Genomic DNA, 72,089 nt, shown 5'->3' with positions numbered 1-72,089 from the left:
TAGATGCAGCTGATGATTATCACCAATTGGATGTAAATGTGTCTACAAGAAGAAAAGAGGTACTGGTGGAGAAGTCAAAACTTTTAAAGCTAGACTTGTCGTAAAGGGTTATACCCAAAGAGAAAGGGTGGACTATGAGGATACTTTTAGTCCGGTCGCCATGCTCAAATCCATCAGAATACTTCTCTCCATAGCTGCCACTTTTGATTATGAAATTTGGCAAATGGATGTCAAGACAGCTTTCCTTAACGGAGTTCTTGACGAGACAATCTATATGGAGCAACCAGAAGGTTATAAACTTCTAAGACAAGAAGAGAAAGTTTGCAAGCTAAACAGGTCCATTTATGGACTTAAGCAGCTTCTCGCTCTTGGAACAAATGGTTTGAGGACATAATCAAAACCTACGACTTTCACCAAAATGAAGATGAATCTTGTGTTTCCCAACTCAAGGATAATGTAGCGGTAGTATTCCTGGTCATTTATGTTGATGACATTTTGATCATTAGTAACAATATCAAGAAAATGACTGACATTAAAGACTGGCTTAACACCCAATTCAAAATGAAAGATTTGGGTGAAGCTAGTTATGTTCTTGGTATTCAAATTATTAGAAACTGGAAGAATAGATCACTTGCTCTCTCGCAAGCAGCTTACATTAATAAAGTGCTAGATCATTTTTTCATGAGCAACACCAAAGGGGCAATTATTCCTTATAGACATGGTATCCATCTATCTAAGGACCAGTGTCCCACTATTCCTCAAGAGATAGAAGATATGAGGAAGGTTCCTTATGCTTCAGCAGTTGGAAGTCTAATGTATCCTATGCTATGCACTAGACCAGACATGTGCTATTGCAGTAGGAATTGTGAGCAGGTATCAGAAGAACCCAGGAGAGGAACATTGGACTGTAGTTAAGCATATTTTGAAATATTTAAAAAGTACAAGGTATTATGTGTTTGTCTACAAGGGTGGTGCTTTAAATCCCGTAGGCTATACTGACTCAGATTTACAGGCCTATCTTGATGACAGGTTGTCTACATCTGGGATGGTATTTACTCTTGGGGTGGAGTAGTTGTTTCGAGAAGTGTCAAATAATCTGCAATATCTTGTTGGGTTTCATGCCCTAAATAAACTCCATTTCAATGTAATCTCTATTATTCAATATCAATAAAGAAACAGAAGTATTTTTAACTCATTTGTGTGTCATTTGGTTCATGTTATCATTTACTTGTTTAATTGATTTGTAAATTCATCCAAACCCATATCACATTTATGTTCTTGTTTATCGTGTCGTCAGCACAGTGGAAAGTAATCAAGATTATGTGATTAAATATATATTCCTAGATTTATCAGTACACAGGGTTTAACTGATATGACAATCTACAACATAGTTTACTTGCACCTTGGATAAGTGTTATGTTCTTTCCAGAGCATTGGTTAAAGTAAAGCTTGGGTTGGATGCATGGAGTATGCATCAGAAGGGACCGATATTGAACTTTGATTCAGATATATTAAACTTACTGTTAGGTTATATTTAGCCTATGTTTCGGGTCTGTAAAGTAAACATTTTCTCGTCTATTGGTGTCTTTTGGAGCGGTTTTACGCTTGATTTTTATTGTTTCAGGTTCCCGGGGTGTCAAAGTTCAATTTCAGTCAAATGGTGAAAAGATGGGACAAACTGGCAAAAAATTGGAAAAATCTGCTCGAGAGGCATCAGTAGTCGCGACCACCAATGAGCCAGGTCGCGACCCTTTTCTGTGGTCGCGATTCTGGTCGCGACTTCGAGATTTTGGCAGAACCTCTGATTTTCGAGGTTTGCCTGTAGCCGCGACCAGCTTAAAGGCTAGTCGCGACTAGGGACGGACATCATGGTTTTGACCTAATTTTGATTTTTCTCTCAATTGGAGGCACACCTCTCATCCCTATATAAGGAATACGACTCAGAAGGTCAACCTAAGCAGAAAAAGACCTAAAAAGTGGATGAAGGTGGAGAGGAAGCTATCTTGAAGAGCCGGAGCGATATCACCTTCTAGTTTCTTTCTTTTACCCTTATTTCTTTCTTTTATGTTTAGTTTTGTTTCAGATTTAATCATGGATGTTTTTATTGTTTTTATGAGCTAAATTTCCCATTAAGGGAGGATGATGAATGTTGTTTAAGTTTATGCCTAGTTAATAAATAATTGCCATTCCTCCATCTTGTTTGTGAATACTATCTATATTTGTGTTTAATTTCATGTGCAAGTTTGACCACCTTATACATGTTTAATGATCTCAATTCGAAATCTGAAAAGTGAGAATTGAGAATGCTAAAATTGGATAGTCTAGATTTTGATGTGAAACGAAAGTATTTACATAGCCTTAGTGACAATTAGATTATTGCTTAATGCTGATTTCATGTTGATTTAATTAAGAAGTTAATTAGAGAACATGAGATTTAGAACTTAAAAGATTTGAAAAGAGTTAGGTTAATTCATAATCTGTCATTCACATTAAGATAAAGATAGCAATTAGGTATTAACATTGGTAACTTAACAACAGGATTCACCTCCCTAATCTCTCATCTTGATTAATCTTCACATATTCTTTTTAATTTTTTGAATTATTTTCTTTAAATTGCAAAAAGTATTGTTTTACCAGATAGAATCATAAGTATAGTTTAGTAGTACTTAATCCAATTCCCTGTGGTTCGACCTCACTTGCGTGAGATACTACTTGATTGCGTATACTTGCGTAGTAATCATAATTTTCGTAACACTTGTGGTAATATCTATTCAATTCAATATCACCTAGTTGATCCTAGATCAAATGATCTTAGTCCTGATATGGTTAGGTTCAATCTCAGGAGTATTACACATGTTCTTTGATTTGTTAGTTAAGCCTACTTTTGGGTCAGGGTGATACGTACATTTTGGGAACATGGTAGTACAATTGAGTGGGAGCGCTAAACATAGATATGGAATCTATAGCTTCTATCTAGCAAATAGAAGTGAAATGATGACTTCATTCGAGCTTGGCTAAACAGAGATAAATGGTTGAGTACTCATTTCAGTTCGCTGAAATATCATTTATACGGGGCTAAGTGTTTTAAGGATAAAATACATTGAAGGGTGTAACGGTAATTTAATCCCTATACTATGTAGATCATCTATAGAGGATCACTGATTATTGGGATTATATGTTGGGTTTTATGCCCTAAATAAAACTCATTTCAATATAATCAGATTTACATATTAATATAGATCAGAAATAACATTTAATGTTGCATGGTTCACATGATTTATTTCATGATTAAATGTACATAATGTATAAATTCATCTGAAACCCTTTTCACATACTTGATCTTGTTTATTGTGCCGTCAACACATTGGAAAGTAAACATGACTATGTGAATAAAGTTTCCTAGATTTATCAGACATACGGTTTTACTAATATGATAATCTACAACAGAGTTTACTTGCATTTGGAGAAGTGTTATGTTCTTTCTAGAGCATTGGTTAAAGTAAAGCTCAGGTTGGATGCATGGAGTATGCATCAGAAGGGACCGATATTGAACTTTGTCTTAGATTTATTAAACTTACCGTAATATCTATTCAAGTCAATATCGCCTAGTTGATCATAGATCAAATGTTCTTAATCTTGTTATGATTAGGCTCAATCTTGAAAGGCTATTCGTGTTCTTTGATTTGTTAGTTAAGCCTACTTTTAGGTCAGGGTGATACGTACATTTTGGGAACACGGTAGTGCAATTGAGTGGGAGCGCTATCATAAACATGGAAACTATAGCTTCTATCTGGCGAATAGTAAGCAAAGGATGATCTCCTTCGAGCTTGACCAAACGAACATAAATGGTGGAGTACTCATTTCATATAAGCTGAAATATCATTTATACGGGGTCAAGTGTTTTAAGGAATAAATACATTGTAGGGTGTAACGTGTTGGGTTTTATGCCCTAAATAAAACTCATTTCAATATAATCAGATTTAGTTATTAATATAGATCAGAAATAACACTTAATGTTGCATGGTTCACATGATTTATTTCATGATTATATGTATATAATGTATAAATTCATCTGAAACCCTTTTCACATACTTGATCCTGTTTATTGTGCCGTCAACACATTGGAAAGTAAACATGACTATGTGAATAAAGTTTCCTAGATTTATCAGACACAGGGTTTTACTGATATGATAATCTACAACAGAGTTTACTTGCATTTGGAGAAGTGCTATGTTCTTTCCAGAGCATTGGTTAAAGTAAAGCTCAGGTTGGATGCATGGAGTATGCATCAGAAGGGACCGATATTGAACTTTGACTTAGATTTATTAAACTTACCGTAATATCTATTCAAGTCAATATCGCCTAGTTGATCCTAGATCAAATGTTCTTAATCCTGTTATGATTAGGCTCAATCTTGAAAGGCTATTCGTGTTCTTTGATTTGTTAGTTAAGCCTACTTTTAGGTCAGGGTGATACGTACATTTTGGGAACACGGTAGTGCAATTGAGTGGGAGCGCTAGCATAAACATGGAATCTATAGCTTCTATCTGGCGAATAGTAAGCAAAGGTTGATCTCCTTCGAGCTTGACCAAACGAACATAAATGGTGGAGTACTCATTTCACATAAGCTGAAATATCATTTATACGGGGTCAAGTGTTTTAAGGATAAAATACATAGTAGGGTGTTACTGTAATCTAATCCCTTTACAGTGTAGATCATTCATATAGAGGATCATTGATCACATTAGGATTATAACAATGGATAACTGATGATGCGCCTATATGGTGGAACATATAGAGCATTCTATTATACTGAGAGTGCAATTCTAAGTTCTATGCGTGGATTCAACGAAGAATTAATAAGTTAGTGAATTTTAGTGCTAAATTCTTGATCTACTTATTGGAAGCTCGGTTATATAGACCCATTGTCCCCGCACTAGTTGAGATAATATTGCTTGTAAGACTTATGTAATTGGTTTTGATTAATCAATTATAATTCTCAAATTAGACTATGTCTATTTGTGAATTTTTCACTAAGTAAGGGCGAAATTGTAAAGAAAGAGTTTTAGGGGCATATTTGTTAATTATGATACTTTGTATGGTTCAATTAATAAATATGATAAATGACAATATTATTTAATAATTATTTATAGTTATTAAATAGTTAGAATTGGCATTTAAATGGTTGAATTAGAAAATTAGCATTTTTGAGAAAATCAGATGCAGAAAAGATAAAACTGCAAAATTACAAAAAGTGAGGCCCAAATCCACATGTATAGGGCCGGCCACTTTTGTAGGGTTTTCCCTCTGATATTTTCATTATTTTAATGCCAAATAATTCAAACCTAACCCTAGTGGAATGCTATAAATAGATAGTGAAGGCTTCAGGAAATTTACACTTAAATTTTCTACTTTTTCATTCAGAAAAAACTGAGCCTTCTCTCTCCCTATCTTTGGCCGAACCCACTCTCTCTCTCTTCCTCATTGAGATTTCGAAATTCTTAGTGTATGAGTAGTGCCCATACACAGCAAGTGATACCTCAATCATAGTGAGGAAGATCGTGAAGAAAGACCATCAGCAGAAGGAGTTTCAGCATCAAAGATTCAGAGAAAGAGATCCAGGTTCAGATATTGATAATGCTCTGCTACAGAAAGGAATCAAGGGCTAGATATCTGAACGGAAGGAGTCATATTATTCCGCTGCACCCAATGTAAGGTTTCTTAAACTTTATATGTGTTTATTTCATCGTTTTAGAAAGTTCATATTTAGGGTGTTAATCAACATACTTGTGAGTAGATCTAAGATCGTGGTAAAATAAATTCCAACAACTGGCCTCAGAGCCATGGTAATTGATTTACTTGCAAGAAATTTGGACTTTAAAACGATTGTTTGTTATTTTTTGGATGGTATCATGTTGTATTGAGTGTTATTTGATGATTGATTGGTGTTTGTGAATTTTTGTTAAACATAATTGAATATCTGTTTTTGGAAGTATTTTTATTGGATAGTATGGAAAAAATTAAGCAAGTTACTTTTTTTACAGAACTCAATTTCGATTTAATTTGAATTAGTTATGATTTTTTGAAGTTTCGAAAATTATCGGGATGGTGTCACTGCCCCACGCGCGCGAAAACTGTCCGTACAGCTCCCATTTTTTTTTTCGTTTTTCTTCGATTTTTCATGCTTTTTCATGGATTTAACTTCCGATTTTTTGTGTAGTTCTGTATTTATACTATTACTATTCCTAATTCAATTCTAATTATCATTATGAATTAATTTAGTATTTTTTAAATTTAATTCAAGATATTAGTATAATTTGAATTTAAAAATAGTTAGTATCTATCTATTTTGCTTAATAATCTATCTTATTTTTAAATTTGATTATATCTTATCTTATTTTTAAATTTAAGGTCAAATTTTAAATTTTTAAATTAATTTTTTTTAAATAATTTGACCTTATTTAAATTTAAAATAAGATAACTATAATCATGTAATTTTAAATAGATGTAAGATATTTTGCTAACTTTTAAATTTTGTTATTTTATTTATTTAAATTACATTTAAAATCTGAAAAAGATATTCATTTATCTCTTTTAATTTTTTTTAATTTTTATTTATAAAATAACGTTAAATATTTAAAAGTAGTTAGCAAAATTTTGAAATGATATTAAGGCTGGTTGAAACCTAATTTTTTAAAATTGTAGGTTTAATTTTAAATTTAATTTTTTTTTTTAATTTTTGAATTTTTTTTAAAAATTTTATAAAATTTTCGAAAATATTTTTATTTAATTAATTAATTATTTATTTCGAAATTAATTATTTAATTTACAATTAAATAAATCCTACATCCAACTATCCAGCTAACCTTGTTGCAGGAGTATGTGTTTTAGCTTGTGTGTAAGTTTTCAAAACCTATTATTGCTTGATTGCAAATAGCCATGGTTACTTTTTGCCAGATCTAATGATCTGATTTTAACTCATGGCTCTCTTGGTCAAGTAAATAATTTGTAACAGGTATATTTACAATCTTCTTTCATCTCTGTATGACCTAGCAACATGATAGGACCCATCCAAAGTGTGCCTGTGTGAGCCTATGTGTTTAATTTCATTATAGATGCATATAGGTTGCTGTTGCTAAATAAAATGTCATAGTTCTTGATAGATTTTATTTAGGCCCATTTAGTTTTTGGGCTTAGTCAATTAATAACAGTTGTTCATTTTAAGGTTAAATTCCTCTCTTTTGGGCCTTGTGTGAGAGTTGGGAGCCATAGTAGTGGGTACGACATACTGAACCCAGCACCCCCTCAAATGAACCACCCCAATTGTGAAGGCCCATTTGCCTGATTTGAATAACTGTACTAGGTTAATTAAACTAGTTTAACCTAATAAAATTGATTAGCAACATAATTAATTTCATTTATTTTGAAATTAATTTAAGAAAATTATAGTTTAAAGAATTTTTTATTCTAAGCTAAACTATATGTATTTTCTTATATTTAATTAAATATAGAATTATAACCATCTAGATTCTTTCTGAAGCTTAATTTAAATTTTTCATTAAATATTCCTATTTAAGTTGATATTTAGTGTTGATCGAGATTTTCGGCAACTAATAAAATATTATAAAATTATTGAGCTGTAAGAAAGTGAGAGAAGGATTTTTACGTGGTTGGGGCGTTAATGAGCCTTAGTCCACGAGTCTTTGTTATTTATGGATGTATTTAATACAGATATTATACTTGGGAGAATTTCACCCTTATAAATACAGAGAATGTTCTTGGTGAGTATTTACTCTACTTGCTCATATGCAACCCAAGATTCTCGATCCCATTTAATGAGCTTTGAGGGGGTATTTATAGTGTTTTTGGTGGGGTAATCCCTAGAATTGTCCTTACAAGTGTATCTGTAAGTATCCATAAAATTGGGTATTCCCAATGAATATACCATGGGTAATGCATGGTCAAATCCCTAGGTGCTGTAGGGTTTTTATGTGGAATGTCCTTATTGCCTTTTGATTGACGTGACTCTTCACAGTGTAGTCGTCGCTAGACTTAAATGATCATTACTGTGGCGCTGCTGGTTGGAGGTTGTGCCGCCAGACTTTATTGCGTGTAGCAGTCCCAACACGCTTCCTCCCATGCGGCATTTAATGCGACTTGATTACTCAGGAGAAACCTGACACTTCGCGGAGGCGCCTTAGCGTTATATGAGCTTCCGGGAGCACCTCGTGCCTTCTCCGGGACCTACGTCCGGGACGTTACCTTATGGAGTAAATGACTTAGCAAATATTGTGAATTTCTTGATCCACGTGTCCCTGTCTGGTTGGTCCACGTATATTGGGCAAAATTAGGGGCAACATTTACCCCCCAAGCCTTGTTTATTTGAAAAATGAAACAAGGCTTGCTCAGGTGCCTCCAGTTGACTCCTCGGTTTCCTGGTACGAGCTTAGAGCGCGTGAGGGTGTATTTAATGATGGCATTTAATGCAGCGATTCACTTTTTGCAGAGGTCGATTCGTTTCACGCCCATTGATTGATACGGCGCATTAATGGTGTCAGACGGATACTCAAGCGTTTCCACCGCCTTTATTGCGAATCAATCTGGTCCGTTGATCTTTGGGTATTTGAATCGTGCGCTTCCCTCACCGTTCGATTGGTAGGTGATGACGCCTGTTCCTCATGCACTTTTGCCTATAAAAGCCACCATCTTTTCTTCATTTCGGTTACTTCCCATTTCTTGCCAACTTTGCTCGAATTTCCTAGAGAGAAAATTCTCTGACCTAGAACGAAGCCTTCAAACACTTTGCGATTTTTCTAGTTCTTCTTTGCTCGTTGCTACCAGTCCTTCTCGTCTTCACTCGACTTGCATCAGGACCCCCAGTTCAACACTTCATCGTAAGTTTTTTGCATCCTTTGTTCTATTACTGAATGGCATGCTATTACTTATTCTGTTTGTTCTTTTCTGGGTTTGCATTCGAAATTTTTGGGCATGCAAGTGTTTAAATCCTTCATGTGGTCTGTTTGAATTTATCGCTCTAGTGGTAGGATTGCCATTGTCACGCTTCTGTTGTTATTGTGTATTTTCTTTGTAGAAGGCCATACGTTCTTCGTATAATGGTTGCTTAGGGCACAGAACAGACTCTTTTCTTTCTGTTTTCTTTATCGTGTAAAGCCGTCTTCTGTGAATTTACTGCACCCGACACTTGTCCAGGGAATCCTTTTAGGGTTTCCTATGCGACACGTGTCCGGAGGGGGCCTCTTTCCAGCGGTTAGGGGACCCCCATTCCCTTTTTCTTAATTTAGGGTTTGGTACGGGGCCTAACTGCTGGAATTTTACTCTTTTTTTACGGAATAGAAAAATGTCTGCCTCTGGCTCCAAGTCCTCAAAGAAAAGCGGTAAGCGCATGGCTACCCTTGAGGAGGTCTCCTTGGGACCTGTTGTCCAAGAGGGGTATAAGTCTCGGGCGACCGGATGGGAAGCGGCTGAGCTTCATTCGACCTTGACCTGTCCCCACCAACTGGAGAACATTGTGGAGGTTGCTGGAATCAAGCCTTCCACTTCAGGAACCTACCACCGGCCACCTCGCGACGCGGAGACGCCCAACCACAACTACGACGGCTTCGGAGCCTGGAGCCAAATGCACCTGATGGCCGGTGCCATGCTCCCTCTTCAGGATTACTTTGTTAATTTTCTAGTTTTTGTCGGCCTTGCGCCATACCAACTCATTCCCCAAGCTTACCGCCTGCTTTCAGGCTTATTTATTTTTTATGCCGCCCGAGGATGGGGATCTCCCCGCCCGACGAAAATTTTGTATTTTTATGAACTTGTTTCCGTCCCCAAGAAGGGGGACAAACTTAAGGACGGTTTTTATGGGTTCCGGGCCCACCCTGCTAACGAAGGGGTGGTCCCGTATAATAGGCAGACTCACGTTAAGGAGTATCGCCATCGCTTTTTCTTTTCCTCCGGATTTAGGGCAATGGACCACCCGGAGCTCCTCACTGAGTGGGTGAGGATCCCTCCATATGAACGGACTGCCCCTACCCAGGCCTTTCTCCGGAGAGCCCAGGCCTTTGCCTCTTACGACCGGGCTGATCTTGACGTCGGGGGTCTGGTCACCACGGAGAATTGCAGGAAGGCCAAACTTATCCTTCCGCATCAATCCGTGGAGGACTCTAACCTCTCCCGGGTCATCTGTCCCAATGTGAGGGCGCCGGTCGCGGAGAAGACCTTCCGGGACGAGATCATCGTCACAGCAGAGAAGAAATACCAGGAGTATCTCTACCGGAAGGCCCAGGAGAAGGCGTACTCTAAGGTCCAGGCGGCTTCCGGGAGGGCGCTCCGTGTGGGGAGCCCGGTGGAGAGAAGAAGTCAGGCGATTGTCTGGAAGCCCCTTCACATTGGGGATTCATCGGAGAGAAGGGCTCCCAGGCCACAGCCTTCAGTTCCAGAGCCAAACACTGGGGCTCCTGGTGCCAGCACTTCCGGCGCCGGCGGTAAGTCTCCTTTGGTAATTCATTATGTTCCTTCTGTTGGCGAATATGCCATTCGTAGGCCCGTAGGGTTCGACGAGCGTCTGTATAGGTTTAGGATGCCCTAGACCCGGTGGGGGGATCGTTTGAAGGAATTTATTTTTCAAACTTAAGAGATTTCCTAGGTCGGTCTCGGATGGGTTCTGGTCCTCCGGAGCCCGTTCCCTTAGGTCCTTCAGCTTACATTACATCCAGCTGGTTCCGGCCTTCGGACAGCTATCTCGGAGATGATGCTGCCAGCATAAAAGTTCGGAACTTTGCTAGGGCCGAATTAGGAAGTCAGGGTAGGACTAGCTTATTTGCCATATCTTGCGTCGGTGGTTTCCCACGGATGTTCTAACACTTGCTTATTTTTGTTGTAGCAGGTATCTCCATGGACGCCATCTTGGATCAGCTTGCTAGGGTTCACACTCCTGAGGCTCCTCCTGCCTTTACTTCTTCCCCAATGGCCCCTGCTCTAAGGATTTCTTCTAGCGCTCCCCCCGACACTATTGATTTAGTGGATGACGAGGAGGTGCTGCCGGGAGAAAGTCAAGAAAAGCTATGGGGCTTTTCTGAGGAAGTTAAAGAAGGTGCAGGGGGGCTCCGGGCTCTTTCTGAGGAAGTTGAAGAAGGTGAAGAAGAGCAAGAAATTGCTCTGATTTGCAAGCGTAAAGGCAAAATGATTGCCCAGGAAGAGCCCAAGCGGCCTCGGAGAGTTGACACTCCGGCCCACGGTCTTGATGGTGGGGTCTCTCCCATGGAAGAGCATCCTGCTCCTCCCAACATTGTGCTGACTCCGGTTCCTGGAGACGAGGCAAGGCAAGAGCTCCGGATAGCCAAGCATAATTATGCCATGGACGAATACTCCCAGGGGTTTGCCGAGGTGGAAGCCCTTAGGAGGGTTCTGCGGGTTGAGGTGCAAGAAACCATCAACAACCCGAAGTACCAGGATCCGTGGGACCTAATCTTGGACCCTCTGTCGGACTGGTTCCGTCGCTTCCTTGGGCCCACCTTGGCTCCCTTCGGCGCGGAGATGACTGGCGAGTTTGCTTCTCAACTTACCCGGTGCGCGCCTAAGCGGTTCGCAACTTGTGCCTCTCTGAACTCTATCTTCCAGGTCTAGGACCTCAGCCACTCCCTCACTGTGGTAAGTGCTTTGTAATTTTGCTTTTCCCTTTATTTTTCTTTTTTAGGGATTCTTTCTTACACTTGCATGGTTGTTCAGCTTGCTGCTGAGGCTGGCCGCCTTTCCAAGAACATAATTAACCATGGCTTCGTTCTGTCTGATTTTGGGGACATGAACGACGTCAGAAGGTCCTTCAGGATCTTACTGCGGAGAGGCAGCTTTACCAGGAAGCTGCTGAGCGCCGGGAGGCTGCTGCCAAGGCCAATGAGGAGGAGGCCAAGCGGAGGGAAGCCCAGGCGGAGGCCATGATCCGGGATGAGGCCCAGCGGAGGGACAGGCTGGAGACCTAGCATCAAGAGGAGCTGAGGGCGGAAAGTGAGGCCGCTGCAAAGGCCAAGCGGGAGCTCCGTGAGGCCAGGGAGGCCTTGGATGAGATGGTTTCCAAGGTGAGATCCTTAGAGGAAACTCACCAAGCAAACTTAGAGTCCAGGGCCGCCCTAGCCGCGGAGCTGAAAGAGCTCAGGGACTTCAAGGAACAAGCCTCCAAGAAGGCAAAAAGAGCCGAGCTTCTCTCTCCCGTTTCCTGCGGCCGGTGCCCTAAGCGCTTCGATGATGGAGTCTTCATGGCTTGGTCTACCAACGACCAAAATATCAAGCTTACTTTCTACCCCAAACCTGAGGAAATGATTGCCAAATTTCGGGAGAAGAAGAAGAAGCTTGATGCCATGGTAGAGGCGCGTATCGGACCTCGCCTTCCTCCGCGTATTGACTGAGCCGCTTGAGATTAACCCAGTACAACTAGGATTCCACCCACTTCTCTTATTATTATTTTTTTCTTTTTATATATAGTTGCTGCTACCTTGGGACAATATATTTAGGTAGCTTTTTTTTTTATTTGAAGGGGAGACAATTTTTTAAGGCCTGTCCCCGGGCCGCTTGTATATATTTGACCTGCCCTGTGGGCTAGGATATTTATATGTGATCTCTTTTGCCACATATTTCTCTTTTTTGACCTGTCCTTTGGATCAGGATTTTTATACTTATGCTTTTTATTTTTGTGCATACTTTTTGACCTGCCCTTTGGGTCAGGATATTTTACTTAGTTTGTTTTCTGTCTGTCCGTGCGGTATACCCTAGTACCCCCCCTGAGTGGCATAAAAACTTTGTTTTTACGACACTCAGTTTTATTCAACACGTAGAGGAGGTATACATTTGGACGGTACAAACTCTTTGAACAAAGTCTAAGTTATATCTTTGCTATTGGTAATATTTTATGAGGTGATCGGCATTCCAGGCTCTTGGCACAATGGTTCCATCCATTCTTTTTAGCTTGTAAGTGCCGGAGCCGATTTCGTCCTCGATTTCATATGGTCCTTCCCAATTTGGCCCAAGTACCCCCACTCCGGGTTCCTGGGTGGCTGGGAAGACTCTTCTTAGGACCATATCCCCAATAGCAAATTTTCTGTTTTTAACCTTAGAGTTAAAATACTTGGTCACCTTCTTCTGATAAGCTGCCATCCGTATTTCAGATTCATCCCGGAGTTCTTCGACTTGATCCAAAGCCTCTTGAAGCAAAGCTTGATTCGTGGCTGGATCGTAAGTCGTCCTCCTGTGGGATGGGAATAACGTTTCCACCGGGACCATCACTTCACAACCGTACGCCATTGAAAAAGGCGAGTGACCGGTCGTGGTTCTGGGGGTCGTCCGGTAGGCCCATAACACCCTTGGCAACTCTTCAGGCCAGTTGTTTTTGCAGGCCAGCACCTTTTTCTTCAAGGTGACCTTTAGGATTTTATTGACTGCTTCCTTCTGACCGTTTGTTTGAGGTCTGGCCACCGCGGAGAAGCTTTTCACTACTCCGTGTTGGTTGCAAAAGTCAGTAAATTCCAATCGAATTGCTTTCCATTGTCAGAGACTATTTTGTGAGGCAAGCCATATCGACACACTATGCTTTTAATAACAAAGTCCAGTGCTTTTTTAGCAGTTATTGTCTTCATAGGCTCAGCCTCCGTCCATTTGGTGAAGTAGTCTACTGCTACTATTGCATACTTTACTCCCCCTTTTCCTGTTGGCAGGGACCCAATAAGATCTATTCCCAAACCGCGAAGGGCCAGGGACTAGTCATCGGGGTGATTTCATTTGGAGGAGCTCTCGGTATGTTCGCGTACCTTTGGCACGAGTCACACTTTTGGACATAGTCTATACAATCTTTTTTCATTGTTAGCCAGAAGTACCCTTGCCTCAATATTTTCTTTGAGAGACTGGGTCCTCCCGTATGATCTCCACAGAACCCTTCGTGGACCTCTAGCATGATTTGTCTAGCTTCAGGGTCCGATACACACCTTAAATAAGGCATGCTGAGTCCTCTTCGGTAGAGAATTTGATCCATCATTACATAACGATGAGCCTGATACTGAATCTTCCGAGACAGTGCCCTTTCTTGGGGCAACTCACCTTTTGTTATGTATTTTATGATGGGGACCATCCAGCTGGGTTCTTGCCCAACCGTTATCGTGGTCTCTTTTATTTTGATGCTTGGCTCTGCCAAGCGTTCCACTGGTACTACCCCCAGCTCTTCGATTTCGCTATCTGAGGCTAAGTTAGCCAGACAGTCCGCGTGAGTGTTCTTTTCTCGGGGGATTCTTTCTATTTTGTAGTCTGTGAACTTGTGGAGCAGCTCTCGGACTATTGTTACGTACGCGGCCATTCGCTCGCCGCGGGTTTGGTATTCTCCGGATACCTAGTTTACGACCAGTTGGGAATCACTATAGACTTCCACTCTTTTGGCTCCTACAGCTTTTGCTAATTTCAGCCCTACTATCAGGGCTTCATATTCGGCCTCATTGTTTGAAGCTGCGAAGTCAAACCGTAGGGCCGCCTGGAGTCGCAGTCCGGTTGGTGATATCATAGCCACTCCGGCTCCGGAACCGTTCTCATTGGAGGCTCCGTCTACAAATACCCTCCATGTGGGGATTGGCGGTACCGGCGTATTCGCGGTTGCCTCGGCTTCGTTGCATTCAGTAATAAAGTCCGCCAAGGCTTGGCCTTTTATAGAAATTTGGGATATGTAGTGCAAGTCGAATTGACTTAGCTCCATTGCCCACTTGAGGAGCCTTTCGGACGCTTCAGGCTTTTGGAGGACCTGTCGGAGCGGGTGATTGGTCAGAATTTTGATCGGATGGGCTTGGAAGTATGGCCTCAATTTCCTTGATGCCATCAGGAGGCAAAACACCAGTTTTTCAATGACCGGGTATCTTGTTTCGGCCCCTATCATGCGCTTGCTGACATAGTACACGGGATGCTGAGTTTTCTCTTCTTCCCGGACCAAGGCAGCGCTGACCGCGTGTTCGGAGACGGCCAAATAAAGAAATAGGTCTTCTCCGAGGACGGGTTTTGATAGGATAGGAGGCTTGGCCATGTGCTCTTTTAGCTTTTTGAATGCCTCCTCGCACTCGTCCGACCATTCGAACTTTTGGCACTTCTTTAACACGTTGAAGAAGGGTATGCACTTGTCCATGGACCGTGAGATGAAGCGGCTTAAAGCAGCTACCTTTCCGGTCAGGCTCTGCACATCTTTATGTTTTTTGGGGGATGGCATGCTCAGGAGAGCCTGGATTTTTTCTGGATTTGCCTTAATCCCCCTTTGACTGACGATGAAGCCCAGGAACTTTCCTGATTTGACCCCAAAGGTGCATTTCTTTGGGTTGAGCTTCATGCAGTATCTCCGGACAACTTCGAAGCATTCTTCTAAGTCGCTTGCATGGCTGTTGCATGCTTTGGATTTGACGAGCATGTCGTCCACGTAGACCTCCATGTTTTGCCCCAGGAGGCCTTTAAACATCCGGTTAACCATTCTTTGATAGGTTGCTCCAGCGTTTTTCAGTCCGAAGGGCATGACTAGGTAACAGTATACCCCCTTATCGGTCCTGAAGCTAGTGCACTCCTGGTCTGCCGTATGCATTTTTATTTGATTGTACCCAGCATAGGCGTCCATGAAGGATATCAGTTTGAATCCAGAAGTGGCATCTACCATTTGGTCGATCCTGGGCAGCGGGAAGCAGTCCTTTGGACAAGCTTTGTTTAGATCGGTGAAATCTATACAGACTCGCCAAGTTCCGTTCGGCTTGGGCACCAGGACCGGATTAGCCAGCCACTCTGGATAGTATACGTCACTGATCATGCCGTTAGTCAAAAGTTTATCCACCTCTTTCTCTAGAGCTTCGGCTTTCACCGAATCGAGCGGGCGTCGCTTTTGCTGGACGGGAGGCATGTCCGGATTGACGTTGAGTACGTGGGAGATGACATGAGGGCTTATGCCAGTCATGTCTTCTTGGCGCCATGCAAAGATGTCGATGGCACCCTTCAGTGTTTTTATTATTTTTTCTTTTTCCTCCGGATCTAGGTTCTTCCCTAGCCGAAGTACTTTGGTGGAGTCGATGTTGCACACTGATACTTCTTCAACGTCCTCCATTGGTTCCACAATTCTTTCGGACCCCACACGGGGGTCCAACTCATCCTCTTCAGCCACTTCTGGCTTAGCTGACTCCCAGACCATTAGCACGGGCAGGTGGGTTGCGACATTGTAACATTGTCTTGCTTCCCCCTAGTTTCCCCTCACAGTTCCGATTCCGGCCTCCCGGGTAGGGAACTTTAGGCACAGGTGCCGAATCGATGTGACTGCGCCAAAGTCCACCAAGGCCGGTCAGCCGAGGATCACGTTGTAGGCTGTCGGACAGTCCACCACTATGAAGGTGCAGTATTTGAATGTGCTCTGGGGGGTGTCCGGGCACAAGGTGACTGGGAGCCTTACTTTTCCCATTGGGATAAGTGTGGTCCCGTTAAACCCTGTGAGCTGGGACCCACTGGGTGAGAGGTCCCGGTCTGTCAAGCCTATCGCGGTGAAGGCTTCTTTGAAGAGTAAGTTCAAGGAACTTCCATTGTCAATTAAGACTCTGGCCACCACTTTATTCGCGATGGGGGTCTCTATGACCAACGGGTCATGATGAGGGAAGCGCAGCGTCTTGGCGTCTTCTTCCGTGAACGTGATGGGTTGGTCCATCAACCGGGGCCTTTGAGCTGAGATTTGAGTAACTTCCCACACCTCATTGTGTTTCGTGGCCCCGGCGTATCGCTTAAGCTCCTTGCGAGTAGTCTCTCCGATATGGGGACCTCCAGAGATCATGGCTACCCTCCCATTAGGCCGGGGCGGCAGACCGGGGATATGCTGGGCGTCGCCCGTGGGAGCAGTTGGAGCCAATACTCCTACTGTACCCCCTGGTATTCCCTGAGGCATACCCACAGTCGCCTGACCCGGATTGAGGTGGGGCAACCTATTCTTGATCCACTCATAGAGGTGGCCTAATCGGATTGGATTTTCGATCTCGTCTTTGAGATTCTTACATTCATTGGTGCTATGACCAATGTCGTTGTGGTACTCGTATCTCTTGCTCGGATCTCTTCGGGAGCTATCTTTGTACAACGGTTGTGGTCTCCGGTAGTGTGTATTTTGCCTAGTAGCAAAGTACACACGCTCTTGGGAGTCTGAAAGCTCCGTGTATTGAGTATACTGGGGGGTGTACCCCTTTTTCTGGCACTTCTCTCCCGTCCGGGTGCTGCCTCTGGAGGATCTTTTACTCCTCGAACCCTGGGAAGGGCCTGTCAGGCTAGCAGCTGGAGCAGAGTGTGAAGGAGCTTGTCCATTCACTCCGGACGGGTTGCCAAAATGGGATGATGCTGGTGCCAAGGCTTGGCCCTGGCTATATTCGGGGGTAGCAGAGAATTGTATGCCACTTGCTTGTGGAGTTGCGGTCGGGGCAGTACCCGAGGGTGATACTCCGGGCATGTACCCTGCTATTCCGGTGGGATAGTAGCCTCCATAAGCCACGATTTGGGCTTCTTCGAGGTTGATATATTTTTGGACTCTCTTCTGGAAGTCCTGGAGGCTAGCAGCTCCTTCTTGCTGCAGCTCATTCCAGAAAGGAGTCCCAGTGCGGATTCCTGCTTGGAGAAGTGCAAGCTGTTGTCCGTCGTCAACTTTCTTGGTTTTCGAGGCTTCCTCTCGGAACCTCTTTATGTAATTCTTCAAGGTCTCGGTGGGCAGTTGCTTGATATTGGTCAAGGCACTGACCTCCAGATTGACCTTTCTTGCGGCGACAAACTGCCTCCGGAAGTTGGTCTGTAGTTTGTTCCAGCAGCCCACGGATCCTGGTTCCAGTATTTTGAACCATTCTTCCGCAGACCCACTTAGGGTAAGTGGGAAGCACAGAAATTTGGCGTCATTGCTGACCCTCATGACCGTCATGACACGGTTGAACCGTGACAAGTGATCGCTAGGATCGGAGTTCCCGGTATAAGCTGCCATTTCGGGCATCTTAAAGTTCTTAGGGAGCTCCGCCTCTAAGATGTGCTTAGCACATGGCTCTCAATCCTCGCTGTTCGAGTTGGAGTCATCTCCTTTCTGTCTCCGGGAGACTCGGGCAATGTCTTTTCGAAGTATGGCGAGTTCCGCCATAATTCCTTCATTCAACGTACCCGTGGAGACCGCGGGTCTGTATCTTTTTTGGTCAAGGTGATCTCGGAGATCACCTTGGTTCCCATTGATTTGATTTCTCAGATCAACGGGAGGACACCTCTGTCCTCTTCTCCCTCTACCCCCGGGTTCTTGGTGTACGGAAACGCTTTTTCGGTCCCCTCGATCCTGAGGGCCAAGGCTCCCTTTTTGGGGCTTGCCCCTCTGCGGACCTTTCCCTTTAGGGAAATCTGAGCGGACCTTTCGCGGATCCCGCACCTTTTTCTTTCGCCCTGGGGTAGAAGTAGGGTTTTTTGTTTGATTCCCTTCAGCAGGGTATCTTATAGGGCTAGGCTCCCTAGATTTCTGCTGCTGGGAATTAGGCGAAGACGTCGCTGGCTCCTTGTCGAGTCCAGCGGTCATTGCCTTGGGGTGCACGTGAATGCCAGCTGCTTCCATGGCTTTTTGCATGGCCAGCATCACTTCTTGCATTTTCTGGTTTTGCGCTTTCTGAGCTTCGATCTCAGCTTTGTGATCGATAGCTTTTTGTCTGAGAAGCACCAGTTCTGAGTAACTACCTTCGTCGAGGTTTCCCTCGTAGTCATCATCGGGGACTATTTCTTCTTCCTCGGACTCCTCTGCTGCTCTTGAGGCTACATCTTCCTCATTCGGGTCTTGAGCGTCTTCCAGAGGACGAGGCTGACGAGTACTTCTTGTCTCCACCATGTTTGTGAAGTCAAATGTTTGTTTACAGTAGCTTTCTTCAGCTCTCAATGAAAGCACCAAAATGTTGACCGAGATTTTCGGCAACTAATAAAATATTATAAAATTATTGAGCTGTAAGAAAGTGAGAGAAGGATTTTTACGTGGTTGGGCGTTAATGAGCCTTAGTCCACGAGTCTTTGTTATTTATGGATGTATTTAATACAGATATTATACTTGGGAGAATTTCACCCTTATAAATACAGAGAATGTTCTTGGTGAGTATTTACTCTACTTGCTCATATGCAGCCCAAGATTCTCGATCCCATTTAATGAGCTTTGAGGGGGTATTTATAGTGTTTTTGGTGGGGTAATCCCTAGAATTGTCCTTACAAGTGTATCTGTAAGTATCCATAAAATTGGGTATTCCCAATGAATATACCATGGGTAATGCATGGTCAAATCCCTAGGTGCTGTAGGGTTTTTATGTGGAATGTCCTTATTGCCTTTTGATTGACGTGACTCTTCACAGTGTAGCCGTCGCTAGACTTAAATGATCATTACTGTGGCGCTGCTGGTTGGAGGTTGTACCGTCAGACTTTATTGCGTGTAGCAGTCCCAACACGCTTCCTCCCATGCGGCATTTAATGCGACTTGATTACTCAGGAGAAACCTGACACTTCGCGGAGACGCCTTAGCGTTATATGAGCTTCCGGGAGCACCTCGTGCCTTCTCCGGGACCTACGTCCGGGACGTTACCTTATGGCGTAAATGACTTAGCAAATATTGTGAATTGCTTGATCCATGTGTCCCTGTCTGGTTGGTCCACGTATATTGGGCAAAATTAGGGGCAACATTTAGTTATCTATAACTAATCAACTTAAATCTGAATATCTTTTGAATTTCAAATTTCAAAATTAAGTTGAGAAATTTTAGGCATTGGTTATTAAGATTCTTTAGATATTTTTTAAGTTAATATCTTTTTGAATATTAACTTAAAATGGAATATTTTAGATATTTTTTAAGTTAATATCTTTTCGAATATTAACTTAAAATAAAATATTTTTAAATTAAGTGGTTACAACTTAATTTTTGATATTTAATTAAATTTAAATTTGAAAATATTTAAGTTCTAGATTTTTTCTAATACAACTTAAATTAGATATGTTTTCAAATTTTGTGGAAAAGATACTTAGTCAAATAAGATATTTTCTAGATAGTTATTTCTAGACTACTTATTATTTTTAATATTAAATAGGAAAATATTATACATTGTGAAATTAATTATTTTAAATAATTAATTTTGGTACAATTTATTTCTTCCTAGTATTAAACTAGAGATTAATAACTAAGCCTTCTCTACACTTAATTATTTATTTCTTGAATTTAATACATTTAATTAATTTGAAAATTAAATATCTAAGTTGATTTTCCTCATGATACTTAAATATTTCTTTTTCATGACACTTAATTAAATAGAAAATAATTTTTAGTTGAAATTTATTTTTTCAACTAAATTTAAATAATTTTCAAAATATATTTTTTCTTTATTTTATTAATCAAATTTCGAAATTGCATTTCTTAAATGCTAGAATTTCGAATTTTATTTGAAAAATAGATTAAAGTTGTAAATTATTTATTTTAATTTTGGACCAACTTAAATCAATGATTTTTTCATTTAATGATTAATTAAAATAAATGAAGTAAAATATATTTTTTTCTTTATTTTATTAATCAATTTTCGAAATTGCATTTTATAATGCAAGATGATTTTGAATCTATCTTGAAAAATAGATTAAGTTGTAAATTAATTATTTATTTTAATTAATTCTTGGATCAACTTAAATCAATGATTTTTTCATTTATTGATTAATAAATTGAATTAAAGTATATTATTAGAAATTAAATTAATTAGTCAAAAGAAAATCTAGATAGATGATATTTTTGCTTGAAGTATTTTTCTAGTGTATTTAATTAAATAGAAAATTAATATTTAAGTTGATTTTCATCATCATACTTAAATATTTGAAATTTTTCTTATATATTTAATTAAATAGGAAAATTATATTTTTTGTTGTAAATTAATTTTATTAATTAATTTTGGGCCAACATTAAATTAGAATAATTTTTCCAGGATTAATTTTTTTTTATTATTTTAACATGCATTTTCGAAAATTGTGTCCTTGAATACTTTAATTTTTCGAAATGCAATATATATTTATAGAAAATTAAATTTGAGTTGTAAATTAATTTAAATTAATTTTGTAACAACTTAAATTGAATATTTTTCTAAATATTTATTGGAAATTATTACTAAGATGGAAATAATTCATGTTATTTTCATATCCATCTAAGTAAAATTTATAAATATCAAATTAAAATTTATATTTAGAATTTTCATTCTAAATTGGAAATTTTAAATAAATATATATTTAAAATAAATAGATTAAATAAAGAGAATCAAATAAAATACAACTCACTTTAAATAATAAGCTTGATTATTATTAAGATATTCGATCTCTATTGTTGGTCTTATAAAAGTTAAATATTTTCAATATAACCTCGAGACGCTAGACTTCGTCCCCCTATGGATGGTTATTCGTTGAACGCATTTAACACCGTAAAATCTCATTTGATAAGTGTTTTGTAAGTTTTAGTCTCTATTAGACTCTCCCCTACAGTGACTACTTAGAGATAAACTTATGAAACATGAAACAATGGTGGAAGCTTATAAAATGAGAATAACCTTGACTCTCGCCTACCGGGACAACGTTGGATTCATATTTTGATCGAATAAAAGGTTGCTAGAATGGTTTACATTTTAGATGAGCTGACAACTCTATTCAATGGATGGTAGCTTTGACTCTCGCCTAAACGGGACACTGATATCAGTTTGTTGAAAACCTTGGAAATTATTTAGGATTATAAGTTTTAGTATTTTCACTTGTCATTCCTACTTGCTATATGTTTATAATTTCTGAATTGTGTATGAATTTCTATTGAACCATGTTATTTTCTGTTATTAAGTTGTAGTTTAATTTTGAATCTTCATTGTTGGTCTAACTTGGCTTGTTTATCTAATGAGATAAATCCCTAGTGGATTTTAACCATTAGACATACATAATAGTGTTAGATCTCGAAAGATAAATATTGTATATACGACATCTAGCTGTTCATCAATTGATGACACCTTAGACTAGTATTTTTACGATATGAAACAAGAAGATTGTATAAATAAGATTACTTTGACATTCGCTAATCGAAGCATCGTTGGATTTTTATTTATAAACGAAATTATCCTAATTCCTCTTAGCTTATTCATTTCGAATTAGCTCAATAACATATCATTGGATGAATGGTCTATAAATCATTTCATGTCATTCTATATTTTCTCTTAAGAAATTAAATGACGCATATGATTATAATTCCGAAATTCTATTCCCAATTGATATAAATCCTCAATCTTAGAAATCTCCTACTTGTATGGGCAAATCAGACTTAGAATAAAATTAGTAGTGGTGGTCCAAGATAGAATTACTCATTATATTTGGTATAAATTTAAGTCTTTGACTTTAATTTTAGATTCCAAACAGAAATTTTCTTATATTTCTAATTCCAGGATGAAATACAGTTACACCTTCACAAGGGTTTAGTATCCATCTTCTATTAATGGATTCAAATTGTATGGAATATGAGTTAGGTATTCTCTGACCAGGATCCACTTACACTATTCTATGAATTCTTTGATGTAACTAAACCTAAGTCATCAAAAGACACTACCACATTTTTTTAATCTATGGCATTTGTATCTTGTTCATAGTGGATTTGACAAGATCAATCTCTGCAAAGAGTTAATATGCCTATATCCACTGAAAGTAGTTCATCTCATTCGCAGATGGATGTACATTCAGGGGTGGATATGAGTTTTACGTTGTATTCTTAAAACGATAACTCTAGATATACCTTTTAGCAAGAAATTTGAAATGTTTGAAAAATTTTATTAATTTCTAGCAATGGTTAAAACCATTAAGGTAAGTGGTTAAAGATCTTGCGAACTGATAGGGGTGGAGAAATAGTTAGTAGATATGCAGTTCAAAGATCATTAAATTGATTTTTGAATTATATCCAAACTTACCTTCCCAGAAATTTCGAGTTGCATGTTGATGATTAGTTACTAGTCGTTGCCTAAATCCTTCTATGGTAATACAATTTCAGAATGATGTAATGGTTGTATACTTAATGTAAATCATTACTAGATTCATGGATGACCTAATCAAAATCTTAAGAAAAGCTAGAACTGTTAACCATGGTTTGTTAGCTGTTCTAAGTGATTAGGGGTGGACCATCCCATTGTCAATAGATAAGAAAGTGTTTGTTCAAACAAATACTACTTTTCTAAGATAATGACTAAGTCTGAAATCAAGTAGCAAATAAAGGAGATATTTGATTCTTGATTCCAAAAGTGTTCTATCATCTTACATATGATGATCCCACTGCCGCTGTTGTCTTGTCACAACAAAAGAGGTTAATACCATTTAGTTTTTTTCGACATAATTCACGGTACATTGTCGTAGTGGGAGAGTTTCTAGGAACTCACCTTCTTATGACTTGGGAGACACTAATGATTAAAATCCATTGTGAGTTTAAACAAGTAATGGATTGTCAAGAGAAGAAACTAAGAAGAAAAGCCAATAGAACTATGGTTTAATCCATTCACATGGAATAACCTAAAGTTTTCTATTACAAGGAAATAAAAGGAAATTATATTTAATAAGTCTATTCTATGGACTTAACAAACTTCCTGTTCCTAGTGTAATAGGTTTGATTTTATCTAAACCTATGGCTTGTGGTATACCTGGTAATTACTTACTATAATGCAAGCAACTTACTTTAGTAAGATGCTGAAGCATTTTCTTTCTAATGGAAATCTATAGAAGCTTCTCGACTTCTAGGCATAGATTTTATTTATCTAAGGAAAAGTCTCAACTATTCCAGAAAAGATAAAGCCATGAAAGAATTTCTTAAATCAACAGTGAGAGGTCTTAGATATGCTTTTGTATGCCTTAGACCAGACACCTGCTGTTGAGTGGGAGTAATGAGTTGGTATCAGATTAATCAAGGAGAAGAACATTAGAAGACAATCAAGTAAATCTTAAGATTAAGAAGATGAACTATATGTTAGTCTATAAGGGTGTGTTTAAAACTCTTAGACTACACCATATCAGATTTCAAAATTTGCCTTTGTGCTAGTAAATCTTTCTGATAAGATGGTGGTTACTCTGGGGGTGGAATAGTGATTTTGGAGAAGTGTAAAAACCTATCTGAAGTCTCTAGGTCTACCAGAGAGAGATTGAATGTTAAAGTTGCAGGAAAGGTACTTATTCAGTCTAAGGAAAGTTCTATACATTTTTGGCATCATTCCAAATTGCCTTAACTACTAGTGTTAATTTCCTGATTAACCCAAAAGTAGTTGCCAAAGATATAGAATCCAGTATCCCAAGAGAGTAGACATATAGAGAGGAATTTCACATTATCAATGATTTTGTGATTAAGGAAGAGTAATGGTGGAGAAAAGTTTGTGGTTAATTCAACCTTTCAGATCCTATTACGAGGAGTTTACTACTACTACACTTGATTTGTATATGAAGGTGTTGAGATTATTTGAAACGCACTTTTTGTTTTATATTAGTGCAAGTGGGAGTTTGTTGGGTTTTATGCCCTAAATAAAACTCATTTCAATATAATCAGATTTACTTATTAATATAGATAAAAAATAACACTTAATGTTGCATGGTTCACATGATTTATTTCATGATTATATGTATATAATGTATAAATTCATCTGAAACCCTTTTCACATACTTGATCCTGTTTATTGTGCCGTCAACACATTGGAAAGTAAACATGACTATGTGAATAAAGTTTCCTAGATTTATCAGACACAGGGTTTTACTGATATGATAATCTACAACAGAGTTTACTTGCATTTGGAGAAGTGCTATGTTCTTTCCAGAGCATTGGTTAAAGTAAAGCTCAGGTTGGATGCATGGAGTATGCATCGGAAGGGACCGATATTGAACTTTGACTTAGATTTATTAAACTTACCGTAATATCTATTCAAGTCAATATCGCCTAGTTGATCCTAGATCAAATGTTCTTAATCCTGTTATGATTAGGCTCAATCTTGAAAGGCTATTCGTGTTCTTTGATTTGTTAGTTAAGCCTACTTTTAGGTCAGGGTGATACGTACATTTTGGGAACACGGTAGTGCAATTGAGTGGGAGCGCTAGCATAAACATGGAATCTACAGCTTCTATCTGGCGAATAGTAAGTAAAGGATGATCTCCTTCGAGCTTGACCAAACAAACATAAATGGTGGAGTACTCATTTCACATAAGCTGAAATATCATTTATACGGGGTCAAGTGTTTTAAGGATAAAATACATAGTAGGGTGTTACGGTAATCTAATCCCTTTACAGTGTAGATCATTCATATAGAGGATCATTGATCACATTAGGATTATAACAATGGATAACTGATGATGCGTCTATATGTTGGAACATATAGAGCATTCTATTATACTGAGAGTGCAATTCTAAGTTCTATGCGTGGATTCAACGAAGAATTAATAAGTTAGTAAATTTTAGTGCTAAATTCTTGATCTACTTATTGGAAGCTCGGTTATATAGACCCATGGTCCCCGCACTAGTTGAGATAATATTGCTTGTAAGACTCATGTAATTGGTTTTGATTAATCAATTATAATTCTCAAATTAGACTATGTCTATTTGTGAATTTTTCACTAAGTAAGGGCGAAATCGTAAAGAAAGAGTTTTAGGGGCATATTTGTTAATTATGATACTTTGTATGGTTCAATTAATAAATATGATAAATGACAATATTATTTAATAATTATTTATAGTTATTAAATAGTTAGAATTGGCATTTAAATGGTTGAATTAGAAAATTGGCGTTTTTGAGAAAATCAGATGCAGAAAAGATAAAACTGCAAAATTGCAAAAAGTGAGGCCCAAATCCACTTGTATAGGGCCGGCCACTTTTGTAGGAAATTTAAACTGATATTTTCATTATTTTAATGCCAAATAATTCAAACCTAACCCTAGTGAAATGCTATAAATAGATAGTGAAGGCATCAGGAAATTACACACTTAAATTTTCTATTTTTCCTTCAGAGAAAAATCTGAGCATTCTCTCTCCCTATCTTTGGCCGAACCCACTCTCTCTCTCTTCCTCATTGAGATTTCAAATTTCTTAGTGTAAGAGTAGTGCCCACACACAGCAAGTGATACCTCAATCATAGTGAGGAAGATCGTGAAGAAAGACTTTCAGCAAGAAGGAGGTTTCAGCATCAAAGATTCAGAGAAAGAGATCCAGGTTCAGATATTGATAATGCTCTTCTACAGAAAGGAATCAAGGGCTAGATATCTGAACGGAAGGAGTCATTATATTCCGCTGCACCCAATGTAAGGTTTCCTAAACTTTATATGTGTTTATTTCATCGTTTTAGAAAGTTCATATTTAGGGTGTTAATCAACATACTTGTGAGTAGATCTAACATCCTGGTAAAATAATTTCCAACATTATAACCATGGATAATTGATAGCGTATCTATATGGTGGAACATATAGAGCGTTCTATATAGCCGAGAGTGCAATTCCAAGTTCTATGCGTGGATGCAACAAGGAATTAATAAGTCAGTGAATTTACCTAGTAAGTTCTTGGTCTGCTTATTGGAAGCTCGGATATATAGGCCCATGGTCCCCATACTAGTTGAGATACTACTTGTAAGACTCAGTTAATTGATTTTGATTAATCAATTATAATTCTAAAATTCGACTATGTCTATTTTGTGAATTTTCACTAAGCAATGGCTAAATTGTGAAGAAAGAGTTTCTAGGACTTATTTGTTAATTAAGAGACTTTGATTAGTCTAATTATTAAATATATTAAATGACATTATTATTTAATAATTAATTTATAGTTATTAAATAATTAAAATTGGCATTTAAATGGTTAAATTGGAATATTGGCGTTTTTGAGAAAATGAGATGTAGAAATGATAAAACAACAAAATTGTAAAAGTGGGGCCCATTATCCTTTACCTAGGCCGGCCACTTAAGTAGGTTTTTATCATTTATTTTTTCATTATTTTAATGCCAAATAATTCTAACCCAACCCTAGGTGGTTGACTATAAATAGGTAGTGATGACTTCAGAAAAAGATGATACATCTCATTCCTTCAAAGAAAAACTGAGTGCCTTCTTCCTTAACCTAGCCGCCACGCTCTCTCCCTCTTCTTCACTTCTGAAAACTGAACCCTTGAGTTATAGAGTGAGTGCCCACACACATCAAGTGGTACCTCAATCATAGTGTGGAAGATTCTGAAGAATCCAGATTCAAGAGAAGGACATTCGGGCTCAGATCTTGGTGATATTCTACGACAGAAAGGATACAAGGGTTAGAGATCTGAGTGGAAGGAGACATTATATTCCGCTGCAACCACTGTAAGGTTTCTCATACTTTATATGTGTTTATTTAATATCGTTTTAGAAGTTCATATTTAGGATGTTTAAACAACATACTTGTTAGTAAATCTAAGATCCTGGTAAAAATATTTCCAACATATCTGACTCTACCATGGAGGCTGAATACAAAGCTGCTCCTGAGGCTACTAAAGAACTGGTCTGGCTAAGAAAGTTCTTCACAGAACTTGGTGTTGTTCCTGGAATGGAAAAACCACTGGTTTTACTTTGTGACAACACTGGTGCAATAGCCAGCAGTAAAGAGCCTCGAAGCCACAATAAGAGTAAACACATTGAGAGGAAACACACATCATCAAAGAATATGTGGCAAGAGGGGACGTACTGGTGAAAAAGGTTGATACTGAAGACAACTTAGTTGATCCATTCACTAAGATTTCGACAGTGACTGCATTTGAAAACTACAGAGAGAATCTAGGATTAATTGAAATGTACTAATTTTTTTTATGTTAGTACAAGTGGGAGTTTGTTGGGTTTTGTGCCCTAAATAAAACTCGATTTCAATGTAATCTTCTATATTCAATTATCAATAAAAAAAAACAGATTTATTTCTTTACTTGTTCAATGTATTATTTGGTTCACATGTTTATTTTATGATCATTTGCTAAATTTATAAATTTATCTAAATCCTTATCACATTGATATTCTTAACTATTGTGTTCTCAACACAGTGGAAAGTAATCAAAATTACGTGATTAAATAAATTCCTACGATTTATCAATACACATGATGTCACTATTATGATAATCTACAATGTAGTTTACTTGCACCTTAGATAAGTGCTATGTCCTTTCTAGGAAATTGGTAAAGTAAGCTTGGATTGGATGTATATAGTATACATCGAAAGGGACCGATATTGAACTTAGATAAGATATAATAAACTTACCGTAATATCTATCTAATTCAATATCACCTAATTGATCTTAGATCAAATGATATCAATCCTAAGATGGTTAGGTTCTAGTTCAATTGTATTATTTATGCTCTTCAATTTGTTTAATAAAGTCGACCAATTGGATCTTCTTGTGACATACAGATTAAGAACATGGTAGTGTAATTGAGTGGGACGCTAATCATAAATACATAATCTATCGCTTCTATAAATACATATAAGTGAAATAATGTTTTCTTTCGAGCTTGCCTTAATAGAGATAAATGGTGGAGTACTCATTTTAGTAATTATATTAGTTTACTGAAATATCATTTATAGGTAACTAAGTATTTTAAGGATAAAATACATTGAAGGGTAGAACGGTAAATTTATCCCTACTCGATGAGATCATTTATAGAGGATCATTGATTATTTGGATTATAACAATGAATAATTCATAGCGTATCTATATCGTAGAACATATAGAGTGTTCTATATAATTAAGTGTGTAATTCCGAATCTATAGTGACACAAGAAGGAATAAATAAGTTAGAGAATTTACTTGGTAAATTCTAGAGCTACTTATTGAAAGTTTAATTATATAGGCCCACACTAATTGGGATAATACTGCTTGTAGACTCATTTAATTAGTTTTAATTAATCAATTATAATTCTAAAGTTAGACTATGTCTTATTTATAAATTTTCACTAAGCAATGGCTTAATTGTGAAGAAAAGAGGTTTTAAGATTTATTCATTAATTAAGAGACTTTGTAAAATCTAATTAATAAATAATTTAAATAGATTTTTTTTTTGATAATTAATTATAATTATAAAATAAATAATTTTGATATTTATAGGATTAAAATTGGAAAATATGGCATTAATGAAATAAAAGATAAATAGTTAAAAAAATGGCAAAATTATAACTAGTGGGGCCCATCTCTATGGCCGACCACTATATGATCTATTTTGCTATTAGTTTATCTTTTTATATTCCATATAATTCAAATCCTAACCCTAGATGAAATAGTATAAAAGGAATATGATGCTCTCATTCTCATCCAACTCATATAACATAGTTTACATTCTGTCAGATAACTAGAAACTTTGAGAGCCTCCTTCCTTGCTAATTTCGAATCCCTCTCTTCTGTTCTTCATATTTTTTGAGCCTATAGTGAAAGAGTACATGCCCACCCATAGCATGTAGAGTACTCAATCACAGTGTGTAAGACTGTGAAGAATCTAACACTTGAAGGAAAATTAAGCTCAGATCTTGATAATACTTTGTGATAGAATGGAACAAGGGTTAGAAATCTGAGTGGGAGGAGACATATTATTCTGATGCCACCAATGTAAGGTTTCTTAAACTTTATATGTGTTTAATTCTATTGTTTTAGAGAATTCATATTTAGAGTGTTAATCAACATACTTATTAGTAAATCTAGATCCTGGTAAAATAATATTCCAACACAATCTTCTTTCACTCTTCCTCTGGCTGGTGACGGTGCTATGGACCGTTTACGCTCACGTAGATAGAAGACTGGGACAACTTCTAGTACTGAGAAAGAGGTTGTTACTACTGTTGCTCCTTCTTGTCCTTCCGTGAGAGCTTAGAAGAAGAATAGCAAAAGACCATCTCTGGATAACTCGACCGACTGGCTGAGTAATACGGTTGATCTCACTTTCCCATCTTTAGTGGCTGCGCATTCTGAGTTTGGCCTACGCCTTGGTGAGGCTAGTAAGCTATTATTCCTAGAGGATTGAGTTCGATTTGAGAACATCGGGGAAATAGCTTCTATGGAGTTGTCCATCTCTCGCTCCTTTCAGGTATGCATGAATTTCTATGTTATGATTATGTATGGATAAACTTACAGTATTACTGAGAAATAGGTTGTTACTACTATTGCTCATTCTTGTCCTTCTACGAGAGCTTAGAAGAAGAATAACAAAAGACCATCTCTAGTTGACTCGACCGACTGGCTGAGTAATACGGTTGATCTCACTTTCCCATCTTCAGTGGCTGTGCATTCTGAGTTTGGCCTACACCTTGGTGAGGCCAGTAAGCTATTATTCCTAGAGGATTGAGCTCGATTTGAGAACATCGGGAAAATAACTTCTATGGAGTTGTCTATCTCTCACTCCTTTTAGGTATGCATGAGTTTCTATGTTATGATTATGTATGAATAAACTTACAGTATTATTGTGTCAGATCATTATGGTACTCTATATTGTATGACAGGGTATGCAAGGGTTTATGTACGCTTTGATAAGATCAAGAACATGAAGAAGCAAATGAAGGTTATGAGGTCTGAGCGTGATGATTTGCACGGAGAGATTAAGGAGCTGAAGGGCTATAAGAAAGAGCTTGATTGTGTCAAAGGAGAGTTACAAACTCAACTCAAAGCTAATGAGCAAGATTCTAATCGTTTGAAGTCTGCCTTGGCTGATATTGCTACTGCCCAAGCTCGTGTGGATATGTTGGAACGTCAATTGATCAACATTGGACTAGAGGCTGAGATCCAATGTCATAAAAAATGGCGATGGAGTATTCAGACAACAAGGACGAGTCTTGGGACATACCCAAGTACATTTCTATATATGAAGAATTGCTAGAGGTGAGGGCTGAGGAAGAAGCTCAAACTAACCATCTGGCTCACTCGTTTAAAGGGATGACTACGAATGATTTTCTGGCGAATGACTACCTTTGTGCCCCACATCTGTCTTAAGTTAATTATATGTCGAATGTTTTATGTTTTTAATATTGTAATATGAAATTTTGTCTAGTTGGCTGACTTGCATGGGTCTGGTATCCCATATTCCCTTACTTTAAATGTAGGTTAGCTGAGTTGGATTTAGACTCAGTATTTTGGAATATGGTTTAAACTATGTGGTTCATTACATGCGATACACATCTGTTGTAGTAGAATATTATTTCTGAATTTTTATTTGTTCGGTGGGTTGTTATATGAAATTATCAAATGGACTTTGTATGGTCAAATAGCTTGAATGGCACATTATTCTATATAAAAAATAGTTATGATAGGAGGCTGCACTCCGTAGAGCTGCCTACATACCCTTTTCAGGGATCAAGCCCAAGTGTAGTTTATCTCCCTACATGAATATTTGTATGGGCTATTTACAAAAGTATGGGAAAATTAAGATATGTTTTGATATACAGTAGAACATCTATTTAAGAATATCCTATTCAAGAATAACCTCTAATTTGTTATAAAAAATCAAGTCTCAATTTGGGCCTATTATAAATAAGAATAACCTCTAAATTGTAATTAGTTATACAATTTTTAAGTCCCGTATTAACAAAGTATACCTCTATATAAGAATAATTACATCTTAATAAAATATATACATATATTTTATAAAATTATTTATGTAGAATTAGTAATTTTATTCCAAATTGTAATACATGTATAAATATTATATTTACTCAAAAATAATTCTATTATACTATAATATTAATGATTGTTTAATGTCATTGTTGTTACATTGATATTTTTTTATATTTTGAATTTTTTTTCTAGTGTAACTCTATTTAGTTATAACCTCTCAATTAGAATAAAATTTGCTTAGTCCCAAGTGTATTCTTGGATAGAGGTTCTACTGTATATGGCATAAAAACTTAATTACCCTAAATATTGTATTTTTTTTTTTAAAAAAAAAAAAAGAAAACTTACAAATATGGGAAAAAGTCATGAGGAATGCCATAAAAAACTTTAAATTTGTATTTATTTTTGTTATTTTTTCTTTTTTTAAAAAATAAAACACTAAAATAAATAAAAAATGATCTCAACTGTAAAAATTATTTTTTTTACATAAATTAAACTTGTTTTTTTTATTTAAACTACTGTTTTTATTTTTATTTTTTTTGTTAAAAATTAATTATTTATTAAAAGCAGCAGAAAAAAAAAACCAGTTTCATCAACATCATTCTGAAAAAAAAAAAAAACAATATGAAAAAATATAATCTAAAAATAATACAAACTTTAAAAATCAGTTTCATCAACATTGAAAGAAACTAATAATTTCATTAAAAGAATAAAAAAAATAATTTCATTATGTTATTACAAATTTTTAATTTTAAGTTACTTTTTTATTATTTTGTTTCTATATTCGAAACTTATACTTATATTTTGTTTTTAATATTGATATGCATGGTGTGTTGTTTTGATTATATGTGTGATTAGTATTTTTTTTTTTTTGTATTTTTGTCTGTGTGTATTTTTTTTTATTTGATTGTCTGATGAAACTGGTTTCAGTTAACTTTATAATTAACATTTATATTTTGTTATGATTTTTTATAGCGTCGTCAAAACTGGTTTCACAGGTCGAAACTGGTTTCATAGGTTTTAACTATTTTGTAATGGGGTTGCTCCATTTTTATAATATTATTGTATTTTTTTTAGTTTGTATAAAACCAGTTTTATTATTATATGATATTTGAATAATAATTTTTATTTTATTTTAAATAATCAGTTTCTGACACACATATTATTTTATTATTTTCCTAACTGATTTTTTTTTAAGTAACTAGTTTTCATAACTGGTTTTTTTATTGTTGTTCATAATTGAGTTTTAAGTTTCAATTTTTTATTTTATTATTTCAAGAAACTGGTTTTTATTTGTTTGTTTCTATTTTGGTTATTTTACTAACTGGTTTCTCACATTCAACTGTTTTTTTTTATTCTTTTATGGTTTTTATTGCATTTTTGTCTCTTTAATTTTCTTTGTTTCTCTTTGTTATGATAGCTACATAATGCATGTTTAAATCAATTCTATTTTTTGAGCAAGCAAATTAAAATTAAATGTCAAAATAAAGAATGAAGTTACAAGTTTGGTTATTAGGTATTGATATAAAATTTTTATGTTCAAAACTGGTTTTTAAATTTAGTATCGTTTGTAAAAGTTTAGTTATTAGGCATTGTGTATTTTTCATTATGTTATTGATGAAATTAATTTTTTTTTTTTTTGCCTCTTTTAATGAAATAATTAGTTTCTTTTAATATTGATGAAACTGGTTTTTAAAGTTAGTACCATTTTTAGATTGTAATTTTTTTCACTATCTTGTTGATGAAACTATTTTTTTTTTATTCTTTTAATGAAATTATTAGTTTCTTTCAATGTTGATGAAACTAGTTTTTAAAGTTTGTATTCTTTTTAGATTATGATTTTTTATATTTTGTTTTTTTTCTTCATGATGATGTTGATGAAACTGGTTTTTTTTTTTTTTGCTGTTTTTAATAAAATAATTAGTTTTTAACAAAAACAAAAACAAATAGTAGTTTTTTTTTAAAAAAAAACAAGTTTAATTTCTGTAAAAATATTGAGATACAAAAATGTATACTTATTATTTATATTTATATATATACAAAGAGAAAAAAATAGTGAGAAAAAAAATTAAAAAAAAAACATAGACACAAAGAGAAATTAGAAAAAAAAAATAAAGATGAAAATTAGAGAGAGAAGAGAAAGAAAGAAAAAAAAAATTAGCAACTGACTTAAAAAATGAAAAGAAAAAAGAGAGGCAAAATTGACTAAAAAATATATATAAAAGGCGAAAAAAAAAATTTAAAAACTTTAATAAGTAAAAACAGTAAAAAAGAAAAAAAAAATTAAGAAAAGTATAAATGTAAAAAAAATTTTGTCAAATTATAAATGTAATATTTGAATAAAAAAAATTAGTATTTAGTATAAATTTTTCAAATAGAAAGAAATACTAAAATGTAAATGTAAAATAAACTAAAAAAAAAAAAAAAAACTAATTAAGTTAGAAACAAAAACATGAAATATGGGTTTGGATAATAGGTTTACGAAAATATGGCATATCAAATACCATAAAAAGTCTTAAATGTGAAAAAATGCCATAGAAGAGTGACAAACCTATAAATGCCATATTTTTGTAACTTTTCTACAAAATCTCATATTTGATGTAATTTTCACTATTTGTAAGCAATAACGTGTTGAGGAGAGTGGGTCTCGTAAGACCAATAAAGAAAACAAATGCAAAGAGAATAGAATAATAGTTTGGGGTCTAAGTGTGATACTACTTTAGGTGAATAGCATTGCAACTGTTGTTGATGTTTCATCCTTTGTTCGTTTAGAGTTTGTAAGCTCCATTACCGACTACCTTAGTGATCAGGTAGGGCCCTTCCCATGTCGGGGCTAGCTTACCTGCTCTTGCTTCCTTGGTGTTTTGAAAGACCCGCCGAAGCACCCTGTCTCCCACCTTGATTGATTGAGTACGGGTGTTCTTGTTGTAATGCTTTGCTAAACACTGTTGGTAGGCTACCATTCTTATAGATGCCATTTCTCTTCCCTCTTCAACTATGTCTAGTTCGTGGCACATGACTTCCCAATTTTGCATTTTGGTAGTTAGTTCATGTTTAGTTGTTGGGACTTCGCTTTCTGTTGGGATGACTGCTTCCATTCCATAGGCTAAAGAGAAAGGTGTTTCTCCTATGGATGTTCTAGCTATTGTGCGGTAGGACCATAGTACTCCTGGTAATTCATCAGCCCATCTACCTGTTGTGGTAATTTGCACATGCAAGTGTACGTATCGTAACAAGTAATAGACTCACTAGGAGTGAGGTTGATCCCACAAGGATTGTAGTAAAGTACTTTAAAATTAAATCTTTACTTCTATTTGGTTAAATTCAAAATTAAGAAAATTAAATTTAAGAACATTAAAGATATAGTGAAATTAAAAAGAAAATAATTCAAAAGAGAAATTAATAATGATTAAAGTTAGGTCTTCGATTTCAATTGTATCTATTGATTATGGCCTAATATGATTATCCTCCTATTACCCATTTTTATGCAATAGCAGATTTACTAAGGTAATTTATAGTCTTCTCAGACATATAAATCTCAATTACATGCAAATTTTCTACTATCGTAATAAATTAAACATGCAATAAGTATTAAACACAGAAATCCTATAAGCTATCTAAACTATGCAGGTACTCTCGTCCTATATCGAAATTCAGTTCTATTTCACTATAGCATAATTGACACTCACTTCTCAGATCTCGTATCAAAATCATAGAAAGTTAATTGGTGATCAGGCAAATAAAAGTAATTTAAATTCTAATAATTAGTGAATATTTTTTTCACTTTTTTTTTTTTTGGTATAAGAAAAAATACATCAATACTCCAAATTGAACGATCACATCACATGGGCATAGAAATATGTTATGTATATATAAATATTAAAATTGTGTAAATAAGATGATAACAATAGCTATCTGAGTAATTAGTATGAAGAAAATTGATCATTGTAATTTCTATGGTAATCCTGTTTATATTGAGATGAAATAATGTTAGGATGATCTAAAAGCCAGTCATTTCCATTGATATATGAAATGTCCATAAAAGAAGCTGCTTCGGCCCTCTGGAGCTGCTTTGCGTATGAGACTCTGTATGTGTAGTTTGCCCCCGGCCCCTCGCACTGGTACTCTCCAAAAAACACTGACCTAAATTAATAACCATCATAACTAATTATTATCATTAAGAAATTTATCTATACAAAATAAATAAGATAAAGAAAAAAGAACAAACTGATCTCTCGAGGGGTCCCTCCAATCATTCCAAGCGTCAGAAGAAACGACATCAGACATGTAAGTTGTTGAGAAAACAACAGTGGCGTAAACTCCCCAAGCTCGACCAAGCCAGACTTTTCCAGTGCCTGTTATGGTGCAATTGACGAAGGAATAGCCTGTTTCCTCCTCCATCGATTGTCTTCCATGTGCTGTTATGGCTCCACTAATCCCTGACGTCACTGCTTCTGCTATTGAGTTTATGCTACACCCCTGTCCATACCATGCCATGCCAATGTTATGAGTGTTGGGTATTATGTAGTCATTTACTATGATCATTTTTTTTAATTCTTTAGCCATAAACTTAGAGAGAAATGCTAAAAAAACACATGTCTAAAAGTAGTGTTAATAGTCTCGCATGTTTATAATTAAAATTAATTTGATTTTAAATTCGGTTGCACTAGTGATAATATGTCACATTTTATAGAGTGTTTTTTTTTTTTTTTGCTAAACCACATCCTATTAGGGTTGTACATCGGTCAGTTTGGCCAGTTTATCTCATATATTTTCTAACTCAATCTAATTAAAATTTAAGTGCAACCCGCCCAATTTTAAAAAAAAAATCTATAAACCGACCAACGGTTTGGGCGGTCGGCAAAACTTTTTTTTTTTTTAGTTTTAAAGTCAAAATCAATAAAAATTAAAAGATAAATTAAAAATATCACATTCCAACAAAGTACAACACCATATATATGACTTTAAAACTAATAATTAAGTATATAACTTTATATTATTATATATTTAATTATTTATGTTATATATAATAAAAACTAAAAAGTTAAAATAAAAAAAAAATTAAAGGTGCAAAATCGGATTGGTCGGGTTGGTCGGTTTAATTGGGCGGGTTGGACCTATTTTCAACCCGCCCAATTAACAGATTGGGCGGTTTGTAATTTTTTCGGGTTATTTCGGTTTGTAATTTTTATTGGTTTTTTCGGTTCAGTTTGGGCGGTTTACAAATTTTTTTGTGCCCTACATTCTATAGAGTGTTCGACAAATGATACTGTTGCTCCAAAATTCGCCCAAAATACGTGGACCAGTCAAGAGGGGACACGTGGATCAGATAACTTGGAAGGATTTGCTAAGTCTTTTTATGCCACCCGGAAGCGCTATTAACATGGATCCCGGAGGAGACACCCGGAATACAAGTTACTCCTGGAAGCCGATATAGCGTGAAGGCTCTCCGGGATGTGTCAGGTCTCTCCCGAGAAATCAAGTCGCATTTAATGCTGCATGGGAGGAAGCGTGTTGGGACTGTAACACGCAATAAAGTCTGACGGCACAACCCCCAAACAGCAGTGCTACAGTAATGATCATTTAAGTCTAGCGACGGCTACTCTGCGAAGAGTCACGTCAATCATAAGACAAAAAGGACATTCTCCATAAAAGCCCTACAGCACCTAGGGATTTGACCATGCATCACCCATGGTATATTCATCGGAAATGCCCAACTTTATGGATACTTACAGATACATGTGTAAGAACAATCCTAGGGATTACCCCACCAAAACACTATAAATACCCCCTCAAAGCTCATTTAAGGGGGTCGGAGAATCTTGGTTGCAAAAGAGCAAGAAGAGAAAAAAACTCACCAAGAACATTCTCTGTATTAAAGAGAAAAACATCCTCTCAAGTGTAGAATCTGTATTAAACACATCCATTAATAGCAGTGGCTCGTGGACTAAGGCTCATTAACGCCCCAACCACGTAAAAAGTCTTCATCTCGCTTTCTTATAGCTCATTATCATAAATATATTTTAATAGTTGCCGAAAACCTCGGTCAACATTTTGGTGCTTTCATTGAGAGCTGAGGAAAGCTGCTTCACAACAAGCATCTAACTTCACGATAATGGTGGAGACAAGAGCTACACGTCATCCTCGCCCTCTAGAAGACGCCCAAGATCCCAATGAGGAAGATGTAGCCTCAAGGGCAGCAGAGGAGTCCGAGGAAGAAGTTCCAGATGAAAACCACGAGGAACACCTCGACTAGTACGCTTACGATGATGGAAGCTACCAAGAGCTGGTGCTCCTCAGACAAAAAGCTATCGATCACGAAGCTGAGATCGAAGCTCAGAAAGTGCAAAATCAAAAGATGCATGAGGTGATGCTAGCCATGCAGAAAGCCATGGAGGTAGCTGGTATTCACGTGCATCCCAAGGCGATGGCCGCTGGACTCGACGGGGAGCCAGCGACGTCTTCGCCTAATTCCCAGCAGCAAAGGCCTAGGGAACCTAGCCCTATAAGGCACCCTGCTGAGGAAAACCAAGCAAAAAACCCTACTTCTGCCTTTGGTCGAAAGAAAAAGGCGCAGGATCCGCGAAAGGTCCGCTCGGATTTCCCTAAAGGGAAAGGTCCGCAGAGGGGCAAGCCCCAAAGAGGGAGTCTTGGCCCTCAGGATCGAGGGGACCAGAAAAGCGTTTCCGTGCACCAGGAACCAGGGGGTAGAGGAAGAGGAGGACAGAGATGTCCACCCACTGATCTGAGAAATCAAATCAATGGGAATCAAGGTGACCTCCGGGATCACCTTGACCAAAAAAGATACAGACCCGCAGTCTCCTCGGGTACTGTAAACGAAGGGATTATGGCAGAGCTTGCCATACTTCGAAAAGATATTGCCCGAGTCTCCCGGAGGCAGAAGGAAGATGACTCCGACTCGGACAGTGAGGATCGGGAGCCTTGTGGCAAACATATCCTGGAGGCGGAGCTCCCTAAAAACTTCAAGATGCCCGAGATGGCGGCATATACTGGGAACTCCGACCCCAGTGATCACTTGTCACGATTCAACCGAGTCATGACAGTCATGCGGTCAGCAATGACGCCAAATGCCTATGCTTCCCCCTCACTCTGAGCGGATCGGCAGAGGAATGGTTCAAGAAATTGGAACCAGGATCGGTGGGATGTTGGAACAAACTCCAAACCAACTTCCGGAGACAATTTGTCGCCGCCAGGAAGGTCAACTTGGAGGTTAGTGCCTTGACCAACATCAAGCAACTGCCCACCGAGACCTTGAAGAATTACATCAAGAGGTTCCGAGAGGAAGCCTCGAAGACCAAGAAGGTCGACGACGGACAACAGCTTGCGCTTCTCCAAGCTGGAATCCGCACCGGACTCCCTTCTCGGAACGAATTACGGCAAGAAGGCGGCTGCTAGCCTTCGGGACTTCCGAAGCGAGTCCAAAAATATATTAACCTCGAAGAAGCCCGGATCGTGGCTTACGGAGGCTATTATCCCACGGGATAGCGGGATACATGCCGGGAGTATCGCCCTCGGGTGCGTCCCGACCGCGACCCCTCCGATAAGTGGCATACGGTTCTACGCTACTCCGGATTCGACGAGGCCAAGCTTTGCCCCCGGCATCTTCCCATTACGGCAACCCGTCCGGGGTGAATGGACGGACCCCTTTACAGGCTGCCCCAACCGCCAGCTTAACAGGCCCTACCCAAGGGTCGAGAAGCAAAAGGTCTTCCAAGTGGCAAGACTCGAACGGAGAGAAGCGCCAAAAGAAGGGGTACACACCCCAATACACCCGGTACACGAGCTCACGGACTCTCGGGAACGTGTATATTTTGCCACAAGGCGAATACGCACTACGGAGACCCCGGCCATTGTACGAGAGACGGCTCCGGAGAGATCCGAGTAAAAGGTGCGAGTACCACAACGACATTGGCCACAACACCAACGAGTGTAAAAATCTCAAAGATGAGATTGAGAATGCGATCCGTTTGGGCCACCTCATATGAGTGGATCAAAAATAGGTTGCCCCACCTTAACCGGGGGCGGGTGGCGGGGGTATGCCTTCGGGAACACCGGGGGTACGGCGGGAGTATTGCCTCCATTTGCTCCGCCGCAGTGACACCCAGCATATACCCGGACTACCGCCCCGGCCTAATGGACGGGTAGCCATGATCTCCGGAGGTCCCCATATCGGAGGAAACACTCAAAAGGAGCGAAAGAGATATGCCGAGGCCGCAAGACACAGTGAGGTGTGGGAGGTCACTCAACTCCCAGCTCAAAGGCCTCGACTAATGGACCAACCCATAACGTTCACGGAAGAAGACGCCAAGACGGTGCGCTTTCCTCATCACGACCCGCTGGTCATAGAAGCCCCCATCGCAAATAAAGTGGTGGCTAGGGTCCTGATTGACAATGGAAGTTCCGTGAACTTGCTCTTCAAAGAAGCCTTCTCTGCGATAGGGTTGACCGACCGGGACCTCTCTCCTAGCGGCTCGCAGCTCACAGGGTTTAACGGGACAACGCTAATCCCGATGGGAAAAGTCAGGCTCCCAGTTACCCTGTGCCCGGATACCCCCCAGAGCACGTTCAAGTATTGCACCTTCGTGGTGGTAGACCGCCCAACGACCTACAACGCAATCTTGGGCCGACCGCCCTCGTCGACTTTGGTGCAATAACTTCAATCCGACACCTATGCCTAAAATTCCCTACCCGTGAAGCCGGAGTCGGAACGGTGAGGGGAAATCAAGGAGAGGCCAGGCAATGTTACAACGTTGCCACCCACTTGCCAGTACTCATGGTCCGGGGGCCCCCTGAAGTAGAGAAGGCTGAAGAAGACGAGCTGGATCCTCGCATAGGATCCGAAAGGGTCGTAGAACCAATGGAGGACGTCGAAGAGATACCAGTGTGCGACGACGACTCCACCAAAGTACTCCGGATAGGAAGAAGCCTAGATCCGGAGGAAAAAGATAAAATAATAAAAACACTGAAGGGCGCCATCGACATTTTTGCATGGCGCCAAGAAGACATGACCGGCATCAGCCCTCATGTCATCACCCATGTACTCAATGTCAACCCGGACCTGCCCCCTGTACAGCAAAAGAGACGCCCGCTCGACTCGGTGAAAGCCGAGGCCTTAGAGAAAGAGGTGGATAAACTTTTGTCCAATAGCATGATCCGCGACGTATACTATCCGGAATGGCTAGCCAATCCGGTCCTGGTGCCCAAGCCAAACGGGACTTGGCGGGTTTGTATAGATTTCACAGATCTAAACAAAGCTCGCCCAAAGGAGCGCTTTCGCTGCCCAGGATCGACCAGATGGTGGACGCCACGTCCGGGTTTAAGCTGCTATCTTTCATGGATGCCTATGCTGGGTACAACCAAATAAAAATGCATACGGCAGACCAGGAGTGCACTAGCTTCAGGACCGATAAGGGGGTATACTGTTACCTAGTCATGCCTTTCGGACTGAAAAACGCCGGAGCAACCTATCAAAGAATGGTTAACCGGATGTTTAAAAGCCTCCTGGGACGAAACATGGAAGTATATGTAGACGACATGCTCGTCAAATCCAAAGCATGCAACAGTCATGCAAGCGACTTAGAGGAATGTTTCGATGTCGTCCGGAGATACGGCATGAAACTCAATCCGAAAAAATGCACCTTCGGGGTCAAGTCGGGAAAATTCCTGGGCTTCATAGTCAGCCAAAGGGGGATCGAGGCAAACCCGGAAAAAATCCAAGCTCTCCTGGACATGCCATCCCCCAAGAAACATAAGGACGTGCAAAGTTTGACCGGAAAGGTAGCCGCACTGAGCCGCTTTATCTCACGGTCCACGGACAAGTGCATACCCTTCTTCAACATACTGAAGAAATGCCAAAAGTTCGAATGGACAGATGAATGCGAGGAGGCATTCAAAAGGTTAAAAGACCACATGGCTAAGCCTCTTATCCTGTCAAAACCCGTCCTTGGAGAAGACTTGTTCCTCTACCTGGCCGACTCCGAGCATGCGGTCAGTGCTGCACTAGTCCGGGAGGAAGAAAAAATTCAGCACCCCGTGTACTATGTTAGTAAACGCATGATAGGGGCCGAGACAAGGTACCCGGTTATTGAAAAGTTAGTATTCTGCCTCCTGATGGCCTCACGGAAGTTGAGACCATACTTCCAAGCCCATCCGATCAGAATTTTGACCAATCACCCACTCCGGCAAGTTCTCCAGAAGCCTGAAGCATCCGGAAGACTCCTCAAGTGGGCAATGGAGCTGAGTCAGTTCGACTTACATTACGTGCCCCAGATTTCCATAAAAGGCCAAGCCTTGGCGGACTTCATCACCGAATGTAACGAAGCCGAGGCAACAGCTAATACACCGGAGCCACCCATCCCCACTTGGAGAGTATTTGTGGATGGAGCTTCTAATGAAAACGGTTCAGGAGCCGGAGTGGCTATGATATCACCTACTGGGCTGCGGCTCCAGGCAGCACTCCGATTCAACTTCACAGCTTCGAATAATGAAGCCGAATATGAGGCCCTGATAGCAGGGCTAAAATTGGCTAAAGCTGTAGGAGCCAAGAGGGTGGAAGTCTACAGCGATTCTCAGCTGGTCGTAAACCAAGTTTCCAGAGAATACCAAACTCGCGGCGAAAGGATGGCCGCGTACGTAACAATAGTCCGAGAACTGCTCCACGAGTTCACGGACTATAAAATAGAAAGAATCCCCCGAGAAAAGAACGCTCACGCGGACTGTCTGGCTAAGTTAGCCTCGGATAGCGAAATTGAAGAGCTAGGGGTAGTACCAGTGGAACGCTTGGCAGAGCCAAGCATCAAAATAAAAGAGACCACACAAACGGTTGGGCAAGAACCCAGCTGGATGGTCCCCATCATGAAATACATAACCACAGGTGAGTTGCCCCAAGAGAGGGCACTGTCTCGAAAGATTCGATATCGGGCTCATCGTTATGTAATGATGGATCAAATTCTCTACGGAGAGGACTCGGCATGCCTTATTTAAGGTGTGTATCGGACCCCGAAGCTAGACAAATCATGCGGGAGGTCCATGAAGGGTTGTGGAGATCATACGGGAGGACCCAGCCTCTCAAAGAAAATATTGAGGCAGGGATACTTCTGGCCAACAATGAAAAAAGATTGTATAGACTATGTCCAGAAATGTGACTCGTGCCAAAGGTACGCGAACATACCGAGAGCTCCTCCAAATGAGATCACTTTGATGACCAGCCCCTGGCCCTTCGCGGTCTGGGGCATAGATCTCATCGGATCTCTACCTACGGGAAAAGGAGGAGTAAAGTATGCAATAGTAGCAGTAGACTACTTCACCAAGTGGACAGAGGCTGAGCCTATGAAGACAATAACTGCTAAGAAGGCGTTGGACTTTGTTATTAAAAACATAGTGTGTCGATACGGCTTGCCTCACAAAATAGTCTCAGACAATGGAAAGCAATTTGATTGCGAGGAATTTACTGACTTTTGCAACCAGCACGGAGTAGTGAAAAGCTTCTCCGCGGTTGCCCGGCCTCAAACAAACAACGGGCGGAAGCGATCAATAAAATCCTAAAGGTCACCTTGAAAAAGAAAGCTGCTGTAAAAATAGCGGCGGAAGAATTGCCAAGGGTATTGTGGGCCTACCGGACGACCCCCAGAACCACAACCGGTCACTCGCCGTTCTCAATGGCGTACGGTTGTGAAGCAATGGTCCCGGTGGAAACATTATTCCCATCCCACATGAGGACGACTTACGATCCGCCACCAATCGTGCCCCGCTCCAAGAAGCTGCGGATCAAGTCGAAGAACTCCGGGATGAGTCCCAAATACGGATGGCCGCTTATCAAAAGAAGGTGACCAAGTATTTTAACTCCAAGGTTAAAAACAGAAAATTCGCTATTGGGGATATGGTCCTAAGAAGGGTCTTCCCAGCCACCCAAGAACCCGGAGTGGGGGTACTTGGACCAAATTGGGAAGGACCATATGAAATCGAGGACGAAATCGGTTCTGGCACTTACAAACTGAAAAGAATGGACGGAACTACTGTCCCAAGAGCCTGGAATGCCGATCACCTCAGAAAATATTACCAGTAGCAAATTAAACTTAGATTTTGTTCAAAGGGTTTGTACCGTCCAAATGTATGCCTCCTCTATATTAAATAAAACTGAGTGCCTTAAAAACAAAGTTTCTATGCCACTCAGGGGGGTACTAGGGTATACCGCACGGACAAACAAAAACAATCTAAGTAAAATATCCTGACCCAAAGGGCAGGTCAAGCTAAGTAATATATCCTGACCCAAAGGGCAGGTCAAGCTAAGTAAAATATCCTGACCCAAAGGGCAGGTCAAAAAAAAAAGATCGCATATATATATATAAATAAAAAAAAAAAATATCCTAGCCCAAAGGGTAGGTCATACACATGTAAATGGCCCGGGGACAGGCCTTAAATTGTCTCCCCTTCAAATGAAAGCTGCCGCCTGTATGTAAATTGTTCTAAGGCAGCAGCAAATATGTACAAACAAAAAAAAAAGAGTTATAAGAAGAACGGGTAAAATCTGGGTCAATAATATGGCAGCTCAGTCAGCCCGCGGTGGAAGACGAGGTCCAATCCGTGCCTCAAGCTCAGCATCAAGCCTCTTCTTCTTTTCCCGAAATTTGGCAATCATGTCCTCGGGTTTGGGATAAAAAGTGAGCTTGATACTCTGATCGTTGGTGGCCCGTGCCATGTAGACACCGTCATCAAAGCGCTTCGGGCACCGGCGCGGGAGACGAGAGAAAGGAGCTCGGCCCTCTTGGCCTTCCTGGTAGACTGATCTTTGTAGTCCCGAAGCTCCTTCAACTCCGCAGCTAGAGCGGCCTTGGATTCGATATCCGACTGGTGAGTCTCCTCCAGAGACCTCACCTTGGCGGCCATTTCATCCAAAGCCTCCCTGGCCTCCCGAAGATCTCGCCTGGCCTTCTCGGCAGCCTCGGTTTGAGCCCTTAGTTCCTCCTGATGATGGGCCTCCATCCTGCCTCTCCGCCGGGCCTCGGCTGGATCATGGCCTCCGCCCGAGCCTCCCTCCGGTGGCCTCCTCTTCCTTAGCCTTGGCCTTCTCTTCCTTGGCCTTGGCCATTGCTTCTGGCGCTCGGCAGCCTCCTGGTAGATCTGCCTCTCCGCTGTAAGGTCTTGGAGGACCTTCTTGACGTCGTTCATGTCCCCAAAGTCGGACAGAGCGAAGCCGTGGTTTATAATGTTCCTGGAGAGGCGACCAGCCTCAGCTGCAAGCTGAACCATAACGGGGTATAAGGAAAAATTTCTCAAAGGAAGAAAACAAAATACGAACGCCAAAAAGGAAACGCAAGAAATTGCCAAGTACTTACCACTGTGAGGGAATGGCTGAGGTCCTGGACCTGGAAGATGGAGTTCAGGGAAGCGCAAGTGGCAAACCGCTTGGGCGCACAGCGTGTAAGCTGGGAAGCGAACTCACCGGTCATTTCCGCGGCAAAGGGAGCCAAAGTGGGCCCTAGGAGGGGACGGAACCAGTCTGTTAAAGGATCCAGGTTGAGGTTCCACGGATCATGATAGTCGGATGGGCGATGCTCGCCTCAACCTCAGCTCGCAGAATCCTCCTAAGGGCCTCCACCTCGGCATATCCCCGGGAGTACTCGTCCATAGCGTAGTTGTGTTTGGCTATGCGAAGCTCCTGCCTCACCTCATCCCCCGGAATCGGGGTAAGATCAATGTGAGGAGGAGCAGGATTTTCCTCCATCGGAGAAACCCCGCTGTCTAGGCCATGAGCGGGAGTGTCGGCCCTCCGAGGCCTCTTCGGCTCGTCCTGGGCAATCATCTTGCCCTTACGCTTGCGAATCAGAGCCACTTCAGGCTCCTCCTCGTCCTCCTCTGCTACCACTGGAAGGGCTTGAGGCTCTCCAGCACCCTCGGCGGCTTCCTCCGAGAAGTCCCACCCTTTCCCCTGGCCTTCTCCCGGAAGCACCTCCTCGTCATCCACTAAGTCAATGGTTTCGGGAGGAGCGCCGGAAGGAACCTTCAAGGAAGGGGCCGGGGGAGAGAAGGTGAAAGCCGGAGGAGCCACCGGAGTATGGACCCCGGCAAGCTGTTCCAGGATGGCATCCATGGAGGTACCTGTTCCAATAAAACAAGCAAGTGTTAGAAGTTCGTGAGAAACTGCTTATAAAAGGTGCAGCAAATAAACTACTCCTACCCGAACTTCCTAATTCGGCCCTAGCAAAGTCCCGAACTTTAATGCTGGCAGCATCATCTCCGAGATAACTGTCCGAGGGCCGAAACCAGCTGGACGCTATGTAAGCCGACGGACCTAAGGGAATAGGTTCCGGAGGACCGGAGCCCATCCGGGACCGACCTAGGTAATCTCCTAAGTTCGTAAAATAAAATTCCTTCAAATGATCCCCCCACCGGGTCGACGGCATCTTAAACCTACGGAGACGCTCGTCAAACCCTATGGGCCTATGACTGGTATATTCATCAACGGAAGGAACATAGCGAATTATCAAGGGAGACTTACCACCAGCACCGGAAGTGCTAGCACCAGGAGCACCCGAGTTTGGTTCGTGGGCCGAAGGCCGAGGCCGGGAAGTACGGTTCTCGAAGAACCTTCAAGACGAAGGGCCCCCCGGCGGAAGGACCCCCAATCTCTTCTTGAAGAATCTTGTCAAAAAATTTTGCCTCGGACTTCCCGCCGATGGCTTGGCTCCTTCGCACCACCGGACTCCCCACGCGAAGCCCTCTCCCAGAGGCAGCTTGGGCCTTAGAATACGCCTTCTCCTGGGCCTTCCGGTAGAGATAATCTTGGTACTTCTTCTCTGCCGTAGCAATGAGCTCATCCCGGAAGGCCTTCTCCGCAACCGGCGCCCTCACATTAGGGCAGATGACCTTGGAGAGGTTGGAGTCATCCACGGATTGATGAGAAAGGATAAGTTTAGCCTTTCTACAATTCTCTGTGGTGACCAGGCCCCCGACATCAAGATCGGCATGGTCGTAGGAGGCGAAGGCTTGGGCCCTTCGAAGGAAAGCCTGAGTGGGGAGCGTCCGCTGGTAAGGTGGGATCCGCACCCACTCCGTGAGAAGCTCCGGATGGTCCACGGCCCTGAACCCGGAGGAGAAGAAAAATCGGTGGCGGTACTCCTTAACATGAGTCTGCCTATTATATGGAACCATCCCCTCGTTAGCAGGGTGGATCCAGAACCCATAAAAACCGTCCTTAAGTTTGTCCCCTTTCTTGGGGACGGATACAAGTTCATAAAAATATAAAATTTTCGCCGGCCGGGAGCCCCTCAGCGGGCGGTGTAAAAAATAAATAAGCCTGAGAGCAGGCGGTAAGCTTGAGGAATAAGTTGGTATGGCGCAAGGCCGACAAAAACAAGAAAATTCACAAAGTAATCTTGGAGCGGGAGCATGGCACCGGCCATCAAGTGGGTCTGACTCCAAGCCCCGAAGCCGTCATAGTTGTGATTAGGCGTCTCCGAGTCACGAGGAGGCCGGTGGAAGGTCCCTGAGGTAGAAGGTTTGATCCCAGCCACATTAATGATGTTCTCCAGCTGGTGAGGGCAAGTCAGGGTCGACCGAAGCTCGGCCGCTTCCCAACCAGTGGCACGGGACTTGTACCCTTCCTGGGCAACAGGTCCCAGAGAAACCTCCTCCAGGGTGGCTATGTTTTTCCCTTTCTTCTTCGAAGACTTCGAGCCAGAAGCAGACATTTTATGTTCTGAGAAAGACAAAAGAAAAAAAAAAAACCAGCAGTTAGGCCCCATACCAAACCCTAAATCAGAAAAAAGGGAGTGGGGGTCCCCTAACCGCTGGAAAGAGGCCCCCTCCGGACACGTCTCGCCTGGGAAACTCAAGAGAGAATCCCTGAACAAGTGTCGGGTGCAGTAAAATCGCAGAAAAGTGGTTTTGCAAAAAGGAAAAGAAAAGAGAAAAGTCTTCCTATGCCCTAAGCAATTGCTAATCGAAGAACACATGGCCTTCTTCAAACAAAGCTGTACGCCTACAACAGAGGCATGACAATGGCGACTCTACAACTAACGTAGTAAACATAAAGCAGAGCTCGAAAAACTTAAACAATCACACACCCAGAAATCTCTAAGTGCGAACCCAGAAAACGAACAAAGTAAATGTAAGCATGTGATTATCTAAAGATGCAAGAAACTTACAGTTGATTGTTGAACTGGGGGTACTGGGTATGGTTGAGTGATAGTTGAGAAGCACTGGCAAAACCGAACACTGGAAAATTAAAGGATGTGTTTAAGTGTTAAAGCAGTCTGTGCTACTTCGAGAAATTTTCTTTCTGAGAAATTCGAGCAGAAATGGCAAGGAATGGAAAGTAACCAAAATGAAGGAAAGGTGGTGGCTTTTATAGGCAAAAGTGCATGAGGAACAGGCGTCTTCACCTACCAATCGTATGGTGAGGGAAACGCACGATTCGAATTCCCAAGAGATCAACGGACCAGATCAATCTACCATTAAGGCGGTGGAAACGTTTGAGTATCCGTCTGACACCATCAATGCGCCGCATCAATCATGGGGCGTGAAACGAATCGACCTCTGCAAAAGTGAATCGCCGCATTTAATGCCATTATTAGACACACCTTCACGCGCCCCCAAGTCGTATCATAAGACCGAGGAGGCGGCTGGAAACATTCCTGCGAACAAGCATATTGCTGCATTAAATAACATCATTTAATGTGCCCCCACGCGCTCGAGGCTCGAGCTAGGGAAACGAGGGGTCAACCGGAGACACTCGAACAAGCCTTAGTTTATTTTTACTAAGTAAACAAGGCTTGGGGGGTAAATGTTGCTCCAAAATTCGCCCAAAATACGTGGACCAGTCAAGAGGGGACACGTGGATCAGATAACTTGGAAGGATTTGCTAAGTCTTTTTATGCCACCCGGAAGCGCTATTAACATGGATCCCGGAGGAGACACCCGGAATACAAGTTACTCCTGGAAGCCGATATAGCGTGAAGGCTCTCCGGGATGTGTCAGGTCTCTCCCGAGAAATCAAGTCGCATTTAATGCTGCATGGGAGGAAGCGTGTTGGGACTGTAACACGCAATAAAGTCTGACGGCACAACCCCCAAACAGCAGCGCTACAGTAATGATCATTTAAGTCTAGCGACGGCTACTCTGCGAAGAGTCACGTCAATCATAAGACAAAAAGGACATTCTCCATAAAAGCCCTACAGCACCTAGGGATTTGACCATGCATCACCCATGGTATATTCATCGGAAATGCCCAACTTTATGGATACTTACAGATACATGTGTAAGAACAATCCTAGGGATTACCCCACCAAAACACTATAAATACCCCCTCAAAGCTCATTTAAGGGGGTCGGAGAATCTTGGTTGCAAAAGAGCAAGAAGAGAAAAAAACTCACCAAGAACATTCTCTGTATTAAAGAGAAAAACATCCTCTCAAGTGTAGAATCTGTATTAAACACATCCATTAATAGCAGTGGCTCGTGGACTAAGGCTCATTAACGCCCCAACCACGTAAAAAGTCTTCATCTCGCTTTCTTATAGCTCATTATCATAAATATATTTTAATAGTTGCCGAAAACCTCGGTCAACAGATACTTTATAACAATATGCTCAAACTTAACATGTACACATTGACCTTTCCTTTTCGAAAAGTATGATATTTTTATTAGAAAATAATTATACATATTAAAAAATTATATCAATTTAAAATGGGGCAAATATCATTTGGTACTTATATTTTGTCAAAATATATAACAAAAATTATTTGGTGCAGTGGTAAAATGTCTTACTTTTAACTAAGAGATCATGAGATCAATTCCTTTACCATTACACTAAGTACTAGAACTATTATTTTTATAATAGTTAAACTATACATATAGGAGCCCTAAAATTTAATTTCGCCTTAAGTTTCATATACTTTAGGACCGGCCCTGTTTGGTCATTAAATATCAATAAGAGTAAGACTAAAGTATTCTTTGTTATAGGTAATTAAGTATTTTGGACATACCTATCAAAAATTTATCATCAAAGTGAGTCCAATGTACTGAATATGTATGATTTTAAAGTAAAGAGTATAGATGATTTTAAATGCAGAATTTACACTGAATATATGGATTTAATTTTTTTTATTTAAATATGGCAGCTTTAAGTTTGGTCTTTTTTTATGGTATTTTCTATGTCATGTATATGTAAATTTAGGTGGCATTTAGTTAGTAATGAAATTAAATAGAATGGAAACAATTTTCATTCCATTCATTTGTCTGGTTGTATTTTATAATATTAGAATATCATTCCAATAGAATGCTCTTTCTACCAATTTGATGGAATGACTATTTTATTTTAAAATGGAAGGAAAGATCGTAACTTAAGAAAAAATTTAATGATTTTTTTAATTAATTTTTTATTCCATTCCATTCATATTCTAATTTTCATTTTTATTCGTATATTTTCATTTCTCCCAACCAAACATCACCTTAACTTTCAAAACTCATAGATAAATTAATTTTAGAAAAATAAAAATTTCATTTCACTCCTCTGTCAAACTCTAACTCCACCACACCCTTCAACAATTTCACCTATCCACCTTCGTTCACTAGCTCCACACCTGACAAACGGCAATCAACGATCTACCCATCCGGCAACAATCGGTTAGAGCAAAACTCACCTAAAATCCTTCATCAAGAAACTAGTTTTTTCATCATGAAATTGGATTTTTCATCAACTAAACTAGTTTCTTTATCAAGAAAAGCAACTAGTTTTGATTATATAGAAGTAAAATTTATATAAAAATTTTTAAGGTTTTTTATGGTATTTCTTGTATGTGATATATATTAAAACTTTTTTTATTTTTTATATTTTGGTAAATAGTCCGTTAAATTATGCATGATTGTAATAATTTTAAGACTATTTGTGTATATATTTTGATGACTAAATAAAATTTAACGTAGTTAAGCACTAACTATAAAAACTTTAATCTCTTCCATGTTATGCTTTAATTTCTTCATATTTTCTTAAATAAATGACTTTCAAAATCAAACTTGATATGGTTATATAAGTGATATATTGGATTAGCTCATTCAAATACCTTGAAAATCAAACTTTAAATATGCTTAGAACATATTAAAATTCTATACAAGTTATAAACCCAACTCCCCCAACAACCCTAATCAGGATTAGAAGATTTACCAAAAACCAGACAACAAAATTATACACATGATCATCACTTTAAGACTTTTAGGTTACGATTATATAAGGGCTATTTACAAAAATATGGGAAAATGAAGATATGTTTTGATATATATATGGCATAAAAACTTAATTACCCTAAATATGGCATTTTTTTAAAAAAAAACTTACAAATATGGGAAAAAGTCATAAGGAATGCCATAAAAAACTTTAAATTTGTGTTTCTTCTTATTTTTTTTTGAAAAATAAAACACTAAAATAAATAAAAAAATAATCTAAAGTGTAGATGTTTTTTTTTTTTTTTTACAGAAATTAAACTTGTTTTTTATCTAAACTACTGTTTGTTTTTTTTTTTCTTTGTTTTTTTGTTAAAAACTAATTATTTCATTAAAAGCAGCAGAAAAAAACCAGTTTCATTAACATCATCATAAAAAAAAATATATATAAAAAAATAATCTAAAAATAATACAAACTTTAAAAATCAGTATCATCAACATTGAAAGAAACTAATAATTTCATTAAAGGAATAAAAAATAGTTTCATATGTTATTACAAAAATTTTATTTTAAGTTACTTTTTTATTATTTTGTTTCTAGGTTCGAAACTTACACTTATATTTTGTTTTTAATATTGGTATGCATGGTGTGTTGTTTTGATTACATTTGTGATTAGTATTTTTTTTTTTTTGTATTTTGTGTGTGTGTGTGTGTGTATTTTTTTTATTTGATTGTCTGATGAAACTGGTTTCAGTTAACTTTATAATTAACATTTATATTTTGTTATGATTTTTTATAGCGTCAAAACTGGTTTCATAGGTTTTAACTGTTCTGTAATGGGGTTACTCTATTTTTATGATATTACTGTATTTTTGTAGTTTGTATAAAACCAGTTTTATTATTGTATGATATTTAAACAACAATTTTTATTTTATTTTAAATAATCAGTTTCTGACACACATATTATTTTCATAACTGGTTTTTTTTTAAATAACTAGTTTTCATAACTGGTTTTTTTTTTTTATTGTTGTTCATAATAGAGTTTTAAGTTTCAATTTTTTATTTCATTATTTCAAGAAATTGGCTTTTATTTGTTTGTTTTTATTTTGGTTGTTTTACTAACTGGTTTCTCACATTCCACTATTTTTTTTTATTTTTTTATGATTTTTATTGCATTTTTGTCTCTTTAATTTTCTTTGTTTCTTTTTTTCTCTTTGGTTGTAATTTTTGGTTCTCTTTGTTATATTTGCCACATAATGTATGTTTAAATCAATTTTATTTTTTGAGCAAGCAAATAAAAATTAAATGCCAAAATAAAGAATGAAGTTAGAAGTTTGGTTATTAGGTATTAATATAAAATTTATATGTTCAAAACTGGTTTTTAAATTTAGTATCGTTTGTAAAAGTTTAGTTATTAGGCATTGTGTATTTTTCATTATGTTATTGATGAAATTATTTTTTTTTTGTCTCTTTTAATGAAATAATTAGTTTATTTTAATATTGATAAAACTGGTTTTTAAAGTTAGTATCGTTTTTAGATTGTAATTTTTTTCATTATCTTGTTGATGAAACTATTTTTTTTATTCATTTAATGAAATTATTAGTTTCTTTCAATGTTGATGAAACTAGTTTTTAAAGTTTGTATTCTTTTCAGATTATGATTTTTTATATTGTTTTTTTTTTTCATGATGAAGTTGATGAAACTAATTTTTTTTTTTTAATAAAATAATTAGTTTTTAACAAAAAAAAAACAAATAGCAGTTTAAATAAAAAAAAATAAGTTTAATTCCTGTAAAAAAAATAAGATACAAAAATGTACACTAATTATATATATTTATATATATAAAGAGAAAAAAATAGTTTGAGAAAAAAAATAAACAAAAAAAAAAGAGAGACAAAGAGAAATTAGAAAAAAAAAATGAGAGAGAGAGAAAAGAAAGAAAGGAAAAAAAAAATCAGCAACTCAAATTATAAATGTAATGTTTGGAAAAAAAAAAAAAAAAGTTAGTATTTGGTGTAAATTTTTCAAATAGAAAAAAACCTTAAAATGTAAATGTAAAATAAACTAAAAAAAAATAAAACTAATTAAATTAGAAACAAAAATATGAATTTGGGTATGGATAATAGGTTTACAAAAATATGGCATATCAAATACCATAAAAAATCTTAAATGTGAAAAAATGCCATAGAAAAGTGACAAACCTATAAATGTCATATTTTTGTAACTTTTTTACAAAATCCCATATTTCATGTAATTTTCTCATTATGGGGCTATTTACAAAAATATGTGAAGATGAAAATATGTTTTGATATATAATTAAAAGTATTATATATAAGAAAGATATTAATTATGCCCACCTCATAGAGTGATCTAGCATTTCCGAATATAAAATCGATAGAGCCTTGAATGAAGCAATCCTTATAATAATGTCTACCACGGTCATCATTAAGCGTGTCTTGGGCGCCATAGAATCCACACCCATAAAATGCAGCTTCATCTCCAGCCACCCGAATCGCCACCGCCTGACCTCCCACTACTCCCGGTGACGGAGGAGGGGCTGTATTCTTTTAATTTCAAATATAATTAAATTCATGCATGCACAACATACTAAGATTATATTAATTACATTGATATCACATGCATGATATATGTATATTTATATTATATAGTACCTGAAAGCTGATATTGTAGGCAGTGAAGTTAGGAGCAAAGATTGAAACAGAAGAGCTATAGACTGTTCCCCCAGTCGAATTGGCTGTGTCGTTCCATGCTATCTTTGTGTTTAGATACCCTTGTCCTTGGAATATCAAATTTGTTTTGTTAGCGTTCACAACTACCTTTTCTCTGAAAATCATTTATGTATAAATTATTATCATACCCTACATGGGTAAAATATATAAAACAAAATATATCCCTTTTATTAAGAAAAAAAAATAGAGGGACAGATCTTTTAGGATTTATAATTAGAGGTGTTCGTTGCACCACATCTAATGTTTGGTTCGGATGTATTTCATATATGTTTATTAGTTTAATTTAGGTTTATCTATTATTTCAGACCTAATATTTTTTTTTTTTGGATCGGATACATAGTGCGTATTAGATTGGATTAGATCCATCTAATCCAAAAAAAGAAAAAAGTAAAATTTTAATTTGAATTTTCATATAAACATATAAATTTTAAGTATAATAATATAAAATTTAATTACTTATTTAAACTAAACGAAAAATACTAACTAGTTCTGTAATGCATTTTTGGACATCTTATGTACCTATCAGATCCGATCCAATTCGATATTTAAAAATAATATCCAATTCGATCAAATTACAATTGAATATCCAATATTTAACGGTTAGTTTTAATTGAATTGGTTGGTTCTCGTTGAAAGAAAAAAAGCAATATGACACCTGTCAAAAAATAAAAAAAAAAAGCAACATGATAGTTTTTTCTTAGAATAAAAGCAATACGACACTTTCCTTGTCCTTGAGTACCTTAACTTAGCATTTCTCATTTAGAAAGGAATAAAAAGAACTTATCCCACCCTTTTTTTTGGTGATATTTAAAGGGTACAAACTACAAACACTAGTACATTACAAATGCAATAATAAGAAATCCTTTTCTAATTGGAGCAAGGATTAGAACATAAAAGGGTAAATTTTTTTGTTCAATAAAAATTGTACTAATGTATAATATATAAAATATACCTATAGTCTTTTCTTTATTTTAAAGGGAACAGTATACATCTTTATATATATACTAGCAAAAAGTTACGTGCGAGGCACGTATATTAAATTTTATGCTAGTTTTTTTTTCTACGTTATTAAAAAGTGATACAATTAAAAATTAAAAAAAAATATTATTAGTTATTAGGTTCAACATCATTACCGTGTGTTCATTTTTAAGGAAAAAAAATATATTTATGAAATAATAATTTGTTGCAACGCTTGTACAGTCAAAATTAGGAAAATATAGCATTTATTAGTAGAGTATTGACAATTTCAACAGTAAATTAAATGATTGTATATTTTTTTGTCTGTTAACATTAAACTTTTGATATTTGAGTGGTGAACTCTTATTTGTCCGCTTTTCAAATTTTCTAACACTCTCATTTTATTCTTCCAATTTTCTGTAGTTGGAGTATATAGTATAGTCATTTATTCACCTGTTTTCAAATAAAACAATAGATATACAAAATAAAAAATATAATTAAGCTCATATTAAAATCAATCTCGAAAAGTTTTTAAATTGATTCATTCTCACTTAATAATTGTGACAGACCTAACGAATAATAATATTATGTTATCTAATAACAAAATAGGAATCCACCAAACAACATTATCAAAATTTATTCCAAGTATAATTATATAAATCTATTACTCATTGAAGTCTACTAGAAACTCTAAAAAGCTCACAATAACTAAAATTGCCTAGTCATATACAGTCTTAAAATTTAAAAGAGCGGCATAATTCATTCAAGTTTCAACTAAGTGTTTCTGAGTTTGAGTTATAATATTGTGTCACGTGTTTATGTCCAAATATTGTGTGTGTCTGGCTAATAGTGAAGAAGATTGAAGTTTTGATTCTCAATAAATAGAATGAATATAAGTGTATACTTTGTAGTAGGTCATTATTGTGTCATTTTTAAGTTAATGTGTCAACTTGAAAATAATTCATTTAATAAATAGAATAGAGGAGTTAATCTAAAAATATTTTTCTACCTTAATACGTAGAGCTATAGAAAACAAACTCGGTAACTTTTTGAGTATTAAAAAATTGTAAATGGTTATAAATTCAGAGTAAGTAACTTGTGTGTGACAGCTGGTTAAAGAAGTCAAAATTGAGGTTTATGTATATACTGACAACTCAGGTTCACATTTCAAGTTCTGTAAGACTATACTCTCTTCCCTGTCCTATTAACAAAAGTTTAACGTACACATAACACATGAATATGACTTTCTGCCCGAAACCAAGAGATGATTAGAAAGTAGAAGCATCGCTAGAACTTCCCTTTGTTTGAAGTAATAATATAATAACTAATATCTTTTTTTTTACATATTAATAATTAATTCAAGATGAACTTTCCAAAGTATTTTTGAAACATCGTGGGATATATAAATGCAATATTTTGTATAATAGCATGTAGCATGTTGTCTTCATTAGTATTTTTTAAATTTTAAAATGAAAATTAAAATTATAAAATATAGCTTAAGAAATTATAACTAAGGTTTTAAATTGGTAACGGCTGTGTTGGAGGCTAGGGTTTTTGCTCTAGAGAGAGAAATTTGTTAGATTAAATTTTGGTAGGATTATTTTAGCTAAAATTAATCAATTATAATTAACGTTTTCTAATCAGAATATTCTGTCAAATATTAAAATATTCTATTAACATTTTGACAGAAAAATAAATAATAACATTAAACCAAGAATTCTGTTACATAGCCACATTTTATATATATATATAAAAAATATATTTTAAAAAAAAAAGTCACCCAATAATTTCTCATAAACCAAGAATTCGCCATATTTTATATATTCAGATGTGGAGGCAAACAATTATAACCTGATCGAGCCAAAAAAACAAATAGAAAAATTCTTTAGCAATATATAAATATAATATATAAATAGTGGTACATTCTTATTTAGAATAAAATCCAACTAAATAACATAAGTATATTTAGAAAAACCAATCGTAGATGTACAAGAATTCTGTTACAGAAAATAGACACTAATTAAAGGAAAAATTAAAAAACAACTATTTGACTAACTATTTCCGTTAAATAGACACATTTAATAGAAAATTAAAAAAGAATCATTTAACTGATAATTTTTATTAAATAACCATAAGAGATATATAAATTTGAAAAGATTCAAATTTTTAAGAATTGATTTGGATTATTCTTATTCACATTTTGAAATTATAAAAAATCAAATCAAAATAATTGTTTAATTTGATCGTAAATACTAACGATAAACCAAAAGCAAAATACGATCACCCTTTACAAATTTGAGTCATGTACTGCAATTGTTTTATTGTTCAAAGAGTTACACTAATTATATAACAGAATTACGATTGTAAAAACTAAATTGTATTTTTTTGATTTAATGGGATTTATTTTATTTATTTTATTATATATATAAATAAAAAGTGACTCATGAATTTCTCATAAACTATTTTATTTTTATTAATAAACCATTTTATTTTTAATCTAAATAAAAAGTCACCCATGAATTTCTTATAAACTATTTTATTTTTATTAATAAACCATTTTATTTTTAATATAAATAAAAAGTCACCCATCAATTTCTCATAAACCAAGCATAAACTATTTTATTTTTATTAATAAACCATTTATCTTTAATATAAATAAAAAGTCACCCATGAATTTCTCATAAACCAAGAATTCTGTTATATAGGCACACTTTATATAAAATAGATATAGATATTTATAATAAAATAATAGAAAAATATCTCATATACTATTTTTTTAATTTTTTTTTTTAAATTTACGGTTTGAGTTGTTAAAGTGATTGCAGCACTAATTGCAATAAGAGTTCCTATACGATTTTTTGTTGCAATTTAGGTTGCAGTGCTAGTTGCAATAAGTGTTTTTATGTAGAATTTCGTAAAAATACAAAAAAAAAAAAAAAACTATTTTGAAGTGTAAAAATAAAAAAACCCCTAAAATAATTTAAAAATACATTATATAAAATAAAATGTAGAACAAAAAGTTACCCTTAGCTCCGTCATTGATCATAGCCATCACATACTACCAGTGGTTTGGGTATTATAAATTAATAAATTATAATGGAATTGGTACGTGATAATGGAACAAGTTTATTACAGTTATGATATATAAACTTACTACTCATATTAAGTTTCACAGTTAATTTTGTAATAATTCAATGTTGTTATATACATTTCTATATATATACATATATATATATATATAATCTAACCTGTAGGTACCAGAATCAATTATGAGGAGGGTCTTAGAAGAACTCCTCTCAGGGACAGCATCAACTGCCTTTTGGACACTGCTGAAATTGGCGCAGCCATCCAACCCAACTGTCAAAACGAGGCCTGCATTGTACTTGTTTATTAAACTTGATTCCCACTTGCTTTGGTCACAATTGGGTTTCCTCCTATTTTGGTGGTGGTGATGATGACCACCACTACTCCTAGTAGACATCATGCTTGTAATTAGGTGAGAAAACAAGTTCTCACTGTCACTTTGCTTGAAGATTCTATCGTAAATAGAATGCTCTAAACTGTTCCCAGGACTAATGTTAGGAGTAGTGATGGTTGGGAAAAGAGGGATTTTGTGGAGAGAAATGATCATGGAAAATAGAGCGATAACAAACGCAGAAAGCCAGAGCAAGATTGTTAGTTTTGTTTTGAACATGGCTAAATGTGTTTATTTTTTGTTATGAGAAATTTTTGAGTTAAGAAAATGGGGTTTGAGATTGTGAGATCTAGAGTGAGGTTTGAAGGGTTTTATTATGTAAGGGGATATGTTCAGTGATGATTAGCGTGGGAGGTAAGAAATATAATGTATGAGGGTTCTTTTTCTTTGAATTTCATATTTTAATGTAATGTTTCTGCGTGTAGACTGATTAAAGTGGCTGTTTTAGAAAGTAATGTTGATGACAGAGATTGGCAGTAATGAAGTTTGGAAGTTAGGCACGCAAAGCTATAACATAAACAAAAGTAGCAAAAACGATTATGGACACGACCAAAAAAAGCAGTGAACTAAAAGTGTTGGGTGTCTTTTCTCATTTGGGTATTATGGTAAACTCTTCAAATGGTAATTTTTCAAATTTTCTTGCAGTATTGGCTGGTGGGCACCGTCCTATATCTTTCCACCATTATCATTTTCAGCCCTATTTTCTCCTAGTGTTTGTTATAATTAGAATTCTTGCTTATTTGGAAAATGTACTTGATGCGTAATAGGCAAATAATTGGAAAATATTCCAGATCTCAGTATAAGGAGTTTTAGAAAATAAATATATATAAACCGTAATATTAGAAACAAACCCAAATTAATTGAAAGCTTGTTTTGTTGGCAGAATTCGAGACCAAAACCAGCTAAATGGAGAACTCAACACAAGGTGCAAAAGCAATTCGGAATGTATAAATTATTATAACATAAAATTAATCTTGTGTAAAAAACTACTTACCAACAAAATAGTAGTTTATGTAAACTTTTCTATAATTAATTACATGTGTAACACATTCACTAGTATCTATATTTATATATAATGGTCCCTTTCGAAACATTCTACGCAAGGATGACACACACAAATCGAGAAATATTTATATAAAATGTAAGAAAAAAAAATAGCAGGATGCGTTTCAAATTTATATTCGTAATTTACTAAATTTTCAGATTAAAAAAGTGACAATAAAAATTAAAAACTAGATGAATTACATACTTGTCCAACCAAGCTCCTAAATCTCCCTATAAATTGCACATAAATTCGCAAGAAGCGTATACAATAAGCATTTCCCATATTGGTATTTGGTACACACTACTCTTCCTAAAAGCTTGAACTGGTCTAATGCAAAAAACCTGTTGCAGGGGGTTTCGAAAGCATTTGGAATTAGAGCTTTTAATACGGATTAATAAATTACAGGTAAGCCAAACTGGCTCAAACTTCTGACAAATGATGTTGATATGCACAAAAAGGCTTGACAACCCAATTCATCAGTCTTCTTCTTCTTTTTTACAAACATGAACTGGAAAAATTAGTAAGCTTGCCATGGAAACTGTTCATTTACCAATCTAATGACGATGTCTGGGAAATCCGACACTCTGGAACTCTCTTTTGTAGCATGGATGTCCCTTTGAAGGTCACCATTTGGTAGCAAACCCTTCTATAGTTGATGAGCTGCAGCACAAGGCAAACAAAGCGACCATGTCAGACAAGTAAAAATGTGGCTTGAGCCCATGACAATCACTTGTTTCAATATGTCGTAGAAGTTAACCTGGTCTGGTCTAATTTTTGTAAAACCAAATTTATCAGTCCATATGGATTCTGCTTCTTCGGCAGCGGGGAGTACAATGCTTCTCACATTCAAGAATCCTAGCAGCTTTTCAATACATGAGAACAATAACTGGAAGTAGCCCTGTAAAATTAGGCAAATTGAGTTCTATGAAATCAATACCGTCCCATATTGATTATACAAGGTACTAGTTAACTAAGTTGGTTCCAAGATAAGCAGGAAGGTACAAAATAGTACATTCTCCAATAACAATGATAAAATCAGGAAAATAAAATATATATTTAGCTCAATTAAAAATCTTACCTTGCCGTGGTTACTATTACTAGTAGCAACTAAAGGGAGTTCAGCAATTTCTTGTCCAAAAACTCTAAGAAGTCCCGCTGAGACGACAGTAGAGCTGCAAAAGTACAAAGATGAGATACTTATAATAAAACTGTGGCCAGATGTTCAACATATGAGACAGTAGATACTAGACAAGTTCTTACTTGACCATTAGTATTGCACAATACATCCCTCCAAATTCTTGACCCCTAACATTCCTCCTGAGAGACACAAATTTTAGAAAGCATGAAAATGTGCCAAAACTTGGAAGAAAGTCAGGAGAAAAGGAAAGAGATCTTTAGCTAACCCATAGACCATGGCTGGAATAAGGTCACGTCCAGATTGGAAATCAATTATAGGATCAAAGCATTCCTGAAAAATTGAAATAAAATATCAGCCAAATATTGCCATGATTTCAACTTCTATTGGACCAAGCAATGAGATACTCTTTCCCCGTACAAATTAATTATCACAAGTAAGCCTTAGTCCAGCAGAGCAAAAATAAATTTCCTATCCTTTGGAAAAGAAAGGGCATACTATATTTCTCAAGTTAAAGTGTCAAAAACAAAACAAAACAGAGAGAGAAGAAATATAACAAGTATTTTAGGATGATCATAAACCTGAGACAATTAATAATAATGAGTACACTACTTACATGGAATATAGAAACAGCCTTCGAAAGCAATACCCTGGATTCAGAAGAAGCAATTTTGCCACTAATAAGTCTCCATCTCACATCAAATCCATTTGTAATATCCAAACCTTTCTCTATGTGCTTCTTCTTCATAGCATCCGAAATAGAGTCTGGGAGCTTCTCAGGTCCAGTAACTAGTAACTTCTGCAGAGTAGAATGTATCCTGCTGCAATCCATGCAACAAAACCACTGCCCCTTAGGCAATTCCTGTTGAACCACTACCAGCAATTAACACTTAATAACAGAATTAAAGTACATATAGTTAGTTCAACAAATTAAAGTACATAAATAATTATCCACGATCTTACCTTTAAATTTGCCATTTTATGTTTCTTTAAACAGCCAACATGATATTCCTTCTCACACTGAAATATAAAAGAAAAATTAAGTGCACCATTTATTCATACACATGCAAGAATAACATCAAGTAAATCAAAATATATATTTGATATGCAAGAACCATTTAGAAAATACCTGATCACAAAGTATAATAGTACGTGGACCAAATCCAGATTTGCTAAAATCATAGCCTCTGCAGACAAAATAAATAACTTAGAGAGGAAAACAATGTTTGAATTTTTCAAAGAACTACACAAGAAGATAGATATGAAAAAAAATAAAGAGAACAATCAGTCCTGCAGAAAAACTACCTGCATAATACGCATCCACTTAGTTCGGCTTCTATGTTTTTAACTATACGAATGCATCTTTGGGTTATCTCTTCTATAGGATCGATTCCATAGACCCTCCCAGCCGCAAGAGCGTTCTCATTATGTTCTACAAATTTCTCTCTTTCAAACATATTCTGGCAATATTGACAATACCAGTCACCACGAGGTATAGCAGGTAGAGAAGCACATTCTGCACAAGACAATGACTTCACACATCAAAACTAAATCATAATAATCATTAGTTGTATAATTAATTATAAGAAGTAAGATTGCCTTTCTGAGATCATATATACAATCTACATTACATTACCCTGAACTTTTTTCATTTTCTCAGAACCTTTGTTAGATAGATTTTTCACCTACAGTTTTTTTTGTTCTCTCTCTTCGTCTCCTTTTTTCTTTTTCTTCTTTGATTATTTTTTTTTTAAAAAAAAAATTCATAGAATTAATGTACTAAATTTATACAGCCCGTTAACTTTTCATATTACAAAAGCAGTTAAGAAGTTCAGCATAAGGAAAAACTAAAACACCAAAATGCAAAAAAAAAAAGCAAAACATTACTATCATAATCCCAAAGATACAGAGTTTTACCTTTGTGGAAGGCCCTTGGGCATCCATCACAAAGTACAAGATTCCCACCATCTGCACAAATGATGCACAAGTCATCATTGTCCTTGGCAGAATATTTGCGGCCTCTAGACAAAGATACCGCCAATTCGTGGAGAGATACGCCATTCGATGTGTAAATATATGCATAACTGCCAGAGGACAAAAAAATGAATAATAAATCAAATTTGAGCTCATCTAGCTGCTATTTTTCAAAAATACATTTATATATTATTTTCATGTTTTGTTATAAGCACAATCTAAGTGTCAAGAATTGTTCTGAATACTTCCTTTTGCTCTAGATGATTGTCCTAAATTTTAAAAAAATATTTCTTAGCAATCAAACAGAACAAAGATAAAGAAATATATGATACATCTAAGGGGCAAGAATAAACTTACGGTTTTCTTCTTGAAGCCCAACCTGCATGAGCTTCAAACTGTGAAGGACTGACCTGCGAAATCGATGAATGCAACATCAGAATCTGAAATAAAAGGACTTGAGATCTGTGAAACTTCAGAGATGTAGAATGATACCACAGAGTTGCAGCATCGACAAAAAATTCCAAAGCCCTTCTTATAACCCACAAGCAATTTCTGTTAACAAAATGCACCATTTACTTTTCCATAACATACAATACAGAATTTACGCATATTAAATCAGAACTTGAACAACCTGTCCACGTGCATAATAAGCTACTTCACTTCCATCAGGCAGTCCACCATTCTCGAAAACCAATTTATGTAGCCGTTGATCTCTTTGGAAAATATGCACCCAAACACGATGGATACAAATTTTAATCATCACAAATAGAAAGTAATTATTTCAGTAAAAAATAAATTTCGCCAATATAAAAATAAATACTTGAGTGAAAAAAAAAATTACTGACTTTGTTGTGATCTTCCAATGAATTTTTTTTGGTGAAGAGACACTAGCTGAGGTAATTTTTTGGGACTTTGAACTTGAAAGTAAAACTGATTTCGATGACCTAAACACAGATCAAAAATAAATATATAAACAAGATATGCAACGTTCATCACCTTTAAAATTCTATCAGGCCAATTTACAAGGTCGTGCCACAATATATGAGGACTTCAATTAATTTAATAGAAAACATGAAAATTTCTTACTACATTACACTAAACAAAATAAACTAACAAGAAAGAGTAGACACCAACTTTGCTGTCGTCTTCCACTGACGCTTATATGGCGGAGACATACGCAATGGAGAAGCACTTTTAGAGGCTTTTGGCATTAACAGTGGGGTTGATAACCTGCAGTTTATATGAAATATATAAGAAACAAATGTGCATATAGCATATTACATCAAATGTAAACCAGGCAGAAGAGTTTACAGTTACACAAGCAAAAATTAAGAGTATATTTTCCTTTTCAACATTCCAAAAATTCAATAGGAGCATAATATAAATAATGTTCCATTTTCCACCCTGAATTTTCAATTTAAAGAGTCCGTTGCACTGAACATTGTTATTGTTACTATGTTGGCCTTTCCTTTACATATTTGATGAAAATCATCACAACTTTGAGGGCTATAGTTGCATTTGATGATATCAATATTTTTTTAAGTTGAACATTTTAATGTTATTTTATATGAGTATAGTATAATTTCACTTTGACACAATAACATAAAACAATTTAGACAAATTTCTTAGAACAAGTTTTTTTTTTTCTTTTTGCTGAATTATGAACAATTTTATTTATTATTTAATTTTATTTATTGTAAAATACACTTTCTCTTACATTTGTTGGTTTACTAACTTACCCAATACATTAATGTGAATATTAATAAAACAAAAATAATAATTACTATTATGTTCTACAGAAAATAAATAAAGAGCTGAACATTGTACAATAAGTTACCTTTCACAATTGTACATAAATTGAAAATCTCGTGATAATTATATTATTCTAGATAATTGAAAGTGATGTATAATTTAACTAATTCCCAGCAAAAATATACATATATATTAATATATAAATACACACATGAGGTAAATTTGTTTGATTCGTTTACAAAACCAAAAATATCCACACCAATACAAAAATAATAAATATTAGGAATTATATGATTTACACCATAATTTGAGTATAATTAAAATTAATTTTATCGAAATAAATAAATGAATAAAAAAATAAGCTGCTCCAAAAGAAAACTTAGAAAAGCGTAAACCCGATCAATCAAAAGATATGAGAGAGAGAGACACCAAAATAGCATGAGAGATACCTACTTTCTTGTTAGCTTCCAAGCTCTTCTATCTTGAGAAGAGACAAATTCTGGAGGAGTTATGGGGGACTCGGAAACTGGAGCTGGCACAGGAGATCTGAAACAAGGAAATTCGAAGCATACTATAAATGGCAACAGAGTACTGGCCAAACATACGGACTGAAAACAGAGGAAATGAACGCGATAAAGTTACATCCGTACGGACACAATCTTATTAAAGCCAAGCTTCGGGTCATTTTCGTTTGTGCTTGACATAATATTTGATTACAGTAAACGGCTCAAGTTGACGCTCATATGAACCATATCCCAAGACAATGCCAGATTTACGTGTTGGTTTAATATAAGAAGTTTCTAAGCCGAAAAGCTCTAAGACTTGCAAGGAAATATAATTTTGCAATCAACAAGTTCCTTGCATTTATTTACATCATATGGTTTCTAAATTATAACTGAATTAGGCCAGTTTCAAATATGCCATACCTTATTCTTTTACCAAGTGACTCAGTTGGGCTGCTGCATTGTGGATTTTTTAAATCATTGCATGAATTGCAGAGAGATTCGTCTTTTGCAGCACATGATGGAGGGTAAGACACTATAATAAACCATAGAAAAGTCAGCAGCAAACCAAATATATATTATAATTAATATGTATTAACTGCTCTGTTTGCATGCAGGACACTGTCATTCATCAAAAAACAAAAAGACAAGCATAACACTAACCTCTGCATTTTTCACAAGTGAAGTACTTTTCTTCAGGTGAAGAGCTTATGAAACTCTGAACTGTTGCCTCCAATGTATGTAGAGGTGCCCCCCTGCATGCTTTCAACAGATCAAGGAGGCTCCTCCCATTTTCGAGACAGATATACTGTGCAGCTCGTCTGTACTGTCTACAGGCGTGAATCTCAAACTGGGATGGCGGAATTACCTAACATTAAAAACAAAAAGGAGAGAAACCAATGATTAAGCCCCCTTAGTCATTTGCGAAACCACAACCACTTAATATGCGAGTAAAAAATTAGATTAACAAGCAATTCTCACTCTGCATCCTTTGCATAAGGTACATGAACACAATATCCCACCATCATTGATTATGCCTCTAAGACCAGATGCCTGAAATAAATAGTAATACCACTAAGTTATTCTGAAGCAGAAAATGAAAAACATTGAATTGGGTATCAAAAATGAACCTTCTTTCCACCCATGTAAACCACAGGGACCCCATCAACCAAACCAGTATCAAAAAGTTCCTTAACCGTGGTAGGCTTCTTGTTAAGCGCAATCTTCTTCGACATCTTTAATTCTAACTTATTCATCGTACTAGCTGATGTGCTAACTCCCGCCGATGAATCTTCCCCATTTAAAGTCAACATCAATTCATTTCCCACAGCCTCACGTTCATTCACTAAAGTCTTTACCTCTATTGTTTCAAACTTTGGTTTGAATGCCGAGCGAGTAAACCGCCGTAATGCCTCTTGCGCCAAATTCTTCTCAACCATTAGTACTGGAACCTCCACAGCACCACCTTCCAAGGGGAAGGGGGCTACCAGAGAGGAATGAAGCTCACTCGTCGACTCATGCTTAACCGGACGAATTGCCGAACTACCAATAGTATCATCTTCCACTAAAACTTCAACCAACTCACTTTGTATACACGCATCAGCACTAGGAGGTGGCTTAAGCCGCTCAACATGCTCATCTACACGCGCATTGTTGTTCCGAGACTTCCTAGCTCGGGTATACACAATTACGCCATTCACAATACAGCCTTTAAATCTCTTATTGCTAAAATTCTCAGAACCTTCCACACCAGAACTCGTCTGTGACTCAGACACAGAAGCAGATGAAGCCCGAGTCCCACCAAGTAGCGATTCGGCGAGCTCAGACTTGGCTTCCAATACACGAGCCAATTCTCTCTTCATGCCTGTTCAATCAGAAACTTCTCCACAGCCTCACAAAATTCACCTCCAAATCTGTACCAAAGAAAATAAAATCAGAAATTCAACAAAACTGTACCATGAAAAAACAAAGAAAAAGTCTAGGAGAGGAGGTTTAATTAGGGGAAAAGTAAGTACCAGACGAGCGCCATGGGAGTGATATTGGATCAGATGGTCTGGAAAAGAAATGGGGCAAAGGATGGATCGGGTCGGAGAAGATTAGGATTTTGGGAGGGATTTAACATTGGAGGGTGTAGATTTGGATTGGATTTGGTTGCAGAGAAGAACTGAACTGAACTGAAAAGAAAAGGAGTAAAGGGCCGTCGTAATCGGATTACTCTTACAAGAAGGGGCAAATGGCACAATCCGTAAATAAGCTATACAGCTTGAAAATGCGTCAGATGATATTTACCAAAAATACTCTACTACCCCTTTGCTTTTCACAATTTTGTAAAAATAGCATTTATAATAAATATTATTGGGAAAATAATTTTATAAAAAATTTTAGTAGCAAAATAAATTTATATGATTGTAAATGATCATAAATTACCTTGTGCAACTATAAATAATTATTTGGTCGCAAAACGATTATAAATTTACATTGTATAACTTTCATGATCGTATAGAGTAAATTAAGTGAGATTATTTTTACTTTATTTTTCACGCTTAGTCGAACTTGTTAGACTTTTTATTTGGGCTTACATTAACTTTTATTGGTTTTATTAAAACTTGGGTTGATTGGATAGTTCTTTGCTGTGTTAGCCCATGTTGTTGGTGATCAATTGTTAATGAGCTTAGCATCTGTGTGTAAAGTCTAGGTGAAGCAGAAGTGTGGGCTTTTCCAGTTGACTGAAGCCTTTGATGAGCAGGCCCAGCCCAACTAGGGTTTTGTAGCTAAGTCCCTTCCCTAACTCTATAAATACATATTGTCTCATCACAATTGTATACTTTTTGATAATCAGATAAATAAACTGCTTCTGATTTAGAGATCTAGGGAGGAAGACTTAGTTGATAGTATTGCACTATCGAATTGAAGTAATTGCTGTGGATCGAATTGAGATAATTGCTATGGATCAATCAGGTATGCATACCTAATTATTATATATTATTATTGTGTTCTATGTTATATACAAATTAATCTTGGGGTTAATTGTTAATTTATCTAACATGTGGTATCAGATTGCCAATTGTATATGATTTAGAACCTATAATTTGTATAACCATTAATATGTATATGTTAATTTTCTTCAATTACATATTAATTTCGTTATTATTTTATGTTGAATTTTTTGTTTTTCAATCTTAAAAGTTTAGGGGTTTTATGTTGGGTTTTATGCCCTAAATAAAACTCATTTCAATATAATCAGATTTACTTATTAATATAGATCAAAAATAACATTTAATGTTGCATGGTTCACATGATTTATTTCATGATTATATGTACATAATGTATAGATTCATCTGAAACCCTTTTCACATACTTGATCCTGTTTATTGTGCCGTCAACACATTGGAAAGTAAACATGACTATGTGAATAAAGTTTCCTAGATTTATCAGACACAGGGTTTTTTTAGATATGATAATCTACAACAAGAGTTTACTTGTATTTGGAGAAATACTATGTTCTTTCCAGAACATTGGTTAAAGTAAAGCTCAGGTTGGATGCATGGAGTATGCATCGGAAGGGACCGATATTGAACTTTGACTTAGATTTATTAAACTTACAGTAAAATCTATTCAAGTCAATATCGCCTAGTTGATCCTAGATCAAATGATCTTAATCCTGTTATGATTAGGCTCAATCTTGAAAGGCTATTCGTGTTCTTTGAATTGTTAGTTAAGCCTACTTTTAGGTCAGGGTGATACGTACTTTTTGGGAACACGGTAGTGCAATTGAGTGGGGGCGCTAGCATAAACATGGAATCTATAGCTTCTATCTGGCAAATAGTAAGCAAAGGATGATCTCCTTCGAGCTTGACCAAACGAAAATAAATGGTGGAGATCTCATTTCACATAAGCTGAAATATCATTTATTCGGGGTCAAGTGTTTTAAGGATAAAATACATAGTAGGGTGTTACGGTAATTTAATCCCTTTACTGTGTAGATCATTCATATAGAGGATAATTGATCACATTAGGATTATAACAATGGATAACTAATGATGTGTCTATATGGTGGAACATATAGAGCATTCTATATACTGATAGTGCAATTCTAAGTTCTATGCGTGGATTCAACGAAGAATTAATAAGTTAGTGAATTTTAGTGCTAAATTCTTGATCTACTTATTGGAAGCTCGGTTATATAGACCCATGGTCCCCCCCACTAGTTGAGATAATATTGCTTATAAGACTCATGTAATTGGTTTTGATTAATCAATTATAATTCACAAATTAGACTATGTCTATTTGTGAATTTTTCACTAAGTAAGGGCGAAATTGTAAAGAAAGAGTTTATAGGGGCATATTTGTTAATTATGATACTTTGTATGGTTCAATTAATAAATATGATAAATGACAATATTATTTAATAATTATTTATAGTTATTAAATAGTTAGAATTGGCATTTAAATGGTTGAATTAGGAAATTGGCATTTTTGAGAAAATCAGATACAAAAGGTGTTAAAATTGCAAAATTGCAAAAGCAAGGCCCAATCCACTAAGTGTATGGCCGGCCACCTATTGTGTGTATTTTAAGTTGATTTTTTCATTATTTTAATGCCATATAATTCAAATCTAACCCTAGTGGAATGCTATAAATAGATAGTGAAGGCTTCAGGAAAAACACACTTTTCTTCAGACTTTCTGATTCAGAAAACCTGAGCCTTCTCTCTCCCTATCTTTGGCTGACCCTTCTCTTTCTCCTTCCCTCTTCAATTTCGAAATCCTTAGTGATTAGAGTAGTGCCCACACACATCAAGTGATACCTCAATCATAGTGAGGAAGATCGTGAAGAAAGATCATCAGCAAAGGAGTTTCAGCATCAAAGATTCAGAGAAAGAGATCCAGGTTCAGATATTGATAATGCTCTGCTAGAGAAAGGAATCAAGGGCTAGATATCTGAACGAAAGGAGTCATATTATTCCGCTGCACCCAATGTAAGGTTTCTTAAACTTTATATGTGTTTATTTTATCGTTTTAGAAAGTTCTTATTTAGGATGTTAATAAACATACTTGTGAGTTGATCTAAGATCCTGGTAAAATAATTTCCAACAACTGGCCTCAGAGCCATGGTAATTGATTTACTTGCAAGAAATTTGGACTTTAAAACGATTGTTTGTATGTTTTTGGATGGTATCATGTTGTATTGAGTGTTATTTGATGATTGATTGATGTTTGTAAATTTTCGTGAAAAATAATTGCGATTTTGTTTCTGGAATTATTTTTATTAGATAGTATGGGAAAAATTAAGCAAGTTAGCCTTTTACAAAACTCAATTTCGATTTTATTTGAATTAGTTATGAATTTTTGAAGATTTGAAATAATCGGGGCTGTGCTGAAATTTTCCTGCGATCGCAAATCTGTCCGTACAGTTCACAATTTTTTCGTTTTTCTTCGATTTTTCATGCTTTTTCATGGAATTAACTTCCGATTTTTGGTATAGTTTTGTATTTATACTATTACTATTCCTAATTCAATTCTAATTATCATTTTGAATTAATTTAATATTTTTTAAATTTAATTCAAGATATTAGTGTAATTTGAATTTTAATAGAATTAGTATCTATCTTCTTGCTTAAAAATCTATCTTATTTTAAAATTTGATTATATCTTATCTTATTTTTAATTTAAAAATAAGATATTTATAATCATGTAATTTTTAAATGATATAAGATATTTTGCTAATTTTTTTTTAAATTTTGTTATTTTATTTATTTAAATTACATTTAAAATTTGAAAAAGATATTTATTTATCTTTTCTAATTTTTTATTTAATTTTTATTTATAAAATAACATTTAAAATTTAAAAGTAGTTAGCAAATTTTTGCAATGATATTTAGGTTGGTTGAAACCTAATTTTTCAAAAATTGTAGGTTTAATTTTAAATTTAAATTTTTTAAAAATTTCGAATTTTTCAAATTTTTTTTAAATTTTTCGATTTTTTTTTTATTATTTAATTAATTAATTTCGAAATTAAATAAATCCTACATCCAACTATCCAGCTAACCTTGTTGCAGGAGTATGTGTTTTAGCTTATGTGTATGTTTTCTAAACCTATTATTACTTGATTGCAAATAGCCATGGTTACTTTTTGCCAGATCTAATGATCTGATGGCTCCCTTGGTCAAGATAATAATTTGTAACAGGTATATTTACAATCTTCTTTCATCTATGTATGACCTAGCAACATGATAGGACCCATCCAAAGTGTGCCTGTGTGAGCCTATGTGTTTAATTTGATTATAGATACATGTAGGTTGTTGTTGCTAAAATAAATTATCATAGTTCTTGATAGAATTTATTTAGGCCCATTTAGTTTTTGGGTCTATTCAATTAATAACAGTTGTTCTTATTAAGGTTAAATTCCTCTCTTTTGGGCCTTGTGTGAGAGTTGGGAGCCATAGAAGTGGGTACGACATACTGAACCCAACACCCCCTCACATGAACCACCCCAATTGTGAAGGCCCATTTGCCTGATTTGAACAACTGTACTAGGTTAATTAAACTAGTTTAACCTAATAAAATTGATTAGCAACATAATTAATTTCATTTATTTTTGAAATTAATTTAAGAAAATTATAGTTTAAAGAATTTTTTATTCTAAGCTAAACTATATGTATTTTCTTGTATTTAATTAAATATAGAATTATAACCATCTAGATTCTTTTTGGAACTTAATTTAAATTTTTCATTAAATATTCTTATTTAAGTTGATATTTAGTTATCTACAACTAACCAACTTAAATCTGAATATCTTTTGAATTTCAAATTTTAAAATTAAGTTGAGGAATTTTAGGCATTGGTTATTAAGATTCTTTAGATATTTTTTAAGTTAATATATTTTCGAATATTAACTTAAAATGGAATATTTTCAAATTAAGTGGTTACAACTTAATTTTTGATATTTAATTAAATTTAAATTTGAAAATATTTAAGTTCTAGATTTTTTCTAATACAACTTAAATTAGATATTTTTTTTTCCAAATTTTGTGGAAAAGATACTTAGTCAAATAAGATATTTTCTAGATAGTTATTTCTAGACTACTTATTATTTCTAATATTAAATAGGAAAATATTATACATTGTGAAATTAATTATTTAAATAATTAATTTTGGTACAATTTATTTTAAGTATATTTTTCCTAGTATTAAACTAGAGATTAATAATTAAGCCTTCTCTACACTTAATTATTTATTTCTTGAATTTAATACATTTAATTAATTTGAAAATTGAATATCTAAGTTGATTTTTATCATGATACTTAAATATTTCTTTTTCATGACATTTAATTAAATAGAAAATTATTTTTAGTTGAAATTTATTTTTTCAACTAAATTTAAATAATTTTCAAAATATATTTTTTTCTTTATTTTATTAATCAATTTTCGAAATTGCATTTCTTAAATGCTGAAATTTCGAATTTTAATTGAAAAATAGATTAAAGTTGTAAATTATTTATTTTAATTTTGGACCAACTTAAATCAATGATTTTTTCATTAATTGATTAATTTAAAATAAATTGAATCAAAGTATATTATTAGAAATTGAATTAATTAGTCAAAGGAAAATCTAGATAGATGATATTTTTGCTTGAAGTATTTTTCTAGTGTATTTAATTAAATAGAAAATTAATATTTAAGTTGATTTTCATC

At 36.4% G+C, this 72,089-nt stretch overlaps 2 protein-coding genes across 2 annotated transcripts; both read right to left on the bottom strand.

Annotated features, from left to right (window-relative positions):
- Positions 1-35,475: 35,475 nt before the first annotated feature.
- LOC115709087 (probable pectinesterase 15) lies at positions 35,476-59,074 on the bottom strand. The gene is made up of 5 exons (XM_030637120.2): positions 57,761-59,074; positions 53,478-53,649; positions 53,163-53,369; positions 35,855-36,105; positions 35,476-35,769 (listed from the first exon to the last, which is right to left on the bottom strand). Exons 1-5 carry the CDS (start codon positions 58,204-58,206, stop codon positions 35,550-35,552), a joined length of 1,296 nt encoding a protein of 431 aa, XP_030492980.2. The 5' UTR covers positions 58,207-59,074; the 3' UTR covers positions 35,476-35,549.
- Positions 59,075-59,150: 76 nt separating this feature from the next.
- On the bottom strand, positions 59,151-66,692 carry LOC115709306 (uncharacterized). Its single transcript, XM_030637381.2, has 21 exons — positions 66,412-66,692; positions 65,527-66,309; positions 65,378-65,449; positions 65,060-65,264; positions 64,820-64,931; positions 64,347-64,439; positions 63,276-63,371; positions 62,987-63,085; positions 62,773-62,854; positions 62,634-62,693; positions 62,499-62,551; positions 62,085-62,251; positions 61,473-61,683; positions 61,297-61,354; positions 61,131-61,187; positions 60,784-61,029; positions 60,436-60,500; positions 60,293-60,349; positions 60,111-60,204; positions 59,790-59,930; positions 59,151-59,692 (listed from the first exon to the last, which is right to left on the bottom strand). The coding sequence occupies exons 2-21, from the start codon at positions 66,256-66,258 to the stop codon at positions 59,579-59,581; spliced, it is 2,814 nt and encodes a 937-aa protein (XP_030493241.2). The 5' UTR covers positions 66,259-66,309; positions 66,412-66,692; the 3' UTR covers positions 59,151-59,578.
- Between the last annotated feature and the right edge of the window lie 5,397 nt (positions 66,693-72,089).

The sequence above is a fragment of the Cannabis sativa genome, chromosome 3 (genome assembly GCF_029168945.1).
Source record: "Cannabis sativa cultivar Pink pepper isolate KNU-18-1 chromosome 3, ASM2916894v1, whole genome shotgun sequence".
Lineage (NCBI taxonomy): Eukaryota > Viridiplantae > Streptophyta > Magnoliopsida > Rosales > Cannabaceae > Cannabis > Cannabis sativa.
This window is presented reverse-complemented; position numbering and strand designations above follow the sequence as displayed.

Excerpts from the sequence above, each read along its gene's own strand:
- LOC115709087 (XM_030637120.2), bottom strand. The coding sequence starts at position 58,206 with ATGTTCAAAACAAAACTAACAATCTTGCTCTGGCTTTCTGCGTTTGTT. Across the intron at positions 36,106-53,162 it reads ATGCTAGATCACTCTATGAG|GGGTGTAGCATAAACTCAAT; the intron begins GTGGGCATAATT and ends TGGTATGGACAG. Across the intron at positions 35,770-35,854 it reads AGGGACCCCTCGAGAGATCA|GTCAGTGTTTTTTGGAGAGT; the intron begins GTTTGTTCTTTT and ends TTATTAATTTAG.
- LOC115709306 (XM_030637381.2), bottom strand. The coding sequence starts at position 66,258 with ATGAAGAGAGAATTGGCTCGTGTATTGGAAGCCAAGTCTGAGCTCGCC. Across the intron at positions 63,372-64,346 it reads GCTTGGAAGCTAACAAGAAA|GTTATCAACCCCACTGTTAA; the intron begins GTAGGTATCTCT and ends TATAAACTGCAG. Across the intron at positions 63,086-63,275 it reads CAGTGGAAGACGACAGCAAA|GTCATCGAAATCAGTTTTAC; the intron begins GTTGGTGTCTAC and ends ATCTGTGTTTAG.